The sequence below is a fragment of the Melospiza melodia genome, chromosome 8 (assembly GCF_035770615.1).
Source record: "Melospiza melodia melodia isolate bMelMel2 chromosome 8, bMelMel2.pri, whole genome shotgun sequence".
NCBI lineage: Eukaryota > Metazoa > Chordata > Aves > Passeriformes > Passerellidae > Melospiza > Melospiza melodia.
In genome coordinates this window covers 31,579,761-31,651,849 of record NC_086201.1, presented here as the reverse complement: position 1 = coordinate 31,651,849, position 72,089 = coordinate 31,579,761, and the positions used below count along the sequence as shown (strand labels likewise).

At 38.6% G+C, this 72,089-nt stretch overlaps 1 protein-coding gene across 1 annotated transcript; it reads left to right on the top strand.

The window, feature by feature from the left end:
- The first annotated feature begins 60,637 nt into the window (after positions 1 to 60,637).
- Positions 60,638 to 71,430, top strand: LOC134421511 (zinc finger CCCH domain-containing protein 15). The gene is made up of 10 exons (XM_063162560.1): positions 60,638 to 60,770; positions 63,010 to 63,111; positions 65,726 to 65,837; positions 66,540 to 66,692; positions 67,625 to 67,716; positions 68,754 to 68,936; positions 69,608 to 69,754; positions 69,957 to 70,061; positions 70,292 to 70,418; positions 70,641 to 71,430. The coding sequence occupies exons 1-10, from the start codon at positions 60,693 to 60,695 to the stop codon at positions 70,832 to 70,834; spliced, it is 1,293 nt and encodes a 430-aa protein (XP_063018630.1). The 5' UTR covers positions 60,638 to 60,692; the 3' UTR covers positions 70,835 to 71,430.
- The last annotated feature ends 659 nt before the right edge of the window (positions 71,431 to 72,089 follow it).

The following is a 72,089-nucleotide window of genomic DNA, read 5'->3' as shown; positions in this document are numbered from 1 at the left end:
TTGATTTACCCAAAAGGTACTTTAAATGCCCATATTGCCTGATGTCTATATCCATTTTCAGATGAGGAAGTACCGGTAGCAAAGTCCCTCATGGATTTCATGCAGAACTGCAAATCCCTCTGTTTGGGTGTAGAAAACTCTGTCTTTGCTAAAGCAACTAACTAAAAATTTTCACATTTAATTTCACTGTTCCTCAACATTCAGTATACTGTCAGAATGGGAGAAAACTACATTCTACCCTAAGTGCAACTGCTAAATCAGACAATTATTTCAAATGCTGCTTTTGTTGAGCATCCTAATAATTGTCCCATCTCCAAGACTGCCACCTTTAATCCTCTTTGAAAACAGCTTCTTTTTCACGCATTTAGAGTTCCTTATTTTATAAGTAATTTACATTTTCCCTCTGGCTAGTTCTGCTGATAGACATCAGCAATTTGAGGCTGTCCCTACAATTCACTTGCTTTGTTCTTTGCATTACCTGAGACTGGCATGTAGGTTTAGTTTGCAGGAGGTTTAAATCCACCAATCACCCCAAAATCCAAATCAGTGATTTCAGTAACACCTGAAACTTGGAACGAACTTGGGAAAGAACAGGAAGGCAACTCCCAAACTTCAAGGGACAGGAGAGAATGCTTTAAGCAGTGACATTTAGTTTTGCTTACTCTATGCTGGGTATTTCTCCTGGGCATTTCGGTAGGAATAATCACTACTCCAGTGAGAATAAGTGCACAACTGAGTGTTATTAATAGACTGATTTGTAAACATCTAAAGCATGTATTGATCCACTGTCCACCTTGAGGAAAAGCAGCCTGTGGATCAGAAATAGCAATTAATTACCACGACTTTTTTTAGTGAATCCTGCATACAAACAAAACCTGAAATATTTGATTAGATTAATTTTACTGTAACACTTCAAAGATGAACTAAAACCCTCTTGGTTCATTTAAAAACAGAGATAACTCTGCTCTCTTTTAGAGTATCACAGAATCACAATAAAAGTTGCCAGAGGCAGTAAGAAAACAGTAACAAAAACCACCAAAGACAAAACTTCACAAATCTCAAGTCCAAGACATTGACAGGAATGGTTTATCTAGCTCTGCTACTGAAGGCTCATTTGCAAATATTGTGACCACAAAATGCATTACAAATTGTTTTCCTACCTCATTATTGCTGATTGTTAGGTAACATAGTATTATTGGTACTTTTTCTCAAGGTGTGTAATCACTGCAAAATTGCTTTATCTTGCTTTCCAGAAATTTGGAAGGCCAGTCTTCAGATGTTTTAACAGCAATCTTTCCATTACAGGGTCACACATTTCATTTTAATATAAGCAACAAACTCATCAGGATATTTTTACCTTCTGATAGAAAATCAGATGAACTATGCAAAGACCAAAATGATTCTCCAACTTCTGTACCTGAAGTATATTGACAAATTATTTACAAGTGTGACCAGTGGGTAGCATATCTCTTCCTGAGAGCTTCTAAAACACACAGTGAATCCAAAAAGAAGCAAAACAAAACTCTTAAACCTCTAAAACTCAGTTGCTTCTAAAACAGCTGAGTCAACAATCACAGAAGCTATTTCTTTATGCAGAAATAAAAAATATTTTTTAAGAAACCAGCAATGGTATCGGCATTACCAACACAGAGCACATGGTTTGGCGTGACATGCATGAATTTACAGCCTGAACTACCACTACAGCTTGAGCATCTGGCTGAAATATTTCTCTCCACTAAACATTACTGTCTACAAAGAGATAAAAATTAGGGTGCTTTCTTGAAGTTCTCAAGAAGTCTTACTTCAAAAAGATAAGCAATTGAAGTTATTCTATCAGCAGCAGCTCCATCACAAGGAGCCATTTTCCTGAGCAGGGGATATTTATCATGAAAGCAAAGTGCACAGTCAGAGCAGGGAGCAGTTCAGCCACACAGTTGAAGGATGAGAGACCAAGTGCTTTGGTACCAAAGTTGGCCAAAACTTTGGTACCAAAACCCATCAGCCCAGTGAGTGTCTGCGTGAGGCACACTGTCAGTGCTGATACTCCAAAACAAACTGAGCCGGGCTGATTTTCACTGTTCTTTCCTTACTACAGTCATACCTGGAAGTGAAGGCAGGTTTTACACACTTTAAGTACCCCCTTGCCTACCCAGAGCAGTATCTCCTTGTAATGAAGCATAATATGCAAAACTGCTCTCAATATATTTTCTTCCTTGTAGTGCTATATCAGTACACAGCCCTAAAATCTCTGACGTCCTAAGAGGTGGTGTGGCAAACAGACTTTTTTTTTTGCAAGCTTGTATTGGAATGGGGCAGAGACAATACCTAACCAAATGCCATGAAGGATCCTTTCAGACAAAAAAAAAAACAAACTTTGTCAATACCAGACAGAGAACTTCAGACAGACCTTTTGAACAAGAAGTAGAAATTTTACAGTAAAAACCGCCACCACGTATACTGTCAGATTAGGATATTCACTGAGAACTTATCAGAAAAATGCATTTCAAATAAGTCTCAAAGACAATAAACCATTACCCTTAGCACCAGGCAAACCCCCCACAGTACTAAGACATGGCTCAATTCAAGTGATTTTGAGTGAAAAGCTGCTCTGAATGAGGCACATAAATGGCTTGACCTCAATTTTCCATTTCACAAGGCAGGTTATTTTTCAGAACATCAAATACCCAACCACAACACGGGTCAGCTGTTTGACCAGACTATGTTTAGTGAATGAAATCTAACAGCTCAATTACAACTTAGCAAACTGAAGCCATTTAATTCCAAAATCCTAAATCATGCTGGACAACTATGAATTGCAAAACTGCACAAGGTCAGGAACTCTCTTCTGATCCTTGGCCACTTGGAAGAAGGAAATTGCAGAAAACACCTCCTAAAAAGCACAAAATTTGAGCACTGTTTTCTTTTGCAAGCACACCATTATCTCCTGTCTCACTGATGGAAATAAGTTTACTTTGGTCAACATGTTTTCTGAACTCAGGAAGATAAACTTATCCCATGCCCTGAAGTAATGAATTATAATTTACTACTGCCACAAGAGAGCCTTAATTCCAATCTAATCATTAGCAAAATGGCCAACTTACATAGAGAGTGAATTTTAGAAGAGTGGAAGGACTAAAATCAGAAAAATTACTTTAAGTGCTGCCTAATCTACCCCTGGAGCTAGAGAAAAGCAGACAGTATTTGAGCCTGAATGTGTCGTTGATGGGTTAAGCCAGTCCACACAAATTTGAGATTTGAATTTGGGACTCACAAACAGGACTCAAGGGTGTGTAGCTACAAGTAGTCTCAGAGCTCAGCGCTCCGAACAGAACAGAGCCATTACCTTCTACACCCACTAAATGCTACAATACCCACAACCTTGCAAGAGCACATGGGCAAGGCAGCAAAAGGCAGGAATTCATATTTTCCATTGGCAGTACACTACTTTTTACCTACATAGCTCTAAATAAGCAAAAAGAAATCACTTTTTTATTGAAGGTGCTTCAGGTACAAGAAACCAGGACTACCTGTGATTTGGCTTTCTTTAAAAGACATTCAGGAGCTAAAAAGACCCAAAAAGCTTCAACTTAATGACAATTTTTAAGTTTTACTTTATCCTATACTTACCTGGTAATTAAACCTGTAATAGATTTTAAATTTATTTCCACTCTTTTAGAACTATAAATGCTTACACCAGCCAGGTTATTGTCACATTTCTATTCATAGCATTCTGAATGATAGTGACTACTTTCTTTTTACATTTATTATAAGACTTAAATGGACAGAAGCAATGATGATGCATAATTTTCACTTTGTTAATTCAGCCAAGAGAGTCTTATGGATTTAATTAAACTTCTACTTAAAAAGCTCTAAGCTTTCAACATATTAGAAATAAGGAAATACCATGTTTTAGTCATTTAATGGTGCAACCACCTCAACCCAAAAGTATCTTTACCCACAATCTGCTTGGTCATTCCATCACAGCTATTAAATACAACTGCGTAACCTGTTCCTATAAAGCACAAAGCTTAACAAACGTTTGTTTTTTCTGCCAGACACAACAAAAAAAGTGCACAAAATAAGAGGAGGCCTATTCCTGATGGAATATGATAGCAAGAATTACACTCAGACTGGAAGCAAACTTCCATTGGAAAGAGGATTATTTGAAACGGTACTGTGGGTCACTGAAATGAAAGACAAACAGGGGTGGAAAGGAAAAAGTGTAGGCTACCATAACTGAGCAACTGTTCCTTGTCACTAGTTTTTGTGTTGAATTACTTATTTGACAGCACAAAGACCAACAAACAAACATAAAAATATCCTAGTTGATGACGGGTACACAACAGTGATTACATAATCCATGCAGCCAAGATTTCAAACATAGAAAAACAGCACATAACTGTCAAGTGTAACAACCTTTCAACATAACTGAAAGGAACGACTTTGCCCTCATACCTTGCATTATTTCAGAGTTAGAGAAATGAGAAAAAACATTATGAAAAGCAAAACACAAGTTGTCAGAGTAGTTGCCAGAGCTTGCTTTCTCCTGCATAAAGTCTGAGTGGTTCAAGGCCCTCCAGACTGTTTCAGAGCTTTAGATCTCTGCCATTTGTTTGAGACTCAGTGGCTTCTCTCATCTGTCTGTTCCATTCGCTGTGACACAGTTTATCCTGGCAAGATTTTTACCTCACAAGGATTTTCTTTCTAAAGAAGTTCACATAAATCTGCTTAGGAGCTGAAGTGCCTGTAGTTAGTGGCTACACTGATGATCCAGAGGAAAGCCAGACACGATTAAGACACATTGTCCAGTTTTAATGTCTTATTCTGTTTCCATGCAAAAATTAAGGGGGTTGGCAAAAAAAAATCAACAATAATGAAAGTATCCAAGCAAGGATAGCCCAAACAAGAGATTACACTCAAACTCCAGCTTTTAGGCCAGGTAACTTAGGCCGTTCTCATCTGAGGTTATGTAAGATATGGCAAATTCTAATAATTATGGGGGAAGGGGAGGAAGCAGGGATAGTTATTAATATAATTATGGGATTATTAATGTTAATATAATTATGAGCAGGAAATCCCCACAAGGACAGATGACAGAGTCCACATCCCATCTCCCAGAGAAACGAGGCAACAGAGCCATGAGCTGCTGCCTCATGTTGCAGCATTTATGAAGCCAAGCACTAAAAACTGTTCTGTTGGTTGAAGATTTCTATTTTCTCCATCAAGGTGGCAATCAGACCCATTGAAATCCTCTCCAGTAGAAAAGCTGTGCCAAGTAGGTAACCCTACATACTTAATACCATAAGGACTACTTTTCTTAGCATCACACCAAGCCATGTTTGATATGTTGCACATTGGTGAGTTGAATAAAGCATCTTCTCACTACTCATTCTACCAGCTCTGCAGACAGCAATTCTCAGGTTTCTGGTGAAAACGTAATCAAGGATAGCTCAGCCATATGACATTTTAAATCAACCCAGCCTGTGTAATGCATAAGGAATAGAATTTACTGGGAGCAATTGGCTGGGGCTCTATCTTGCAAGATATTCATAAAAGCTTAGTCAAAGATTTGAAGATAATAAATTACTTCAAGGAAAAAGAAAACACAAGTTTATACTTTGAACAAGTCAAAGAGGAAATATAGGATGCATTCATCAGTGATTATTTATCTAGTGTTCCTATAATGACTTCAACACATTTTTACTTTTTCCATATATCTAGAGAAAACAGCCAATTTACTCTCCCTGAGTTCAGCAGAGCTATTACAAATTTCACCAACTGTCTGAACCCTCTTCATTATTATTCAAGTCTTGTTTCATGCATCACATGGTGATTTTTTTGCTTAACATTTGCTGTTAAGAACAACCTACAAAAAGCACAGAAGTCTAAAGGTGAGTTTAAAAGTTCAAGCTTTAACTTATTCGCACATCAAATTTAAATCTCCAAGAAAAAGAAAAGAGCATATTTTTCCCTGGGCCTTTCATTCTTGATGACAGCAAGGGAACTATGAAGGACAAAGTAAAAAGAAAGCAAATAGGATTGCTACTGTTGACTGAATGGAAACTGGCATCTTGATTTCAGTGGCAGCAACCCATCTTTTCAGTTTCACTCCTTTCAGTGAAACACAATGAAAGGTTGCTGCAAACAAGGATAGTTGAGCATCTACTCAAGTAGAATCACTTCCAGTAGCTTTTTCCCTCTTCATGTTTTAAATGCAATGCCATTTCTGAAGGAATGGCTTGCTGCCCAGCCAATTGATGAAGCACATTAGCTAAGCAAGACCATGGTGTCCAAACAGAAAGGAAAATTAACAGTAGCCACTCAAAACCAACTGTATATATTATTTTTTTTCCCACTAGACTCTAACGGGAATCTATTTTCTGCAAATTTCTTTGCCAAAGATGACCATTCTACTTTCAGGTGCCTCCAACTGTTACATTAGTCAACAATATCTCTGTGATGTCCTCAATACACATAGTGGCTCACCCCTGCACATGGCTGTTGAGAGTACACAGTCATCATTTCTACCCAATGGAAACTACTTTAGTTCCAGTTTATGAGAACTGGAATGATGGTATTTCCCAAACTTAGAGATTTATACAAATACATCCATAGAGCAAACTGCTTAAAACTGCCTAATATTTCTTCAAGTAGCTTTCATTGGATAACCCCAATTTACACTGAATGATGGCATTTATCCTATGAAAGTGCAATATATTCAATTACCACATAAGGAAAGAAAAAGGTAAAATTCATTATTCTTCTTCATGTATTTTTCTCCAAAATGATGCTTAGAAAATAAAGTTCTTAAAAAACTTTACTTGAGATCCCCATCCTCAGGTGACATGCCTTCACTGAAAAATCTTAAAATTACACTGAGAAAATGCCTGCAGAGTGCCCGAGAGCCACATCCACTTTGTGAGTGTTTCATTTCCCCTCAGTAACTTGGCCATGAGGGTGCCCAGCACAAATGTTGTTTTCCAATCACGGGGTAGAGATGCCCTAAGAAGGGTCTGACAGTACAAGCACAACACTTTTATAATTCAAGCTCAGCCTAGATTGCACAGCTGGCAACTCTGGGCTACTGCCTTGTGTTCAACAGAGAATGAGAGAAGTGAGACAAAAAGGAAACAGAATCATTTATGTCTTGTCCTCTTCTACTTAGCCCTTGTTACTCCTAAATCCCAATTCTGGAGCACTTAAAATGAACTGCAAGAGTTCCTGATTTGAACTGCATCACAGAGAAGCCACAGAATCTGCTTCCTCTCTCTCCTTATTGCAGCTCCCTGCTTCAAACTGAACATATTAACAAATTCCAAGTGAGGATCTCCCATTTTCCTGTAGGGGGGTTAGCCTGTGTTTTACTTCATTTTTCATTAGTGCACAGACCCTTTGGTGCCCCCGAGAGATTTTTACTCTCTTTGCCCTCTCTCTCTCTTTTGTCCCTCAAAGTCATTGAAACATCAGTCAGTCTAGAGTTTGTTACATATGCCACTAAAGCAAATAAATCTGAATTTTCTGTGATTTTGACAAGATAGCTTTTTTTTTAAAAAAAAAAAAAAAGGCAACCAACAGCCCATGAGTTGTTAAGATGCTCAATTTTCCTCAACAAGCAATTTTCTCCTTCTCCAAAATGCTCACCCACAGTCACTCATGTACATCAAGACAGCAATAGAGAGCACAGGATATCCTCAGCCCTAGTGGTTAATATTCTGAAGTGCCTCTTCATACCGTAATGCATTTTTGAAGCTAATGATTGCATAGGTCATAAAACACAGAACCTACTCAACTTGGAGGTCAATAGATGCTTTTGTAGCCATATTTTTGCCATATCACATGGTACACATCCATTTTGTTCATCCTGCCACGCAGTGACAGCCATCCCTCTGAATCTGCCATTACCAGAAAATGTGAAGATCAAAGAGATGAACCACACTGCTGTAAAATGACCTTCAATTTACTATTACATGCATAAAGAGCAGGGTGCATAGGCAGGCATATTTTTCAGAAGGAAGAAAGGTTGCTTTATCCCCCAGATCAAGGTTATATTAAGAAATCCTATATTCACTGGATTACTAAAAATTAACATTTTCAGACAGAGTATCATAAAATTATGCTATTTGAGTGATCAAACTCCACTAGGTTCAATATCTGTAACTTTTTAGAGACCCCCCCCCCACACACACACACAAATGCCAGCTGATTTCTCACCCATTCTGACAGGGACCCCAAACAAAATCTTACTCTCCCTTCCAATAGTTGTACTGGAAGCAACAAATTCAATACTGATAAACTCAGTCGTTTGCTGCATGTTTCTGTCTTAGCTTTATGAGAAATTATTAACCAGATGGAAGTGCTGAAGAGGAATAATTTGCTTTCCCTTAAATTACCACTATTAAAAGGTCACTAGTGGCACACAGCAGATCAGGACACACCAAAGAGAATCTGTATCAGATTATCAGCCCACTGCTAGGACCAAACAAGGCTGTTTACCTAGGTACCACACCAGGGAGTTTGCATTTTCTGTTTAAAGCAGCACAAACAGGCAGCACTGTGAGCAACATCGAGGCCAATGCCTGGAGTGATTTCCCAGCGCCTCAAGACAAAGCTCCATCCCAGTGCTGCCTTTCCCAGAGCACCAGAAGCAGCTCAGTGGGGTTAGCAGAGACGCAGCAGAGCTGCGGGAGGGCTGCTGCCAGTCTCTTGCATACATTCCATTACACACACAAGGCTGACATCTTCTGGCAAGATGCAGTTTGACTCCTTGGATGCTCCTGAATTTGGTTTGGAGCTGGAAGAAAGCCACTTCCAAGGCAGCAGAGTGTGCCAATATTCCAAGGGACACTGACTGTAGAAGCAACAGCTGCTGGAATAGGATGACCAAAGAATGTACAGCAGTTTAAATTTCAAACCATCAACAGCACTAGGTGAGGTCAACCCCTTCTGAGTATCTGAATATCCCCTCCTACTCACTTTAGTTTACAAGAGCACTGAAATGTGGGCTCTAGAGAGGGATTTCATTCAGCAGAACTAGGGACTACCTTACTGGCACAAACCCCAGCTTTATTCCCACAAAAAGGCCTACCAGATATTGCAAGTTTTGCCTGATGTGCATGTTGCAGGTTTGGGATCTCTGAGAAATGCATTCATTTGCTTGATAAACTATGAACAAGAAATCCATATAGAAATATAAGCACAAAGTCTCTGGACATCCACAGAATCACAGAAGTTCTGTAGATTACCCAGTGCAGGTATCAGCTCAGACTTGAGCACTTAAAGCAGACAATAGTTACACACTTAAGAGCAGAACATTTCCCTAAAAATCAGTGCAATATCCTAATCCCTCTAAGACTAGGGAATAGTTCCTAGCTGGTCTGTGCAAGTTTCTTCTTTCCAAATAACTATTTTCTCTTTCAAGTTTAGACCTTACAAGTTTCAATTGATACATTTTCTGCTTCAAGTTACACACTGCCAACAGCATCAATGCAAAAGATGACAATGGCTTCACTCTGGTTGCTGACACTCACAGGGCAATGAAATTATTTGACTGAAATGGAGTTCACAGGGAAAAAAAGATCTCAGAAAAAAATGTGACAGAAGAGAAATCTTAGCCAAAAGGCTGCTCACCTTTAAATAGTCATATCCAAATAACTAATCAAAATCAAAACCTCCATGGTCTCCTATGGAGGCGCGTACATAGAATGAGTGCTGCCACTAGGATTCAAAACATACTGAAATAGGGGAATTACAGCCTTTCCACTGTGATGTGTATGAGTCCTACTCAATAACCACCTGGTCTAGAGACCAGGCAAAATGTGGGGAGAAGAAAGCTTCCCACTGGATCAAGGTACAAGTTGCCTATGCCAAGTCATGCATCACTACTCCCTCAGTATTTATTTTTTTTCATAAGTATCCCTTTCTCCCTTTTTACAATATTATCAAGATAGACAATAAATTATCCTAGAAAGATGAGAAGGTAAAAGTTTTCCTTTCTGTGCTCTGAAATGCTACCTCTCACAGAAGCATCAACACAATTTTTATGATTGTCAAGTAGCATAAAAAACTGTCCCAAATTCTTCTGTCTAATTGAGAACAGCAGCATAATCTTACAAGGCCAGCTTTAGAAAGTGATAAAGAACTCTCTCTAAAAACTATGCTAGTTAAACTATAGTCTTAATGAAGGATAGTTGTCCATCCACTAGCTTTTTCCAAGGTAAAATTCAATTTATATTTAAAACACCATTGTACCATTTCAAAACCAGAAATACAGCAGAACAAGCATTTTGCATCAGCTCATGGCTTATTTTTTAAGGAAAAAGGAACAGATTTCCATGAACACTCATAACTAACATGAAATTCTGAAACAGTAACCAGTAGTGCAAGTATGCAAAGCCTCCCAAAGAATTAGAAAACTGTAAAAACTAATGGCTTTTAAAAACACACCATTAACTTCTCTACATAACAAATTCAAACAGCAAACCAAATCCAGTAATAGCAACTCACACATAAGAGCCAGAGAAATAAGAATATGAAACAGTTCATAAAAGCAAAATCATGTCTTTCAAGAACATGAGCAGTATGATAAGGGATAGCAAAAAGGTAAAAGCACTTTTAAAATCACTATTTGAATCCTGCAGTGGTCTTGCCAGCAGCATATTTATAGCAGCTGTATTAAAGATTGGAACAGAGGCAGCACATCAGGCTCAAGGTAAACAGAATCAAAGTCTCAACAAGCCAAAAAGCAACTTGTTACACCCTCTAATTCAATTTCTGCCAGTGGCAACTGATCCAGTGTTCCAATTTACCATTCCTTGGAAACTAATACTGAAATACCTTCTAGTATTCCCCATGTCCATCACTGTTTATTTGAAATTGAGTTGCTACTATGCTGAAGAGATTACATTACATGTTAATGTCCTTTAGAAAATCTCCTGTAATCAGGAGCACAAGAGAGTAGTTCTTGTCAGTTTAAACCATTCCTTCCCTTAATTTCTGAATTTTACTTTGATTTAATTACTCTTGGTGTTTGACATCATTGCCTAATTCTTCAGAAATCTTTAGCCACAGAACAAGTGAGAACTTATTTTTCATTCATCAAAAAATAAAATCAACCAACAGTCTCCTGGTACTGTTTGCTGGTTTTGGTTTGGGGTGAGGTTTTCCCCTGAATTTTAATTACTAAGGAGCTCTAGAATCATTTATTATTGCATACCAACCCTCCCAAAGAGTTCATGTACAAGTCACAGTGGATGCTGTCATTTTTAGGCACTTAGAAAATTGGAAGTGATTATTGATTAGGCAAAAGCCATGTCTTCCAGGGCTCTAAATAGGACTACATGAACCAGGCTACAGAGGAGAAAAATTAATCTCTCCACAGTGGCATTCTCTGCAAGCAGCACAAGCATTTAATGGCAGTGCTTGTAAAAACAGAGCATTTCAGGACTGCTTGGGAAAGGTTTTTCAGGAGATTGGTAATTGGATGCAAAGCATTAGATCATGAGTGATCCAAACATCATCCAGCACAGCACTGACCTTTGGTGGTTACTGTTCAGAAGCCTAAGAAAATAGAGCCATGATCTCACTCCAGTCTTGAGTGAGAAGGCATCAATTGCACAAAAGCACAGACACAGCTGGAGTTAATTGTCACTCCTGCTGTCAGTCACCAAGGAGATTATGGATTCTGCCAGCCTTCAGTCCACTCAGACATTGTCTAGACTTGTTAAAAAAGCACATTTCTCTGCTTTAAAACTACAACCTATGAACCCTTCCTCAGACACAAAGACAGCAAGGCAGAGACACTGCAGTATTTCTTTTGAAGTTAAGCAGAGTCTGTTCACATGAACACCCTAATTTGACTCCCAGTTCTATAAGCTCTATTATGGAATTGCTTTCTGTTTCACTTGATTAAGAGGCCCAGGCAAGCTGAAGGAAATTATTTGGCAAACACACCACCCACCCCTGCTTCCAGTCACAGAAAAATCAGGAAAAGTCAGAAAAATCAGGAAGAACTACAGTACATAACCTTTCTGTACACCAAAATCCCCATTATCAGTACAACACTAAGCTGTTATTTGGAATACAGGGAATTGCTATCCCACCAAATTCCTAGTCCTATTCAAAACAGAGGAGCAACGTCACGACCTCCTTTTGCAGGGGATAGATGTGCCCAGGAACATTTTTGTCCTTTGCTTTTCAGCTCTCTGACATTTAACACGTTGTGATTTCTTCCTGGACCTAGGATGGAGATGCAATGTTCTCCAAAAAGAGAGAAAACCAGGATCTAGAAATCCAAGGATACAAATCTTTAGTGATTAGAAGGGAGAATAGGCTGCCCAAAAGATTTAATACCCATGTAGAACTTAATACTACTTACAATATGTTGTTTCAAGGTAGATACTGCAAGAAATCTGGTTCTAAAAATGTTCATTGAGCACTAGATCCATCACTAAAACCAGAAACCTCATTCACCAGGTAAAATGCACTCTGAATAAATACACCCAAAAAGAAGTCCCCCACAAAGTTACTGTGCTTTTTTACACATATTTAAAATATTAAACTCATGTCAAATAAGAAATCCATAAAAATTGTAAGTCTAACATTTTTGTTGATATAGTGTAGACAAACTTATAATCAATTAAGAAGACTTCTCACAGAAATTGACTCAAATGCAAGGTTTACAGAGGTCACAAGCAACAAAAAATTAAAGTTTCACAAAGCTTCTGGATTTTAAAGGCTACCCAATCACAGACAACAGAACCAATTCTGTTACCATATAGAATTAAGCAGACTTTATCCCCCAGTCAGAAATCGAATTAATTTAGTGATTATAAATTATGCACAAATATTTCTGTAATTAGTCAGGGGTCTTTTCTTCTTGACTGTGGCTCAGTCAAGAGCAGCTGAACACTTCCTAATGCCCTGCTACTTCAGCTCTAACTCTGAAACCACCTGTACTCATTGATCCTTAAACCAGATACACAGCCTAAGAAAAGTCTGCCTGGTTACGAGTTTAGGTTAAGTCATTAGTACCAGCTGTATAAATAGCTTGTGTATATGCTTTTTATGATCAGAAGAAAATATCACTCAGCTTCAAAGACACAGCACATGATGATTTGCATTTCTGGATTCTGTCTACAAACTAATTATTTGTTTGGTGCTCTAAGCAATTAGTTCTTGTTACTGGAAATGCTATTCTACATGGGGGAATTCTTCATCCTAATATTTTTACCCTTTTGATGGGAGACTTCTATTTATAGGGTTTAGTTCACCCTTTTTTTTTTTTTACTTTTTAAGTACATGGAGTTTGCTTATTTGGACATGTTTTGTTACTTTTGGATACTTCAGAGCAACTTGAAAACATTCCCATTCAAGAGGTCCCCTACAACAAAATGGGATTTGAGAGGTTAAAGATCATTTGCTCTGACTATTCATTTCTGAAACTATTCCAGTAGTACTTTCAGCTGGAAGAGCTATTCCAACTTGAATATTTCCTTAGTACTGATAGTGTTCTCATGGCTATTAAATTTTTCAGGCATCCAAATACAATTCTCAGTTAAAATATCAGTTGAAACACTCAATAAGGAATAAAATGAAAAATTTGCACTCAGCTTAGGAGACTTCTCAAGCATATCATGCATAAAACACTCTTTAAATTCCATTTCTACATTCATATGTAATTCACACCTGCATCGACTCGCTTGATCTTTCTTTCAGGTATAGACAGCAAAAAAACCCTCTGTAATTGTGTACAATTACACACAAATGTTGAACAAGATACTAATTTCCATTTACTGTCAGGAACCCAAGAAATCCATACCACCTGTATAATACATATGCACATAACAATTTATATTTAGGCATGTACACAAGAACACCCTGGAAAAAAACGAGGAGGAGGGAAGGGCAGAATAAAGAGGTATATAATATTTGCATTATTTCTGGGAAAGTGATAGGAAATGCTTGGGCCATGTAGCTTCTTTGCAAAGATGGATTCAAAATTTCCCATAGTTGCTCTCTAAAGCACATGTTTGTAAAGCACAGAGCACCTTTATGGGACATTCACTACCTGCTCCAGCTTAGTTTTTGTCTCATTGACTGAAGTTGTGAGCAATGCAATTGAAAAATCATTAACACCGTAACAGCCACATGACTGATGGACCTACAGCCAGCTCTTGTCGTTTTGTGGAACTGTAAATTGTGAACTACTTGCTACATTTCAGTTTTATTTTCTCCACACTTCACAGTACATAACACAGCTGACTCGCCCTCAGTTATCATGTCATCTTTGCCCTTCTTCCAAAATATAACAGGATCGTGACTCCTGCCCCATCTGAACCTGCTTAAAACAATGCTGCTCCTCAGCAGCTTGCTTTGAATTGCTTCCAGATTTATCTCTATTTGTCCTGCCTTTAGTCTGAATAAAAGCAAATGCATAGAATTACATCTTTCTAATGATACAAGCATTAAAATCATATAAACCTCAAGAGAAGCCATTGACTATTGCAGCATCTTCCACCTTGCCCATCTCCCCACTTTGTTCTTTGCAGAAATTCTACTATAATCTACACCAGACACCCTCCAGGGAAGGCCATGTAACAAACAACAGCTGGCACAAGCAAGAAAATAGAAATAAAAGCTAAGTTTGGGTCCATGTGTCACAGAACCTGGTCTTCTTGCCAATGACTTGCAGTACTCCACAATTGTTGCACACTCACAACACTCACCCATCATCATCATCATCCAATTGAACATTTTCAGCTATTTTAGTGCACAGTCTCGTGTTTAACTACTGGTCACCAGGAATATTTAAATGAATTCAGGCACACTTTCTTCACCAATCACTTGGAAGTAAGAAACCTGGATTATCAATCATAGGCTACAAAAATGGCACGGATGATCTGGGTCAGCACTGTGCCCTGAAGGATGTTGCAGGTACAAAGTAGTTCAGTTGCAAGATAACCTCAATTTCTACATTATCTGCATTTCCTTATTTCAACAAGAGACAACCCACAAAAATACATACCTAATCTCACTGCATATTGACAGTGTTTGTCTAACAGTTCTTTTAGTGGCTCTTCCCCAGTGTAGCACTTCCACAAATACAGGAATGATATTTAAAACCACACCCACTTCTCTCCAAATCACATTTCCCTATATTCAGTAGGGCAAATGAAGTTCTGATGTATTTGAAACATGACCACTGCCTGCAGGAACTGTACTAGGGTAACACTGGTGGTTAAGAGAATCTAAAATCCCTCAGAATGTCACTGCCCAAGCAAATCTCACACTTGGATTCCACTCAAGCCTCCTCTGACATGTTACCTGACATGTTTCAAGCACTACAGGATCAGATCCTACTTAGATGTGAACATTCCAGTGCGTTCCTAATTGCTCAAATTGTGACTGCATCTTCTCAACCACAATTGAATCTGAGTGTTTTCAGCCCTCAATTTCCTCACTCATATTCCATAGAGAAATTTAATTTATGCTGGAATCCACTACATTTTTTCCAAAGGTAGATAGAATACTGGTTCCAACCAACTTGGAGCTTGCCTTCAGGACTTGTGTACAAACATTGCTGGATCGTTCAAGCAAGTATATTAATTCAAGGTCTCTGGAAAAATGTGCCAGTTAAAATGTCTGCCATCTCTCCTTGCAGTCACCAGGTTTGTGTTTGGTGACTGCTTGCTTGACTCCAGCACCAGGAAGAGTTGGCATTTTAAAATTACAAGCTGCAGGTAAACTTTGAAGATGTTCTTGCCATTGGCAGTATTGGCTGTTCAATTTGCTCTCTTCATATCTGCTCCCTTCTTCAACACCTTTCCCCACACAGGAAAAAACTACCTAAGTACTCTTCAGAGAGGAGAGACTAAATCACAAACACTTCAGGACAAAGTTTGAACAACTTCAGCTCTTCTTTGCAAGATCTGTGAATACTATTTCATGCAACTGAGTATATTCATCACCCTCCCTTTTCCACAGGCCACAGGAAAACACTGCATTCATCTCTCCACCCCTGAAATGCACCAGGGAGGGTTCTGGTATCTCTGCCAGCATCCTTAGGAGAAACAGACTCTGAAACGTTATTTTTAAGGAGACTGACAATTCTATTCACAGCATACCCTGTTTGCCTCTGCAATTTATAGCCAAGATTTCCATTCTTTAATGAGGAATTCAAAGTCTGCATTACATTTATATAAGGAGGATCTATAACCCAGGAGTGCCAGCTGCAGCCCCACAAAGCCACCAAAAGTTTATTTTGTCTCACAAAAGAAAGCAAGCACCTTTCAGAGTCATCACCATTTCCCCCTCTCCTGGATACAGATCCCTCCAGGCAGATTTGGCACACACAGTTGCATTAAGAGGACAAGAAAGAGCAATTCTGTCAGTGAAGCAGGTTAAAAAAGCCTGCCACCAAGAGGCTTTATCCCAAAGGCAATTCTCCTCTGATTCACAAGAGCAAAGCCACAAAGCCAAGCAGAGGTTCCCAGAGGTGCTGGGAAAGCCATCTCCACTTTCTCCCAACAGCATGTTGATCTCTAGTAAAAAAAATTCCCAGCCCTGATCCCTTTGCTATCAATTCTGTAACATGCACTGCCCTGATTAAATAAATTAAAACCTTTCAACCACCAGCAGTTTCAAGACTTAGATTAAGCTCTCCTATTCTTAGCCAAAAAAAAAATAAAAAAAAAAAAAAATAAAAAAATAAAACCCAACAAAAAACTCAGCACTTAAAACCAAGATAAAGTGCTTGGAAGAGCACATTTCATCTCTTTCTTAATGATAGTCCCACTATTCCCTAAAGTTTGAGGAAGGTCTTCAAAGCAGCAACAGTTTTTTTTTGTCCAACTGCTCAATAGTTTGGTCTAGTACAAGACAGAACTAACATAGAACGAGGTACCTTTTAAAAATCACCAAAACCAGCAGATTGCAGCTGACTTCTCCTACAGATACATCTCTGAAGCATCTTGGCTCCCAATTCCTGGCTCCCATGACAGGTCCCATCTCATGCACCCTGGGATCCACACAAACAAATGGACTAAGCAACACTGCTGAAATCCTGCTGCACTTGATGAACTACAATAAGATTTCCCAAGGGAGTTTTAATTTGTGTCAGTCCTGCTCTCCTTCAATCCTGCAGCTCCTCTGCAAGTTTCTGCTCAAGACTCAGCACAGACTGCTCAAAAAATCAGAAAACAGGAACTCAGAAGTATTTCAACAATTAAGCTTTCCCTTAGAGTAGATCCAACCATATAAATCGCACAATACAGAACATTTCCCTAAATTTGATTTTAAACTCAAACAAAAATTAAACCCACACTAATAAAAGGACCTTAATACACGGATACAGCATTTACCAGGCCAATGAATAAAATTGAGGTTTATCTCAAGGGAAAAAAAGCCAAACAAGTCTAGGTGGGAGATAATAGGCACAGCACCCTGTGTCCACATTTCATGTCTCAAAGAATAAGTAATGGGGATGTTTGGACAAGTATTCATCAAAACAAAGCCTCCAGTGGCCTGTGAGGATAAAGAGTCACATTTTTTAAATGCAAACTGGTCAATAACTCATTGTGACTTTTAAAACTGGACTCAAGGACACTGGCAAAAGCAAGATTTGAGAACTGTAGCTATACTATCAAATTTCTAACATGTGCAACATTTTGATGGCCATAGCCAGCAAGACACATTCCTTAGTGCATACATTTGTAACACTCAGGATTGTTACACTGGGTGATTTAAAGTCACCCTGCAGAAGAACTGGTTTGAAAAGACAGTAGACAAGACAAGCTTCAAGGCCAGCGGACGGGGGAAAACTGAACAAGCACTTGCTAATAATAAAATTCAGCTTAAGCACCTGTGTATGCAGACCCAGCCAAGCCAACAGAAGCCGAATGAAAAATTCGAAAGTACAATTGAGCAAGACTTGAAAAAATATCTATCACTTAAGAGATGCATTTCATATGCATATGATGTTAAAAACTTAGAAGAACTGAAAGAACTTAATATTGAAGCAGGAGGATAAGAGTCCATACCATTGACAAAAGATTATTTTTTTCCTCTTAATACAATGAAGAAATCACTTCTATTAAAGTAATTGTTTCCCTCAATACTGCTAAATTGCACTAAATATTAACCTTCCTAAAACTGCACAATGACAAACCCTTATAAAAAAACTTGGGACAAGAAAAAACAGTGATATGTATAGAGAGAAACACAGTTGAATAGATCTTTATAGAGACTTCAATGTTTCAGAATTGAGTTCATATTGACTACCCATACAGTTTTATATGAAATCCCAGCTCAAGTCTTTCATACAAGTTCTTCTACTTCTCAGTATTTTTAAATGGAAAACTAAGATTTTAATGAAGTCATTCATTTCATTGTATTAGGCAATTAATCCTTTGTCTGCTGTACATTTTCTCTGCAGCTGTAGGCATGCATACATATGTCTAGCGTGTGCATATTTATATTTACACCAGGAGTACTTAAATACCCAAATACAGTTATGTATTTATGTACACAACTAAAACCCCATGTCAGCTCTGAATTGATGCCTTTTAATGGGGCTTGAACCATCTTCAGACCATGCTGGGGTTTACTGCAATTTAAGACAAACAGGCTGTGAAGTGGCTGACCTTTTTCTCCAGGAGCAAGAATACAATGTCCCAAATTCTTGAATGCGTTATTTGTATCTCTTGTAATAACAAATATCCTTGTGTATGTGCAAAGATAACCCAGCTCAGGGCTTGTTCACAGGGTTCAAACCAACCCACCCCACATGGATACCTGACAGACTGGCAGCAAATGCTGTCATCTTACCAACCACTATTAAAAGCAGGCTACTGCCTGTATGAGGTTGCCAGAGGGGCTTAGGTAGTGCTGTCACATGCACATTTCACACTTGGTTTGCTACAGGAAGCAACATAAAACATCAGTGTTGGCTCACCAATGTAAATAGGAAAAGACCAAGTAGTCTCCATAAAGCAGCATTCTCACATGACACCAGGCACCCACTGAAATCTTAGCTACAATCAAGTTCTATGAAATACGCTGCTGATATACCTTGCAGATCAGATAAGGCAGAATTTTACACCAATCTCAGTTTTCCATCTCAATATATTCTTTGTTGTGACAGGCAATTATGCAGAGCAGGACAGCCCTCTAAACTCCTGTCTTGTGAAACAAAGATCACTTTAATTAACATAACCAGTACAACAAAACATTTTCCAAACTTCCACTCAAGGGAAAAGATTCCCTTCACAAAGACAGCAGCTTGAGGGCATTGAGAGGATTTTTTGGACTTGGGGGACAGGGACAGAGCAACACTGCTCGTTAGTTTTCAATTTTGTGCAGCTCCTCATCTGGTTCGCCAGCTATTGAGAACTGACAGAAGCGTCACCTATCTTATCTGAACAGGTCTTATCTTGCCTTCTCTTGAGACAAGCAGGACTTGTTACTGCTAAAGGAAAGAGTACTGCCTGGTATCTCTGAAAACACAGATTCTCAGAAAGAAAAGAACAGTTTAATACATCAAACAACACATTATCCCTTCAATAATGTTTATGCATTTTCACCTTTTCAAAGTTTCTGAGTAAAGCTTAGAAATTAAATACGTTAATGCTACATTCAAATAATTCTCTCTTCTAACTCAAGCCAGAAAATAATAAATACAAATCAGGAAAATAAATCCCTTTTTTTGTTACTAAAAAAAATTTCTCAGTTTCCCATATGAAAAGCCACATTCTCAACAAGCAGATAACAGAAGAGCCAACATTAGTGAAGAGGGTTAAAGTGAGCTGTCAAATTACCTGCTCTCTGAGGATAGGCACTACAACCCCAGCATGCATCCAGTTCTCACATTCAGGGTATGAGAGCAAGGACTAAACCATCTGCTAGGCTTAACAAGGTCCACATCCCATTTTTGTGATAACATCTTGCCCATTCCTGTCACATGAGGGGACAGAACACATTCCTTTGGTTTCAGTCCCTTGGATTCCTTGGACTAAGCAAGAAATTGGCAGCCTCCCAGGCTCCCCATGGGGTGGAATAACCAGATAACCCTCCCTGAGCCAGGCTATGAACAAAAGCACATAGATTTCCCAAAGAGAGAGACTGCCACCACCAAACCCTCCTTCCCCATGGATAAAGGGGATGGAGAGCAGTGCAGCAGGTGCAGGAAGCTCTGCTAAGTTTCCACCATTGCCATACATTTTCTCTGCACCAAACACCAGTTTGCTTGCAGGAAGAAAGAATAGATTCTATTATGTGAGCCTATTTACTGCAACAAATAGGAAAATGGGAAAAATTATTATTATTACAATAAAATTATTATTATTATCTATCAGGCATACACTGACTGCAGGAGAGATGAGGTGGCAAGAGGATCTTCAATAGCCAAAGAACTCTTCCTTCATCTGACCAGCTTAATATATTACATTAAATAAGTGTTAAAATACAGAGAAATCACATATATCTAATAACTTTATGAGGAGCATCCAGTTGCAGATTTCTTTTTTGCACCTGACTAAATTTAATGCATCCTTGCCATGCACAAAGAAAAGCCTTGTGAAATGAGAGGTGCTAACATTTTCTAACAAATGGGATGACATTACAGAACAGGATCCTTTTTGTTACTCGTGAAAAGAACATGCTCCTGGTGCAATTGATTTCACACATAAAAGGCAACAGTTTCAAAGACCAACACTGCTATTTTTGGCCAGTTAGTAGAAAGCCATTTCTAAAGCTGATAGCAGCTCTGACAATTAATTACAAGCTAAAGATCAAGCATGTCAAACCCTTGTGAAATCCCCAGACATGAATCAGAATGACTCCTGAGGGCCTCCACAGAGTTCAGAGCAAGAATTCCCTCTTTTTGCAGATCATCTTTCAGTGCCTCTGAGCTGCACAGATTATCAGCATGAATATTTTATGGAAGAAGATCAAGGTATATAGAGCCAGGAGGTGCACAATTTCCTGAGTTTATGTACAACAGACTTGCCATGGGTAAATAAATGCTCAGTTAGGAATTATACATATTACAGCCAGGTGAGTAGTAGGGAAAGACTCAAAGACTAAAAAATATTGCAGAGAAAACTGCAATTCTAACAGTCCACACCTGCAAAATTCACTTTCTACAACCATGCCAAGCATTCCAGAAAGGTTCTTAATAAGGTTTCTAATGAATTTGTAAAGGTTCCTAATGAATTTATGCAACAGCAGTACAGGTCTACAAATACACTAAGAACATAAACAATATATTTTAACTATTATGCCATAATGTTCTTCATGCTGATCTAAGTCAGGGTAAGAGCTGAAGGACTTTTCCTTGTGAGATCACAGGCCCAAAAAAAAACCCAGTCATGGCAAAGGGGGCAATCCTCACTCTTCCAAGCAGGTTGAGCTAATCAATGTATCTGAACATCTCCTGCAGAATTTGCATAAGAAATCAGTTGAAATAGTTTGTTGTTAGGTTATTACCCAAAAAAAAAAAAAAAACAACTGAAATAGGTTGGCACTAGTCATTCAAATAATGACTTGAAGTTTCCCACAATACCATAAAGTGCTGATTCTCCTGGAAAAACAAAGTGGATTCTAATTTGCCATTTAGCCTGCCCAGAAAGAGACCATGCCAACAACATGAGATAATGTTGAATTTGCCATCTCCAAGCTTCCTAAGCCTGGACAAAAGGTTTGAAAGGTATTTGTACTCTGATTAAATTCAGCAATCAGTGCAGTAAAAATATATTAAAAGAGCTTTTAGGTAGACAAACTGCAACAGTATTCCATTTCTCCTCCCTGGACTCCTGTACTTGTAAAAAAAAATACCTTGGTAAACTTTCTGCTTCTACAAAGGTATATGGACTTTCTGACACTGTAACAATTAAAGTCAACATGGGAAATACAAGCCAAAACAGAAAATCTAGATTCTGAAAGGAATATCAACCAAGTCAAATCCAACTTTTAAAAATGAAATCCTCAAGAAATGAGTCACCCACTCCCAAAACAAATGCAACAGGAGAGACAATTTATTCACTTGAATTTTGCATTCTCCTCTGCCTTCTCTGTTCATTTTATGTGCAAGCCCTGCTATATTAGTTACTGCTAATACAGTGACATTTTTCATCCAGCCAGATAAACAAGAATCCAGTTAACAGTAATTCAGTTGCAAAGTATGTCCTCTTTTCTCTGCTTTACCAAACTGAGCCCACCTTCTGAAAGTTTTCACAGCCACAAGCCAGGCCACAGTTAAACATTGCATTTTGAGTCACCTTTGTGATCCTTTAGCACTGATGGGAGGAGTCACCACACTCACAGCAATTTAATAGCCATGTTTCTACTCATTAGGAAGAAAGGAAAAAGGCACAAAAGAACTTTCTTATCTCGGACAGCTTTCTGAAGTGGTATGGAAATTCTGCACATCAGCAAATTCTTACGGGAGTTTGCAAATAAAGTTTTTGAATTTATTAAAATTATTACATTATTTTAAACATTTTTAATATTTTAAAGATATTTTTAATATTTTACACCTCATTCTTAAACATGAATTACCAATTTTTTTTTACGTTTTTAACTTGTTTAAGCACATTTCTTAAATAACCCTCTCTACAAACATGGGGGTTCAGAGGACTTGTGGCATTTCTAGGTGTAGGAGGGCTTTAATTTGAAAAGAGGCTTTTTCCACTGAGTCTGTTTAGTTCCATGCAAACTTAGTGTCAAGAAGAGAGTCCTTTTTAAATTTTACAGTAAGAATTCTTTATGTAAGCTAAAAAGCTCTGAACCATAAGAAGAAAAAAACCTTGGTCAGAAATGTGAGCTTATTTAAGTAAACAAGAACTATCATTTCAAGTGAAAAAACAAACAGAATAAACACAGCATAAACACATAAACATATCATAAACAGAAACTATCATTACAAGTGAAAATGTGTCCTGGAGCATTTTTCACCAGGTGCTGCTTTACTTCCCACACTCTCACAAAACACATCCAGAATTGCTCAGCCAAACACCTTCCCAACAGTAACCCACAGAAAAAAGGAGCCATAAAGCAAGCAAACAGAATTGTACCACTTATATCAGAAATACAGGCAATATCAAAGGCCTTCTCCCAGTTTGAATAGTTATGCACAATGCAGAAGTCTAGCATATGCTTTTTTGCTAATGGTTGAGACCTCAAACAGCAAAAAACCCCCAAAAATAATCCCCAACCAACAGCATAAATCATCATGTAAAAGCTCAACATTTACTGAGTATCATGATCATAAAGCTGCCCAATCAAGAGAGACCAAGACAAACTTCACGCTTGTACAGAAATCCAAACTGAAAAGCATTAAAATATACCAGTGGAATGACTACTGCACCAACCAAGACAAAAAATCTCTGCTATCAATCTTCAGTAGCCAGCTCACATTGGTTTTTTTTGCTGTTTTATGAACAACTTCTTCCTACAGAATCATTTCCAGGCCCTTACTTCAAGTTTACTGTGCTCGACAGATCAGCTACAATATTTTGTCCCATAAAACAACAAAAGCCAAACAAAATTTTACTCACCCACAGCCTGTGAAAGCTCAGGCACCATTACTTCACACTCACTCCATCAGGTTCTCCTACCACCAAGAGTGAAGGTGGCAAAATGAAGGAGCTCTGGAACTTTCTGCTCTTATGAAGGCACTTAGCCCAACAGCAGGTGTTTCCTCTCACTAATCAAACACCTTGATTGCTTACAGCTGTGCCTCGTTTTCTTCATCACCAGGTTCTCCTGAGGAGTAATATTAGCTAGGCAAATGTTAGCCCCTGTAGGACTAAAATTATATAAATTTGTTTATAAAATATCTATTTTTATATATTTCTAATTTATCTGTATTTATTTATATTTTATATATTATCTTAATTTTATATTTATTTATATTTATAAAATTATATTAAATATACACTAAATATTTATGTTATTTTAAACGTCAATATTTATAATTTATATAATAAACCAATACATTTTAGACCTCCAGGGGCTAAAGTTAGAGGGAGAATGAGTAGAAAGACATGGTCTGGCCAAGAAATAAAAAGAACTCAAAGCCCACTAGGAGTCAAAGTTCCCTCAAATAGTAAAGATTACACAAGCAAAATAGAAGTCTCCAAAGCATCTAACAGAAACACTCTGTATAGTTACATCTATATAGTCACCATTTAACTAAGTAAGAAACAGGTGTTAAAACCTTTCTTTATCTTTACAAAGACTAAACATGGACAGCAAAGAAGAACATATGGAAATGAAACATAATCTTGCAACATCCAGGTATGTGTGAGACCAACCTTTTGAGGATCCTAACAATTACCAAATTATCTCATCAAGAGTCAGCTGCCAAAAACTGCCCCTTCCAGGGTAATGTGGAACATCTGCAGCTTGTTTGGATACACACAGAAGGAAAGGGATCTCATTTTAAGATTAGTCTCTAATTCTTAAAGGATTGCCAAAAATAAGTGTACACTTACTTATATAGTGTACACATAGCACTTACTTGAATACCCTGCCAAAAATGTTGTTAATCTGATAACTAAGAATATGCCATGAAAAGAAAAAATAAAATATTTCTTTCAAATATTCCTTGTTTTACAGAAAAGCAGGATCCTCTTCAAATACGTGCTGTGGGGTCTTTTTTATGGTAAACTGAAGCAGTACATAATGAGAAATGAAAAAGTGAAAGGTTCTTACAAGTATTTTTATCTGTACTATGCAGAGGTCGGTCTGTTACACTCAAAAATCATTTTCAACTTACACATTTCTGTTGACCTTTCACCTTTGCCAAATCTCTAACTCATGTAAAACTCTAATAGGTACACATTAGAGTTTTACACACAAACTTTTCTTGTGAATAAGTTTGCAACAAATCCTTAGAGCAACAAATCCTACAAGTCCACCCTCAGTGAAGATGGCAAACACATGAAGAGAATATATAACACACAATACACACTCCTTGAAAGTGGAGGAAATGAGATTTGTCCTTCCTCCTGAAAAGATGCATGGGGATGACCTGGAGAATATCAAGGACTTGTGGATCATGGCAATTTACAACAGCTCCTGATTTTTTGCCAAGAATCAGGGAGTCCCAAGGAACAACTTCAACATTTCAAAGAATGTCTCACATGTCCAGAAAGGCTCTGACACACTGACTGAAAATACTGGGAGGGAGGAGGACAGGCAACATCAGCCAACACAGCTTTTTGGGTGCCTTGCACATATTCCGCCTGAAAAGCCATACACCATAATTTTTTCCATGGAGATTCTCCCCAGATCCAGGCATCATGGTGAAGGAGTTAATTAGAATTACTCAGAGAACTTCATCTTCATTATGACTGTTGTCCTCCCTTCACTTGAAACAGCTCCCACAAGACCTTGACAGAAAACTTGGTTCAACCACCAGGAGGTCAAACTTGATAAAATATTCAAATATTTTCCTTTCTAGTGTATTTCCTTACCCCCTACATTTGTTAGATCTGCCTATACTGCAGTGCCAGCTATCTGCCCTAACATTGTTATTCCCTCTCTCCCATCTCACAGAGCTCATTCTCATCTCTCTCCAAAGGGTGTTCAAATCAAAGGTTCTCATTTTTTATCTCTTTCCCTCAATTGTCTTTAATTAGACTATTCCTTTCTTTGAAGTCAAGGGAAAGAGTCCTGTTAATTTCAATGAATATTTAGCCTGGCTTTTTCCTTCAAGTGTTCTACCTCACTTCATCTTCAAACACATTGTTCCATAGGGACAGGGATGCATCCAAATAAAGATCAATAAAAAGGTAATTATTGTGTTATTATTAATTGAAGAAACAGAATCACTTTTTCCAGTGTCAATGAACTTCAATACACTAATAAAATTAACAGATATCAAAGTGTTTCAGGTCTGAATAGAAACATTTACACTAAATCTGACTAACTTTTCTACATACTGGGCAAATAGTCATGCATTTTGAAATACAAAAATATCTGCAGTGCTCCAAGATGAAGCTGAGCAAATTGCACTGACTGAAATGAGAGTAGACATTATTTGCACCTTCTAAGCATATTTTCATCTTGGTGTTTAAAATAAGGCCACTGAAAGGAGAATTTCCACTGCCCCAGCTGTCAGTACCTGGTTTTGTGACTTGTCTGCTGGGGACTTACTCATTTCCCCTTGCATATCTGAATTACTATTCACTTGGACAGACCTGCTCCTGATTGCACCCTGATGATGTGTCCTCACTCCAGCTCATGGTACTGGCAAGATAAATGTGTAGAAAGAGAAAAGGGGCAAAAGCCTGATAAATTTTAGATCCAAGAGATGCAATCACACCCTTTCAGTACTACCTGACATCTTCTTGACAATATTAGGAGGGAATTAATGTCTATAGGTATTGGCTGATGGAGGTGAATTATGGTAAGTTCTGGAAGGCAACTGTCCAAAGCAGGGGAAGCTGATTCATTACCCAGCAATAATTCATTATTAAGACATTTAGGTCCACTTGTGCACCACAAAGTCAGAGGGAACAGGAAACAATAAAACCTATAAATACTATTCAGGCTAAACTGTTTGCAGCTATAGCCATAGAGGCACATAAACACAGAGACAATAACACCATCTTAGAAAAATTAGGTGCTTTGGAAGCAAATTGTCAAAATTATCAAATTATCAAAATTACCAAATTATCATTTGGAGACAGATGGCTGTCTCCCCCCCATGCAATGGAGGTATCAGCTCACTATTTCTCAGGTCTGCCTGTTTTCTATAGGAAACAATGATCGTACAGCTAGGGTACAAACAAGGGTGCAGAGCCTTGGGCTTTGATCTCACATTGCTAAACTGAAGCAAATGGACAGGAAAATATTTGAAGCCTGAATACACCCCTGCAGATAAAGATCTGTATGTTAATACTGATGTTAATTAACTAAACAGAATTTAAAGATGATACCTGTCTGCATATCACATACAAGTGTCTTCTCAGGTGTGTACAAAGAATGTGTCTATTTCACAACATTTCTTGCTTTCCTTTTTCTCTGCCTGAATCACACAGATGATACATTTCTTGACCATCACCAATTTTTGAAAATTCATTACAAATCCATTTTGCACACGTCACCCCTTATGGGAATTGTTCCCTAAAGAGTTTAAGTACTAGAACAATGGACTGCTGCACAGCACTACCTTTCAATTGTGAAATATCTATTCCACAAAGAGGATTTATTGTAGTGATACTTCTCAAGAATACACAATATTTTAAATTTCACTGACATTTCTCACTAACAAAACAGCACTTATACTTTAGCAGTGGTTCTAATTTTAATAAAGCCTTTTCTTTCCTCTGGGTGTCAGTTGTCCTCAAAGTCCTCCTGTGTTAAAAATTATTTGTCCAATTTTGTCTAACAGACCCAATGCATTAGTTAGAGAGTACATGCACAGCAATATTTCAGAAAGATTATGATCCTCTTCCCCAAAATCTTGCATGGCAACTTTGGGTTACTCTGATCCTCTCTCCAGCTTTGACTTCTGAACTTTTCCTTTAATGTACTTTCTAATTCACTTCATTTATACTGATGCTGTAGTTTTTCTCTTTTTGTAACCTGGTGTCCAAATACCAGAACAACCACAGCAGTGAGCACCTGACCATTTCCATAAAATACCATTTCCATCTTCCTCTGCAAAAGTCTTCAATCAGCGTCTTATTAAAGCAAGTTTTTCCAAGCAGTTTCCACTGCTTGGAAGAGTTCAGAATCCTTTTCCTTAAAAGGATGGGGAGATGGATGGATGATTCCTGTGCCTTGTAAAGGTCCAATGCAATTCACCTCTGGATACCAAACAGTTCTTACATCTAATAGGAGATGTAGTCACAGAAGATGAGACTATTTCTCTCTATCAATGATATCTTGCCCCCTGGCAGACATCAGGCAGTTCAAATAAAATTTAAGGTTTAGCTCATGACACTCAGAGGATGCTGACAGATGATGGAAGCACTGTCACAGCAGCTCTAACTTGACTTTCTGTCTACACTGCTGAACATTCTAAATAATTTCTGAACAAGATCACTCGAAATGGGCAGCAAATCTCCAAATCATCCATGAAAATACAATGGCCTCCAAGAGGTGTTTGCTTGAGTTATACCCCTGAGTAAGGGAAGGCAGCACTTAAGCAGGTTCATAGAGGATAACAAGAGTAGTTCTGTTCCTAAGAGCTGCCTCCTTCCTGTGCCCCCTCATTTCACATGCACATCTGAGAGGTCAACATGCAAGAGCTTTTTCTTAGTCTGTTCTTGAACCCTCTGACTTGTTCTCATCTCAGTGTATCTAGATAACTCAATTTACTGAGATATTAATAACTTTTATTATCTTCCAAGCTACTAAGCAAACCAGGCGGGTTATTCTGTCTAATAAAATCCAGATCTAGCTGACAAATACATTTACTTCAGGAAATGCTGTCACAAAAGTAGACATTTTCCCTGCTCATCTGAGCAGAGAGGAAATCACACAAAGGTACTAGAACAAAGCTATGAAAACCAGAGCAAGGCAAACAATGGTTGGCCCAGAATTGTTTCACACACAGTAAAAAAAGTCAGAACAATTAGGAGGAAGTCCAAGATTATTTAGATGATGAACATGCATCCATGATAACACTGCATTAGGGGAATGGATAGACACTATAGAATTAGAGCAGCTGCCAATATTAGACTTAGATTTGTAGACTTAAACTCACTTCTCATTATAAATCTGTACACAAATTTTTGGGCCTTTCACTACTCTCCCCAGAGGTTTTGGCTTTGGTATTAGTTTGCTTGGTGCCAGTTTGAATGCCACTGGACTTACATTATAATTTATCTTCAGAATATTGAATTAGATCAACTTTTGCCATATTAGCATGCTTGGGTTTAACTTTTACCCTTGTTTAAACTTATAAAGTAGATAAAGGACAGGGCCCTATACTTGTTTACTTTTTATGAGGCACAATTTCTGCATTCTGTGAAGGCTTCCTCATTAGTTTTACTCTGCTTGCTAGACTTAATTTATCTACTCTAAAAACATAACAAGACTGAATTCATAGACATGCTAAATGCTAAACTGGCAGTGAATTACTAAAAGCAGAATTTACAGTCTAATATTAAAAACATAGTTGATACCTAAACTAGAAAAATTGAGAGGAAAAATAGATATCCCCAAATGGTGCCAGAAGATTATTGAATAGATGCACTGCATTTTTCTTACACATGTTTGGCTTCAGAAACTTCATGTTTTAAATATCAACCTTAGCAGAGAGAAGTCAACAAGTAAAAAGCTTTTCTTACATTCGGATACAGAATCACAGTACAATGATACTTGGCAACAAAGAGCAGTAAGCAATCAGCTCCTAAAGCCACAACAATATCTGTATGGCACCGCATTGAGTTTCAGAAAATGCACTTCACTGAAAAGGAGAGCAAGGTTCGACTGTTGCTAAGAACCCACCACTCTTGTTCCTAATGTACATCAAATCCAAAATCTTTTATACATTTCTGCAAAAAGGAAATTAAGTAGATTGGCACTTGGCAACTCATATTTCTCCTTTTTTGAGCAATCTGCATTCTGTTTCCTCATGAAAAAAATAACAGGTAAGACAGAACATTTTTTTTTGTTGCTATTTCGGCTATCATTTCAACAACACACTACAGTTCTCAGTCCAACTATTTTACTTCCAAGAGTGATATATAAATATATAAGGTATATACGTATCATTTCTGCATAAATGCACACACATACCTAATCTCCTTGTTGGACCAATACCCCTTTGCACCCCAGCATGATTCCAGCCAGTGCAGCTCCTACCAGTGCAAGGATCCCAGCCCAACATCATCAGAGCAAGTTTTCAAAGTTATACTGACATGGGCAGGGCAAAGGCTTGAGGCAGATTAAGAGCTAGGATTCAATTAAAACTTCATACAGTGCCACACCACCCCTTGTGCACAGCTTAAACAGCAAACCCTGGTATTTAATAAACTGTATTTAACAAACTGCAGTCTATGTTCTGGAGCCAGTCTATTATCATATTTCACAGGAGAAGGAGAAACCCATGTGGGTTCAATGAGATCTACCTAGGAAAAGAGATGTGGGCTCAATTACGTTGTGTAGTTATTCACCAGTTTGCTAACTGGCAAGGCTAAATAACCAAGCGGTAGAGAATTTGCACAACACATATTTGAGTCTACACACTTATTTCTGTCTACTGCACCATTTGGATCTGGACCATAATTTCTCTCAGCTCACTAAAAGTAATACTAAAAGTATTACTATTACTAAGATACTATTATTAGTATTACTAAAAGTAATACTACTGTGCTTTGCACATATAAGTTGTAAAACCAATGTTTACCAGCCAATTGCCAGATGCATTCAAGTATCTGAAAAATATTTTTGTGTGCAAAGTATTTTATAATTTCCAGTACACTTGAAGTTGGTGAGCACATACATTCTGCCCCATTCTACACCACTGACAAGCACAAATTATGCACAGGAGGCATTCTGAGCCTTGCATCTACTCCAGAACTTGGATAGTGACTTTAACAAATCATCCAACATGACTACAAACTGAATTTTAGTATTAATGAGAATATTGCCTACTCTCATCCCTCCCAGAGCGCACACACCTCTTAGGGAATCTAAGAGGTTCTGGTGGATGACACTTCACTTTACATAATTATGTGAGCTTCAAAATAAAAAATACAATATGGGAACTGAAAAAGAGAATAGCGCACACGGTGCTTCAGCAGCTGCAGCAGGTACCTTGCTCTGGGTAGGGCAATAAAACTGGCAGCAAGTGAGATATTATTTATTCACAACTTTCAGGAATATCCAACGTAACTAAGTTGTAGTTTCAATATCACAAACATCCCTCCAATATTTGGAGGGGTGGTAAAACTTTGGTCTTTGGTTTCTACCCAGCAGTAGGTCAGGCCAGGGAGCTTTTAGTGACTGCAAACAGACAGAGCAAAGCTCTACCCTCACCTAAAACCCAGCTCCATCAGAGGCACTCTGCCTTCCAGTTGGAGGCCCTGGATCACTGCCATTTATTGTCCCCAATGACCTTGCACACAAGTCAAAGCAGGCCTAACTTCTTAATTTAACACCAAATAAACTAGTCCATAGTTTATATAGTCCATACCAACTACAAGGAATTATAGCAAATTACACACCTTAAACCCTTTGTGATACAACACTTGAAATCAGTCCCAAATTGTGCAGACCCTTCTGCCTCCATTTCAAGAATTAGTCACTGTTGCTTCTAAATAAGACAGCAAACAACTTTGTATCTACACACAAAGTCTATAATACAGACTATAACACAGAATTATTTACGTCCAAAAAGCAAATTACAGTGCAGTTCAACAAGGCTCTTATCTCCTTACGATATCAATTTTCTGCAAAAACACTTTATACTCTATGCCATCAGTTAAACAGGAAAATGAAAAAGAAAATTACCTAAAAGCCAGAGCTTTTTAGATAGATAGATATATAGATAGATCTAAAACTTTCCATTGTGTTTAACCATGACCCATTTATTTATTCCATGAATGCTTATCTGTGCCCAGACAAAACTAATTTTTCAGGCCTTCTTTTGGTATTTTCAACAGTCTAAAAGGACTGTTATTCTGGGTAACATCAAATGTGAGTTACAGGAATTTTGCTATGAAATAAAAAAATCATTACAATACAGGTAATTTCAGTTTTCATGGGTTTGACCCTATTTTGTATTCAAAAAATGCAGCAGTTAAGATCTATTTATAGCAACAGCAGCTACATGACATGGTTAATAAAACCTTATGAGAAAATTCTGTAATAGTTGTTTCACATACTTTTCCAGGAAGCTTTCAAGATATCTTCCTTTATATTAAAAATACTTTCAATTGAGCACACCAAGGAAAGAGTCAGCAAATTTCCCCTCACACACTGAATTTCTGGATCACTTTTTTTTTTTGCATGTACAGAAAATCTTCTAAAACACACCCTAAGAAAACAAACCAGATTTCTTACTAGTGCAAATTTGGAAGAAGCACATGAGCCACGGGTAAACGTATTCCTCATTTTCCTCACACTCATGTGTTCTTTTGTCAGTTTTAGGTTAATTACTGCTGTGATGTACCAAGTGACTGATTGGTAGTAAAGGTGCTTTCTTTGTTGTGGTGCCTCACAAGCTCAGTTAAATAACTTGCTCACCTCCAGGAAATTGCCTCCAGGATTTTTGTTGCCTGGAAGGATTATTGGCCACTAATAAAGCCTGTTATTCTGACACCCTATTCCATTATACCTCCAATAAAATCACATTGCAGAAACCTCCACTACTTCTGTAATTCATCATTATGTTTTTAATTCATCACTGTAAACATTTACGGTATATTGCTGAGTGAACAGCAAAGTCAGAAATATTTCTTAACCATTGTATAAGTATCAAGATGCCTGGTATATTTTCATAGCAATATTTTTTTGAAAGTAAAAGGCTACGTATTAATAAATTATGTGTTTCAAAATTTACTTGCTGTACCTTGGAGACAATTAGAGAAAAATCCCCCATCTGCCTCACTACTTTCACCACATTATCACCAAAGCTACAAGCCACACCTAAGAGCAAAGAAGTCACAATGTACAGAAGATGCCACCAAGTTTGCAAACAGCTGTTGAATGCTTCCCATCTCCCCCAGATGCTTTACAATTACAATGGAGTTTCCATCAAACCAGTGGTATTCCACTCAAGTATCAAATCTTAAACAACAAATGCACATAATTATTCTATTCACATAATAGCCAAGTAAAAAGTCATCCAAAACATGATTCCAAGTATAATTTTCTAAGTTATACAGCATTTAAAGCATTAGCCAAAATCATTATCTATAAAAGTTTATATACAATTTGAATAACAGGGTACAGGCCAGACTCAAAATTCTCTAATGCCAATGACAAAATTGCCAAGATAACTCCTGAGCCATGATTATAAATCAGAACTGCATCATGGCTTCTAAAATACACTCATGATATTTGGGTGTTATAAAAGCCCAGGAAATCAAGGAAAGGTGGATTGTATAGAATTGTTATCCAGTCAACACAGTTCACACTTAGCTTTTGTATAATACAAGGCAGGAGGGTAATTTTAGGCAATGAATGCAGAGCATATTGTTTGATAGCTCACCTTCAAGAGATTATTCTTATTCAAGAGTATTCTTGCTATTTTTAATCTATTTGAAGTCTTATACTTTAGACAGGTCTACATGCCACAGCTGTGTCGAGAATCCCCTCATGGGTGACTTTTGCAAATGAGTTATCTAGACACATAAAGCTTGTTCCAAACATAATTAGAAAGACAAAAATGCACAGATCTGAAGTACATGCTTTCTGCTACTTTCAAACATGGCTTCTAGCAGATTTGAAGAGCAACTAAATAATTAAAGAAGAAACGCTACTACAAATTTTATAATGCTAAAGCTGATTTACACATAGAAAGAATTATTTAATCTACCCTTTGCATCTTGAATCTGTAACTGCTTCTCACAGTCATTTATATAAGAGGATTTTTCTCCTCAGCAGGATATTAAAGTTTTACCATAATTCATCTACAATGGACAGTCATTTTTCAAAACTAAATAAAAACAACTGCTATATAAACACAGAAATTCAAAATAACTTACTGGCATATATAACGACTGCACATAAAATAGATAAATGTTTTAAATAATTAATTTACAAAGTCAAGTGGTTTTAAAACATGAACCCACTTAAGCCTACAAGTGCCCTACACTACAATGCAAATGGATTAATAGACTCACTGATTATTAATTCTGTAAAGCCATGCTATGCTCATGATGTTTATGATGTTATGACAATCTACACAATATTAACCATAATTAGCAATCAACAGTTCTCTTTCAAGTCCTTAATTTCATGTTGGAGCCTTATTCTTTTAACTAAGCAGTTTCTACCCAGTGCAAGTCCTAGGAAATGTCTGACTAAATTCAGGCACCAGAGGAACACCAATGGGGGTGTAAGAAGCCAATCTCAGGGCCTGAGCAATTACAACAAAGCAAACTACAAACAAATCTATTGATCTTAAATAGGTACATTTGGAGAACTTAAAAAGAAGCTCTCCTGCTCATGGGATTGAACGCTGGTGAATTGTTTTTCTCCACAGCTCAAATGAGAAACGGAACTGAGCCTAGTCACAAACAGAAAGGAAGAAACACAAAATGGGTTTAATTTGTACAATTCAAGTCAAGGAGATGAAAGTGTTCTTCATTGCAAGTACTCATATCACAAAGAGATGACCAAAGAACCACCCCCACAAACAACACTTAGGGCTGTGCAGGTTTCCTAAAAGACTGTGAGAAAACCTGACTCATTCAAGAATCTCAACTTTCTAATCTCTAAATAGATTTCATGACTTAGGTCTGTTTTCCAGCTGGTGCTCTCACCTCAAAGTCTGGATATTCAATCCATAATGTGATGCCCCTCTACTGTCCTGCATTTTAGCAAACTTTCCACACTTTCTTAATTTCATTTACAAAAGGGATTATGTGCCTCCTTACTCAAAGACCATTTTGACTGTGATTTTTTAAGTTATATGTGCATTTTTAGTTGCAGACATCTGCAGGATACATTTCCTACCCATTTCAAGAAATATTAGGTTTCTTTTCAAAGCATTTGAGAGACTACAGGATTTATTTTCTGTCTTCATTTACTTGCAAAATTTCCCAATTCTCATTTGCATTTACTTTTACACAGAATAATTATATGTATCTTACATATTTTTCTGATCATGCTACAGTTTCAAAGATGTGCGGAAGAAAAGACATCAGTTTGCCAGAAAATTAATCCAATTCTCTTTCTATCACAGAGAGAAGAGCACTATAAAATATAAAGTATTGTCTTTATGAAGATTATGAGGGAGGACATCTCAGTCTGTCAGAATTAGGTGTAATTTATATTACAGCAATACATTTCCCAGCTAACAACTGCAGTCTCTAACAGGACCAGACCCGAGGTATTTGCACATCAGGAGTTTATCATGTGCAGTACAAGCTGTGCTAGGGAACACATTTATGAGAAAATACCTTTGAACAAGTCCAAGCGAGGGTTTTTTTAAGGAGTTAAAGATCAAGCTTATCAAGAGTCTTCTCAGGTAATCCTTTGGGGGAAATCAATGGAAGTTTCTTTGCTGAGTCAGCTTTTCACAGCTCATTCTATTCCCAGATTTTGCCCTTGACTCCTGTGATATGATGAAGTACAGCACCTTAGGCAGAACTGCTGTTCTGTCTCGGCCATGAAAACAGCATCATTTCACCATAAGGGCAGTCCAAAGAGGCAGACAGAGAACACAAAATTAGATCAGATGTACTATGAAATCCACATCTGGACAAGGCCTAGCCCACTATAGTTTTCTCCAACACAATTGTATTTCTTTGTCCCGTCACAGAAAGCAGGAACTATTGCTAATGGAGTGCAAACCCCTACAGCATGTGGGATCAGTGCTGTGACAAAGGGATGTCACAGCAAACAGAGACGGGGTGAGCTGCCTCTCTACATCATTACCAATGGACTGCTTACCATAAACTTTAATTATAAAGCATTAGGCATTCAGCCCACAATTCATAAACTACAGCCATGGTTACTGTCATTGGAATATTTTCATGTACTTACATAATGTATTTCAAACATACAGTCAAAGGTTATACATTTGAAATCATGTGTAACCTTCTGTATTGATTTCAAGATTTAGTTCAAGAATATGATTGACTTATTTAAATATTTTCCTTTCTCAAGTCACGGAGCATAATTAAATAATTATCAAAACATGAACTGCCACATCATCTTATCATCATGCTTATTCCATTACTCCTGTGGATTATTTGAGTTATCCATAATAATAAAAGTTCTAAACAGCAATAATTTAGAGAGAAGAGACAGGATAGCACCTTCCAGTTTCATACCATGAGAACTGTAAGGTTTACTCTGAAGGCATCCAACTTGGGTTCAGAATAATTCATTCTGTGTATGAGATCTCTTGTAAGTCAAAAGTAGGGAATATGCTTCAGCTTCTAAAAACTTACAATCCCTAATCTATTTTTTTTCAACATGAGTAATTTATGAAGTATTCACAGTACAAGTCCAAACTGAATGAAAACTACATTTTGATGAACTAAAATATCATTATTTTTCTAAGTGCAATAGGCATAAGATTGTACAGTAGCAAGGCCCTCCAATTTCCACTAACCACTAAATACCACACCTTAACTTTATACAAGATAAAGATATTTAACAAATTCTGTAGTGTTTGACAGTTCTAAGGCCACAGGTTTGCTTTTGAAAACTTTTACAGTAGAAAACTGTATTCTAACTGCTGTTCTCAACATCACCTCATGCCACACAAAATCACAATGCAACCTATTCATTCCCACTGGATACATAAAATATTATCATTAGTTACTAGAATTAATTGTTGGACATTATCATGCTCTTTAGAAAGGTTAAAAAAATCCTTTGTTGCCCTTTAACTGAAGTCATTTGAAGTGCAAAATATCCAGAATCAAAGTGCAGCATTAAAGGAGAATAAACAGAACTAACCTTATTAATTAATGAAAAATAGATACTTTTCCATAATGAGAATGGTTCCTATGAATGGTGTTTACTTTATAATTAACAGAATAAATATTAATAGAGCTTACAAAATAGTGCCTCGGATCAAAGCTTATAGCATCATACCCTTTCACTGTGCATGCTTGTTGGATTTGTCCTTTTATTCCTGTCATTGATTATCCTTTTCCCTAGTCCTCCTTCCACCTCTGATCATCATTCATCACACATGGTCTTATACTGCACATCACTTATCCATAAGAAAAAACAGTATGTTCTTCAGCCAGTGATCAAATTCCAAGTAACCAATGAAATAAGTATAAAACACAAAAGCTTTTTTTAGTTAATGTTATAACTTGCCTGCTGATATTACGCCTATATCATACAATTAACTTTTTTCATTCCTACTTCTAGATTTAGTTTCTCGTATCTTCCATTGTTCTCCTAAGATAAGTCTTCAAGCTGGTTATTCCAGAGTTATCCCAAGTATTTTAGCAAGGCAGGACATCAAGACTGAGGTTTACCTAAGTCATTTGCTGAAAGCCAGGAGGAAAAAATAAAATAAAATAAAAAAAAATCACAACAGCTTTTTTCTGTAACCAACAGCTCAGAAAGAAAAGCATATTTCCTTTCCTCAGTCCCATCTTTACAGTATGTTAGAATCAAAATCAAGTTGTTCCTTTTGCTCTTCCCCTGCTATTTCTTCCCCCACCAAAAATAAATACCTGATGCCATCTAGATCAACTTCTCAATGAAACTCTGCATTGACAGAGAATGGCTGCCTGAGCATAGAAACACAGAGCTCAATGCCTTAAACCCTTGCTAGTCCTTCATGAGAACGGGTCCATTCTTTCAGATGCAAAATGGCAACCTGAATGGCATAAAAAAAATATTTGATCTCTCCTGGAGTGCACAGCACAAAATATTTTGCTTTGCACATACTTGTTTAAGCAGTGCATCATCAAGGCTTTCTAGCCTTTACTAGAAAATGTCATTTACATGGAGGGTGGGACATTAAAGATACACTTTTACCATTAATTCATATTAAAGGCACGTTCTCTTTCTTTTAAATCTAAGTTGCACCTTCAGTTTGATTTTTGGCAAACAAGACACAGTCATAAGACAAAAAAAGATCAACCCAAAACTTCCAAAAGTGAATGTGACCTCTGTAGATTGCATCCTGTTTTATCAGCTGCTTCTGCAACATCTGTGCACCTAAGAGTAGCCCAAGACACAGCAAAGGACACACCCACTGCTAATTTTGATTCTATAGTTATAGTATAGTTACAGTAAAAATTCAGGGAGATATTTCAGGGGAAAAAGAGCAGGAAATAAACAGTCTATGAAAGTTTCAGTGGTATCATGATACAGCACATTAATAGCTTTAATGTGAAAAAAAATTACATATGGGCTAATAAAAAGCCTTCTTTAAATTCCCTCTGTAACACCTCCCCATGACTTGACCATCTGTACATTGATATATGAGTAAAAATACTTGAATTTATGGTTCCAAGGGACTTGTAGATTCATAGTAGCTGACTGCAGTGGCACCATGGTGAGAACACTCCCTGGACAACCTTCAGCTCTGCACAAGCAGCCAAAGTTAGAATTTCCCCCTCCAGCTGCTTCAGAGTCATGCTGACTTCACCAGCCAAAGAGTAATTTCACAAAACATCTGTCTGACCTAAAACAATACTTGAAAAGAAACAAGGGTAGTTTGAAGGTAACAAAACTTGGAATCATCTCTCCTCTGTAAAGATGCTACTGCCCATCCACTCAGCTCAAAACACACCAACTCCTAAAGCATTTTTTCACTCCCCAGTAATACTTGAATAAGCTACATAAACTCTTACAAAAATGATATGAAGATTATGGTTTTCTACAGGATATGTATAAAACATTGTTTCTAGTACAAAATTTACAGCTTCGGATTTTTTTCTCAATTCAAATTCCTGGCTTGGAAATTTGCTTTGTAGGAAAACCATATGACATTCTCCTCTTAGAACTCAAACTTCCATGTGAAATAAAAGGAGAAAGAACTTGAAAAAGTATTTAGGATTATCTTAAATTGCTCTAGACCAGGAACTATAGTAACTTTTTGGTTTTGATTACCAGCAAAATGATTTTACTAGGAAAACAGTTCCTCTGCAAACATGAACTGAGGGTTTCACCAATGCAAGTAATGAGAGATGATTCCTGTAAGTGAATGTTTCACCTTGGGATGTATAATCCAGCAAACCATAAGTTATCAGGAGCATCTGACCAACTTCCCTGAAGAGTCCTCCTTGGATTTCTGACTCAGGAGGATGGCCAAGCAGGGAAATCTCTTTATGGTGTTTGTTTTTGAAGGAGGAGCAGAGCAATGCTTTTACATCTTTGTGCAGCAGTCCTGTTTTTACTGGGCCTGAGTTACCCTACAGTGTAGAGAATTTCTGACTTTAGGGTTGAAATTAGAACAGCAAAACCCTAAATACCAAGGATGCTGTGTGTCCTTACAAGAGAAACATCAAAAGCTAATACACTGTGCCAAATTAAAGGTTTTGAGTACAAAGATCTAACAACAGAAGAGTCCATACATGCTTATGGAAAACAATATGAAGTGTATCTTCAACCTAGGGGTTAGAAATTATTCATTAAAATAGGAAGGCCCAAGCCCTCAGATGCTGTTTTGACTGTCTTCTCTTTTGATCTTAATGTGAAACAATTTATAACATCAAAACGGTGTTATATTCAGAAAATTTTTTTCATCGTAATGCCAACGTTCATAATAATTATAATTTGCTTTTCAAATCATCTTTGAGAAGAAAGGAATAATAAAATTATCCTACTAAATCCACTAGGGGATTATTGTTGCACTGGAATATCAAAGAACTTAGGATGCATTGAAGATTTATTGTCATACAAAACATTGAAGTGCTAATTATCTTAATCTGAAACTGGGTGTTCTTCCTTTGATTAGATGCTGTACATCAGTATGACAGTCTTAATGCTTTCTGGTCAGACTGATAGATGAAACCGATTTTGTTACATTACTCAGTATGTCTGCAAGTTAATACAGAAATAAAATTGTTTCCTTATAAATTTTAAATTATAAACTGTAGAGACCCAAGCACAGGACAGCTGTTGCTTTCCTTTGCAGTGCACGCTGTATTACAAAATGAATTAAGCAACTTCCCACTCCCCAAACTTGGGAAAATTATGGGAGTTTTTCCTCTGAGTTCAGCCTAAGAAATACTTCAGTTAAAGGTAATCAAGGCATTGAACATTTGAATGCATTTACTAATTTAAGCAACAGTACTATTCATATACTTAGAGCCAGGAGCATACACACCTCACCTCACTGATGAGCAGGGGGGACTTGCAAGTCCACAATTATTCTGGAATATTCACTGTGCCTTACAAGCAGCTGGATCTCATGGTTTTTAGCAAGACACAAACACAGCAAGAAGAATCACATTTTCTAAGATAATGAGCCCTTGTTAATTCTTCATTTATCTTTACTAAGAAAACCTAGGAAACCAAGTTTTATACCATAAATGGCTAAGCAAAAGGAAAGCACAAATTTTTCCTAAGAGCTATATGGGAATAAAATAACTTAATCCATTTCAAATTATTTCATGCACACCAAACCTTGCAAAGCAGGCATGAAAGCATTCATGCCTAGGCACAAAGTATTTCTGCTGACAAATGCAGTCTTTCACTTGCACATCAGTGTAAGTTAATAAAAATCTTTCAGAAGCTTCCTCAGTATTTTTCAGTTTTCAAATCCAGATTTAAATAACATCCATCAGGAATTTACATACACAGAAAAAGCACAGCAACAACAAATTTAAAACTGACTCTCTGAAGTAGGCAATTCAATTCTTAGTACGCAAGACAATGCAAACAAAGCTAAAAGCAATAACTAAAAATAGACATAATTTTCTCTTTTCACCAAAAGCTGATTATAACCCCTCTAAGAAACCAGCATGAGCTCCACAGGCTCCTATATAAGAAAGACACAGTGGCATTTATTTCTTGGATTCGTGGAGCGGGTTTGTGACCTGCCTGGGCAGGGTGAGGAGGGCAGAGCTGAGCGAGCACAGCAGGTGTCTGCAGCACCTGCTCATTCACACACACTGCAGGACCTCGTCCCAAATACAGTTTTCTGCAGATGATCTCATGCCATGCAACCTGTAGCAAAACTAAGGAAATCTAGGATCAGGTGGTGCAGAGAATGCTCACTGATTTACAAGGTTAATTTCCCATAGCAGCGTCTAGGCGGGTTAGTGAACTATGAAGCATTTTCCTTTCAGTAATGGAATAGAATAACATGCTGACAGAACTGACTGAAAATACTTAATTTCTCTCTCTTAGAGAAGAATATTTAATGCAACTTCTAAATGACCCAACTGAGAGAGGCATTCTTTCCTTACATAAAATACATGACGGGGAGAAGAAAATATATATTTTTAGAAAAAACCACTCCTTTAACTGTATTTGCTGTTTGCCACCGGCCTTTGAAATTCTTCTTCAACAGAGGACTAGCACCATGGAATAAAGCAGGAAATTACATGACGAGAATTAAATCTCAGTAAACAAAGCAGGATGCCAAATTTCAGTTTCCTAAAGTTCATGAGGTTGAGTTCTCCAACTCATGATGAACACAGTGGTATCAAAGGGAACATGACAATGGCTGATGTTGGCCAAGAGCCCACAAGAGATGACTTTGACTGCTGCTGAGTGATGAACAACACAAACAAAGAAAATTCCCCAACAGCCTCACAGAGAAGCCCCCTGCCAGCTCAGTATTGCTTTCATTAAGAGATGTCAGACTGCTTTTTTTAATGACATGCTCTTCACAACAGTACTCCATACATGAAATTTCATGTAAATGGCTGCATGAACAATTTGAACATACTGGAGTTACAGAAGAAAGTTCCAGCTACAGTAGAAAATTAGACATTTGATGTAAAGGAGCATCTGAACATGTTTTATATAATATTTACAGGTATTTTTATAATAGACCAGTATCACTCTATCCTGCATCTAAGCAAACAAATATTTAGCCTACAACCAGCTCAACTCTGCAGCATAACACTAATGACAAGGTTTCTTTACAAATTAATTTGTATTATTATCACTCTAATAATAACACATTACTATTACTCTGATAATAACCCATTAACTGCAACTCATGGAGATAAAAATACACTGCTTAACATGAACATTGTTTTACGTTGGTTTAAAGAATACAACTCGGAAGAACTTCGCAGCCTCTAAATTCATGTTTAGGTAACATCAGCAGATCCTTTTTTTGCCAGTATGCAGGTATACAACCTCCCTGGATGTGATTTAGCAGCAACATATTTCCCTAAATGATGCACAAAAAAAGACTTGGCACAAAAAACCCTTTGGTTCTATTTTCTAGAAATCATGACTTGGCACAAAAAAATCCTGTGTTTTATCTTTTCTAGCAATCACCATTTCCCCTGGCCTTGGTCAAAACTTCTTCCATATTCCCTAAATGCCATTAAAATCAAGAGACATTCGCTCAACAGTTGGCCTATTCAGGAAGGTATGATGGGTTCTGCAGGTAACATATTCAAGTAGTCTTTGCTGGGTACAGTAGGATTTATGTCAGCAATTAATATAAACTGAAACAAAAAAGATGATAAAATATTTCAGGTGTAGATATTATTGACAATTCTGCTTTTTAGGATCAGATTTTTTCCCCAAGAATGCTCAGGCATTCTCCTGCAGCAACAGTCTTTTGAACTGTCAGTCTGAATTGTCCATGGCTCATCTTGAAATTAAAGAAAATCCCTGGTAGCAAAAGTGAGGACTCAGGCAAAATCTATCCATTTCATTCTGCTGCCAACTTAATCTCAAGCTCTTCGTTACTCTCTGGGAGCTCCTCTACCAATTTTTCTTTCTTTTTGAGTATTAAGGGACAGAGGGATGTCCCCTCATATATTTGGAGCATCTTCAGAGCAAATTTTAACAGAACTACTCATGCTTTATTATTACCACAATCTCATATTATATAATACTATCTAAAACAGCCTCTCCTTTGAAATATATTTGATGTCACCACTGATTGCCCATTGCACTTTACAACTACCTGAATAGGACCCAATGTTAGATGATCTTGTTTTATTGTTCTAATATGGAGAAGAAAGAACAGTCAGTTAAAAAGCTTAGTGCTGGAAAATGAATTAGTTATGATGCTAAGTGAATAGAGAGACAGATTGCAGCTTGGTTATGAAGGAGGTTACTGGGGAACTGGCTTCCCTAATTCACATTTTCAAATAAAGCCATTCTGACAAATGCTCTGAAACACATTTTAAATGGGAGCCTAGTGCCTAATGCCACTGTTCAGATGCATGCGAAAACCTTTTTTTCAGCATTAAATGAAAATTACATTAGGAGAAAGGAAAAGAAAGTCTGCGTATGTCCCTATACAAAGGCTCCACACAGTACTTCAAGAAACAATTCAAGTGCAGCCATATATCTATGAAATTGGATTTACACATTCTCCTGTCACTGGAAATCCTTTAGACAGCACAAAGCACCCAGTAACTGCAGGGTCATCTTGCATTAGCATGCCACTTACAGAAAAGGTGTTTGTTTGCTGCCATTTCAGGAGGCCTGTTCACCCTTACCCACAGCACCTTGTTTTTTATGGCAGGTACAAAGCATACGGGAAGATGGAGGAAATCAAGTGCCTTCTACCAGCAAGTAGGATAAAAGTCAACTTAACTCTACCACTTTTTTGTTGATAATTACACCAGAGTGTAGGACTGCTGCTGTCACAAAAAACAAGATCAAGCTTCAAGGAATTGCACCAAAGATTTGAGGAAATCTAAAATAAAAGATTAAACAAATGTTTCCAGTTCACTACAGACACTCATTTCTAATACAGTAAAAATACAAGACTGACAGGAATATTGTAAGAAACTATGGACTGCAGTATAGTGCTTAAGCCAGCCTGAACTCTCATACAGGCACAACCACCTTTTTTCAGGATAACAAAGCTTGGAAGTTGCATGCTTCCAATAAAATCCTTCTCTGCACGATTTTCTGGCAGAGATCATCCACAAAGTTAGCCAAAAGAAAATTTTGAACACTTTCATTTCATATATGCAGTACAAAATATCCTTGTTGTACTACCGAGAAGCAAATCTTTTAAGGGAGTCACTCATAGCATGCAAGGTTGCGGTAAAAGATGATTCACATTCTTTCCAACTCAGTATTTACCCAGAGGGCAGAATGCACAGGGAAGGGGAGGAAATAATCATTATTTAATTGCAAGGCATTGCTAGCACAGGAGTGGGTTCAGGCAGCAAAAAAACCTGAATGCCAGTAACTTCAGCTGGAGAAGAGTAGCTAGAGACAACTCCACATGGCTGAAATTCACATTTGTGACAGCTCAAAGCTAAAGGAGGCACAGCTTTCGACTAGTTCCTTGCTATGATCAGAACTACTGCAAAAACAGAACCAGAGACACAGATTCTTGTAATGGAGACACTGAGCAACTACAGACATAATGGATCAGAGTTCCTGGCTGCACTTATCAAATGGGACAGCATTTCAGAATCCTGACAACCCGTACAGCACAGAGCCTGCCTGCCAGGCTCACAAGAGATGATGTGAGCTTCAGGACAGAAAACAAAAAATAAAAAATCCATTACCATGACCTTTACACTACAGGTTATTAGAGTTTGTTCCCATCTGGAATCCAAGTACCTCACACATAAGTAACTTGCACTTTTATTATAGGATGCACAATTACCTGGAAAACCATTTACTGCATCTCTACCATAAATGTTATGTTTCTCAGAGCTGAAAGATAGTTACAAATACAGGCTCCAATTTAGCATAAAAATTCCAGCCTTCTCAAAGTACAGTTCCATTTATATTCTGGATTTCCATCTTATAGCAATGCATAGGATGTAAAAGCAAGTTGATAACGCATTCCCTTGAATTTTATCCACAAAACTTAGGAAAAACAGCAACACCAAAATAAACCAAACCCAGATTCCAACCTCTTCACTGTTGCAGATGTACTCCCCAGTAGAGTACATTTCCACCATTTATGGACTGTTTCTTCATTTGATATTGCTGGTATTGCTATCAAAATGCTTTCACACAGAATTGACAATTTAATGGGATGCCAAGATTATAAGCACCAAATGCCCCTCTGCTACAACTACATTCTACCTGCCCTATGAGATTACCATCACTCAGGATTTTTCAGCCAAAGAGTCACACCAAATAGTCACAAAGGGTTTTGAAACAGTGATCAGGACCTTGTAGCCCAAGAAAACCCCTGCTCACAACCAGCCCTATTGCCCCCAGGGGGGAAAAATTGCACTGAGCAAGTTTACACTAGTTTGTATTAGCACAGCTCACTAAACAGCCCAGTCATTCTGCCTGTGTCATCTCTCCCATTTACCAAACCATTCATTTTTCTGTTCCCCAAAACAAGTCATTAAGATGTTAGCATTATTTCCAGTTCAACAATTGAACATAACTCCAAGGGGCTCTGCTGGCCTGGGCAGAGCATCCTGTTTCCACACACACACACAAGTTCTGTGAGCTCTCTTGGCCAGCTCTTCACACACTTGATATGGGATAAAGGATCAGAGTGGTTTCGCCTTGGCAAATTTGCAAATCATATGGTATTTAAACTCTATGAACACTTAGAGAATAGATTTTAACTTTGGATAAGCAGAATTTACAGCAATATAGTGATACTCAGAGTGTTTTCTTTACAACATCGAGTACTGCTACTCTCTATAATATGCATCAGCTTATAAAAGGCAGTGCAATAAAGAGCTCCTAAACCAAACAGCAATGGATGACCATCATCTTAAAAAAAACAGCACAAAGTGTACAAAAAGTAAATAAACCATGCTTGAAACTTAGATCTCTTACATCTTATTCTTAAATCTACCAGACAACCTCACTATTGGACAGGATTTAAAATTATATCAAATTAAAATGTATTAGTTCTTATTTTAAATCAGCTACAAGCCCTTGAGATTAATTCCAAGTCTCTACAATGCTGAAAGGATTACAGAGCACTCAATGTCCATGGATGTCTATGCTGGGTAACTGGAGACACTACTCATTTCCTCAGTGAGACTGCAGCATTATTGGAATAATTCTGAGATCTAGCAAACCATTTCCCCAGTCTTTTAATACATAAGAATTTAACCTTTCTTAGCAGATAGTCTTTAGTTGAATTCGGTTTTTCTTCATTTACAGCTAAAATAATAATTTCTATGAAGATATCTTTCAGATAACACTTATTCCCAACTTCAATCCAAATATCTTGCACATATAGTAACTTACAATTTCCTAAAAAACATCCACATTTACCTGGAAAGCTGTTTATTTCATCTCTACTACAAATGTTATGGTTCTTGCAGCTGAAAGTTAGGTACAAATACAGACTTATTTAGGTCCAAATTTCCAGCATTTCCAAAGTACAGTTCCATATGTTCACTGGACTTCCAGCTTATCTCTATACATCAGATATAAAAGCAAGTACATGAGACATTGAGTTATCTTTAATTTTATCAACCAAAATTTAAAAAAAAACCTTAACTCAGACTCCAATCTCTTTGCTCTTGGAGACATGCTTCAGAGGGGCACATTTCCTCCACTTCTTGATTATTTCCTCTCTCCCCTTGATAACTCTTCCTATTGTTTTCCAAATATTTGCACAGGGATTTGACCATTTATTTGAGATGTCACCAGTACTGGTACCAAATATCTCCCCTGACAGAATCATATTCTACCCTTCCTATGAGTTCCACATCACCCAGGTCTTGTTTGCCAAAGAGTAGCACAAAATATCGACACTGAATTTGGAAGCACTGGTCAGAAAGGACCTTGTAACTAAAAAAGCCCCTGCTCAGAACCAGCACTCTTGCTCCCAGAAAAAAAAAAAAAAAATTGCACTGAGCAATATTACACTGCTCTGTATTAGCACAGCTCACTAAATGGCCCAGTTATTCTGCCTAATAGTATCATCTCTCCCATTTACCAAACCATTCATTTTTATCACTCACAGTACATGTCATTAAAATATTATTTCTGGTTCAACAATGAACATACTCATAGGAGCTCTGCTGTCCTGTGCAGATGATCCTGTTTCCCCACACACACCACTTCCATGAGCTCACTCCTTAAACTCCAGGAACTCTTAGAGACGAGGTTTCTTTTTTAAACCTTCAATTGTTACAGTTTTTCCCCCATGCCTCTTGATTATTGAAATGCTTTCTCAGCAACATTAAATACTACTACTATTTCTGTAATTCATCTCCTGATAAAGGACAATGCCACAGAGAGCATGAAAACCAAACACCACTGACACTGCATCATGATCAATTTAAAACCATTTCATTTGTGTAGCTGAAATGACACTTAAATCAGATTACTCAAAAAGCCCTCTGGAGGGAGATGACAAAGAGTTTTTGACATATGAACCTTAGATAAAATCATCAATTTCATTCCACAAGTTGATTAATAGATTAAACTCCTACTTAAAATACCTCACTATTTGCTTCTTCTTTTAGATTTAGGGAATGTTTTCCTCAAACAAAAGTTTTGAACCATAATACTCAATTCTAGAGAATTTATAAACCTTGGATAACTTCTTGTCCCAATTCTATAAAGAGAAAATAATAGGTTCCTATCCAAAGGGACAGTACAGGTGCCAAGAATGCAAACCCAGGCAAACTGACAGAGAGCACATGCAGATACTGTTTTCCAAATATTTGCAGAGTCATTTGACCATTTAACTCAGATGTCACCAGTACTGGTACCAAATATCTTCCCTGACAGAACCTTCTTCTACCCTTATTATGCATCACTCAGGACATGTTTCTCAAAGAGTCACACCAAATGTACACATTGAATTGTGAAGCAGTGGTCAGAAAGGACCTTGTAATGCAAGAAAGGCCCTGCTCATAACCAGCACTCTTGTACCCAGGTGAAAAACATTTAAAATTGCACTGAGCAATGTTACACTGCTCTGTATGAGCACAGATAACCAAAGGACCCAGTTATTCTGCCTAAAAGCATCATCTCTCCCATTTACCAAACCAGTCATTGTTCTCATCCCCAATAAAAGCCATTTAAATGTTACCATTATTCCCAGTTACACAATGAACACACTCAGAGATGCTCTGCTGGCCTGGGCAGATGATCATGTTTCCCCACACACAGCACTGCTCTTAGCTCTCTATTAAAACTCTATGAACACTGAGAGAAGACTTGTTTAACCTTGAAGTATCTGAATTGGTTCACAAATCCATAGCATTATTAAAACGCTTTCTTAGCAAGACCAAATACTACTATTTACTCTATCATTCATCAGTTGATAGGGGGCAGTGCTACAGAGAGCTTCTGAACCAAACACTATTGACACTGCTGCATCACCATTTGAAAAACATTTGATTTTGTTCTTGCACTGACACTTGAACCTGATTACTCAAAACAGCTTGGGAATCAGATGACAAATAGTCTATAACATGTAAAACTTAGATAAAACCATTATCTTATTCTTAATTGTTCAAAATCCTTTTTTAAAAACTCCTCATTTAGTTATTCTTTCACATTTAGAAAACATTATTCTTAAACATAATTTTGATAATAGAACATTCAACTCTTTAAACAGAAGCTCTCCACTTACCTTTCTGTCCTTCATCCCTGGTAAGAAAAGGCATTTGGTTGAACACAATGACAGACATCATACAAAATAACTTCATACTGGTCTCACCCCCCATTGGCTGCTTGACACTCTTGTAATAATAAGCCTATTCTATGGCTCAGAGATGAAAAGGAAAATGACAAAAGCTTACCAGTTGCAGGGAATCTAAGCCCAGAACGCCCTTGTCACACAAGTAAAGCTTGTTTAGACCCAACAAAATCTTTTTAGATGATTTCATTACAGCTGAAAGAATACTTATTTCCATCTACAAGAACCTATTAAAAACCATTTCTGGAAAATATGTCATTAGTACCAGAACATGTCTCAAGTACCTGCAAATGTTACTGATAAACCACATTGCACCATTCAAGAAACTTGTTTTTAGAACTCTCGGTTTGATGGATACAATGCTATAGCAATAAAAAAAAAAACATGGGTCAAACAATGAAGAAAGGAGGATATTCCAACACAGATACAGCTTACTGGAATTGGCCAACATTTCTACATCATCTAGAAAGAAACAAGTTGTTCCTTTAGGTGTGACAGCAAGTTGAGAGTTTCACACCCTGCCCTGCTCCCAGGGCAGCAGTGACTCACCCAGCACAGCCCTGGGTGCACAAGGGCTCCCCTGGCACAGCTGACCCTGCCAAGAGCTTTTGGTGCCTCCAGAGCCTCCTCAGGGCTCCCCCTGCCCTCAGCCCCGAGGCTGCTCTGCCCAGGGCCAGGGCTCAGCACTGGCCACTCACCCCAAACACTGCCAGGAACCCACTGCTGCCCTGGCACCCGCCTGGCACCCCAAACACCCCCAGCAGGGCAACAGCCCATTGTGAGCACACAAACAGCCTGGCACCCCAAACATTCCCACCTCTGCTGCCTCATGGCAACCAAGGCCACAACACTGAAATACCATCGCCATTACTTCTAGTGCCACAAATATGGGCAATTATTGCTTCCAAACATAAAGATCCAACCAAAACCCCTTGGATTTCATTCTGATGGCAACCAATTCTGAATCAGTTAAGAGAATCACCTTCAGTTCTATAGGATCTACTTCATAAACCAGTCATGCCCAAGCTGGATCAAAAAAACTTACATATGACTTATATATAACTTCCCTAAAGAAAATCCACATGTACCTGGAAAAGATTTTATTGCATCTCTACTACAAATGTTTTGTTTTCCACGGCTCCAACTTACTTAAAAACACAAGTTCCATACAAGCTCAAAATTCCCAGACATTCCAAAGTACAGTTCCATTTGTAAACTTGATTTCCATTTTATATCAATATATAGCACAGAAAAGCAAGTAAAAAGTGCTTTCAGTTCAGTTCCGTTATTTAAATGAAAACTACTCAAATCCAAACAAACCCAGACTCGAACTTGGTCACTGTTACAGACAAGCTCAGCCAAGGGGCACCTTACATCCATTTCTTGATTATTTCCCCTCTGCCCCTCATATCTCCTCTTATGTTTTCCCAATTTTTCCACAGTGAGTTGACCATTTAATTCAGACGTCACCAGTACTGGTAACAAATATTTTCCCTGAGAGAAACATATTCTACCCTTCTTATGCATCACTCTGAACATGTTTATCAGAGTCACACCAAATACCCACATTGAATTTTGAAGCACTGATCAGAAAGAACCTTGTAACCCAAGAAAGGCCCTCATACCAGCACTCTTGTACCAGGGAAAAAAACTCTTCAAATTGCACTGAGCAATGAAACACTGCTCTGTATTAGCACAGATCACCAAAGGACACAGTTATTCTGCCTAACAGCATCATCTCTCCCATTTACCAAACCAGTCATTTTCCCTGCCCAAAATGCATGTCATTAAAATGTTACCATTATTTCCAGTTACACAATGAACACACTCAGAGGTGCTCTACTGGTCTGGGTAGGATATCCAAGTTTCCACACACACACACCTCTGCTCTTAGCTGTCTATTAAAACTCTACAAACACTTAGAGAAGACTTGTTTAACCGTGAACTATCTGAATTTGCTCCCATATCCATGGTATTATTAAAATGCTTTATAAGCAAAGATCAAATACTGCTACTGTCTCTATCATTCATCAGTTGATAGAGAGCAGTGCTACAGAGAGCTTTGAAACCAAACACCACTGACACTGCTGCATCACCATTTGAAAAGCATTGGATTTTGTGCTTGCACTGACACTTGAACCTGATTACTCAAACCAACTTGGGAACCAGATGACAAAGAGAAGATATGATGTATACCTAGATAAAACCCTTCATTTCATTCTTAATTGTTTAAAATCCTAAATTGTTTAAATTTTTTTAAAATTCTACTAAAAATAACACCTAATTTAGTAATTCTTTTACATTTAGAAAACATTATTCTTAAACATAATTTTGATAATGGAAGATTCAACTCTTTAACCAGAAGCTCTCCATTTACCCATCTGTCCTTCATCCCTGGTAAGAAAAGGCATTTGGTTGAAAACAATGACAGACATCATACAAAATAACTTCATACTGGTCTCACCCCCCATTGGTTGCATGACACTCTTGTAATAATAATAAGAAAGAATACTTATTTCCATCTACAAGAACCTATTAAAAACCATTTCTGGAAAAAAATTCATTAGTATCAAAACATGTCTCAAGTACCAGCAAATGTTCTTTATAAACCACATTGCACCATTCAAGAAACTTGTTTTTAGAACTCTCATTTTGATAGATACACTGCTATTGCAATAAAAAAAACATTGGTGAAACAATGAAGAAAGGAGGATATTCCAACACAGATACAGCTTGCTGGAATTGGCCAACATTTCTACATCATCCAGAAAGAAACAAGTTGTTCTTTCAGGTCTGACCAGAAGTTGAGAGTTTCACACCCTGCCCTGCTCCCAGGGCAGCAGTGACTCACCCAGCACAGCCCTGGGTGCACAAGGGCTCCCCTGGCACAGCTGACCCTGCCAAGAGCTTTTGGTGCCTCCAGAGCCTCCTCAGGGCTCCCCCTGCCCTCAGCCCCGAGGCTGCTCTGCCCAGGGCCAGGGCTCAGCACTGGGCACTCACCCCAAACACTGCCAGGAACCCACTGCTGCCCTGGCACCCGCCTGGCACCCCAAACACCCCCAGCAGGGCAACAGCCCATTGTGAGCACACAAACAGCCTGGCACCCCAAACATTCCCACCTCTGCTGCCTCATGGCAACCAAGGCCACAACACTGAAATAGCATCGCCATTACTTGTAGTGCCACCAATTTAAGCTATTATTGCTACCAAAGATAAAGAGTCAAATAAAACTCCTTGGATTTCATTTTACTGTCAACTCTCTCTGACCCACATCAGAGAATCACCCACATTTCTCTGACGAGAAGATCTACTTCAGCTATCACTTATTTCCAACTACAACCTAAATAACTTAAATATAACTAACGTAAAATTTACCTAAATAATGCCCAAATTTTCCTGAAAACCATTTATTGCATCTCTACTATAAATATCATGACTCAACTTAGTCAAAACACAAGCTCTAATTTAGTTGAAAATTCCAGCCTTTCCAAAAAACGGTTCCATTTGGAACGTAAATTTCCATTTTATATCAATACCTAGGACATAAAGGCAAGTAAAAAGTGCTTTCTGTTCACTTCCATTTTTTAAAACAAAACTATTAAAATCCAAACAAACCCGTACTCCAACCTGGTCACTGTTACAGAGATGCTCTCCCAAGGTGCACATTACCTCCATTTCTTTTTTTCCTCTCTCCTCTGATAACACTTCATTCTGTTCTCCAAATCCTTCCACAGTGATTTGACCATTTAAGTGAAATTTTACCAGTACTGGTACCAAATGTGACCCCTGACAGAAACATATTCTACCTTCCTTATGCATCACTCAGAACTTGTTTGCCAAACAGTCACACCAAATATTCACATTGATTTTGGATGGTACAGTCAGAAAGTTACTGGTAACACTCTTGCTCCCAGGAAAAACCCTTAAAATTACACTGAGCAATATTACACTGCTCTGTATTAGCACAGATCACTGAAGGGCCCAGTTATTCTGCCTAACAGCATCAGCTCTCCCATTCATTGTTCTCATCACCAATAAACGTCATTGAAATGTTACCATTATTCCCAGTCACACAAGGAACATACTCAGAGGTGCCCGGCTGATCTGGGCAGGTGATCCTGTTTCCCCACACACAAATCAGCTCTTAACTGTCTATTAGAAAACTATCAACACTTAGGGAAGAGTTTTATAACCGTGAAGTCTTGGAATTTACCCCAATTCCCATGGCATTATTAAAATGCTTTATAAACAAAGATCAAATACTGCTACTGTCTCTATCATTCATCAGTTGATAGAGAGCAGTGCTACAGAGAGCTTTGAAAGCAAACATCACTGACACGGCTGCATCACCATTTGAGAAACATTTGATTTTGTTCTTGCACTGACACTTCAACCTGATTACTCAAACCAACTTGGGAACCAGATGACAAATAGTCCATAAGATGCAAAACTTAGATAAAACCATTATCTTATTCTTAATTGTTCAAAACCCTTTTAAAAATAACTCCTCATTTAGTTATTCTTTTACATTCAGAAAACATTATTCTTAAACATAATTTTGATAATGGAAGATTCAACTCTTTAAACATAAGCTCTCCACTTACCTTTCTGTCCTTCATCCCTGGTAAGAAAAGGCATTTGGTTGAAAACAATCACAGAGATCATACAAAATAACTTCATACTGGTCTCACCCCCCATTGGCTGCTTGACGCTCAGAGATTAAAATGAAAATGACAAAAGCTTACCAGTTGCAGTGAATCCAAGCCCAGAACACCCTTGTCACACAAGTAAAGCTTGTCTAAACCCAACAAAATCTTTTTAGATTATTTCATTACAGCTGAAAGAATACTTATTTCCACCAACAAGAACCTATTAAAAACCATTTCTGGAAAAAAATGCCATGAGTACCAGAATATGACTCAAGTATCTGCAACGTTATTTATAAATCACATTGCACCATTCAAGAAACATCTTTTTAGAACTCTCATTTTCATGGATACACTGCTACTGCAATAGAAATAACATTGGTCAAACAATGAAGAAAAGAGGATATTCTAACACAGATACAGCTTGCTGGAATTGGCCAACATTTCTACATCATCCAGAAAGAAACAAGTTGTTCTTTTAAGGTCTGACAGCAAGTTAAGAGTTTTCCATCCTGCTCTGCTCCCAGGGCAGCAGTGACTCACCCAGCACAGCCCTGGGTGCACAAGGGCTCCCCTGGCACAGCTGACCCTGCCAAGAGCTTTTGGTGCCTCCAGAGCCTCCTCAGGGCTCCCCCTGCCCTCAGCCCCGAGGCTGCTCTGCCCAGGGCCAGGGCTCAGCACTGGGCACTCACCCCAAACACTGCCAGGAACCCACTGCTGCCCTGGCACCCGCCTGGCACCCCAAACACCCCCAGCAGGGCAACAGCCCATTGTGAGCACACAAACAGCCTGGCACCCCAAACATTCCCACCTCTGCTGCCTCATGGCAACCAAGGGCACAACACTGAAATAGCATCGCCATTACTTGTAGGACCACAGATATAGCCTATTATTGCTACCAAAGATAAAGATTCAACCAAAACCCCATGGATTTCATTTTTCTGCCAACTTGCTCTGAATCTCTTCATTACTCTCTGGATGCTCCTCTTCCAATTTTGTTTTCTATTTCTGTATTAAGGGAAAAAGGATGGCTTCTTATTCATTAGGAGCATTTGCTGAGCTAATTTCCACAGAACAACTCATGATTATTGTCACCTCAATCCCACCACACTGTAAAATGGCATCTCCAATTGAATAAATTTGCTCCCAACACTAATCTGCCCAGTCCACTTCACAACAATCTGATTAAGAAACCAGTATTACATCTACTTGTTTTATCATTCCAACAGTGAGAATAAAGAAGTCAGTTAAGAAGCTATCTGCTCAAAATTTCATGTTCTGTGTCAAGAGGAGAGGCATACTGCAGCTTACCTGGAAGGGTGGTTGCTGCTTACCCTAATTCATACTCACAAGTAAGCTCTGAAAGCTCCTGAAACAAAACACATCTTAAATGTGAGCCTGATTGCTTTTTCAAATGCATCTGAAAAATATTTGTTTGCATTAAGAAAGAGAAGCATAAATACACTAAGAGAAAGGGAAATATGCACAATTTCTTCCCCATCTGGTTCAGAATAGGCATATAAACATAGACCTGATACACAAGTATCATGTTTAATATACAGACAGTTATATCATATAATATACAGACAGTAATATAAGACAATTGCCTGGATCAACCTGCAGAAAAATGTAAATAAATGTTAATTGCATGTTGGACCTCTCATCTTCTGTTTAAACCAACAAGACATCCACACTATTGGACAGGATTGAAAAGTACATCAAAGTCAAAGGTACTCTTTCCTTTCTTAAGTCAGCTACAAGCCCTCGAGATTGAATCCAGCTCTGTGCAATGGGACTGCAAAGCACTCCATGTCCATGCTGTAACTGGGGACACTGCTCATTTCCCTCAACGAGTCTGCACCATTATTGGAATCATCCTGATGTTGAGCAAACCATTTCCCCAATCTTTCCATGTATAGGAATCTGACCTTTCTTACCTGATCTTCTTCAGATGAGTTCTGTTTTTTCTTCATTTACAGCTAAAATAATAATCATGTCTGTGAAGATAACAACTACTTCAGATACCATTTATTCCTTACCTAAATCCAAATAAAAGTCTATAAATAACTATAAGACTGATTAATAATGTAAGTGCCTATTCAAAGTAGCTTATTTATTCTTTTATGTTTAGGGAATTTTAACTTCAAATACACTTTTGAATTAGTAATATTCAATTCTATAGAGAGATTACAACTCTTTAGAATTCTTCTGTAGGCACAGAGCAAGCTCCAAGAACCCAAATCCAGATTAATACCTAGAGAGTACACTTAGAACACCACATCCTTGATTGGGCAGAGGTACAAAATTCCCAGAGAACAAACCCTTTAAAAGCAGCACCACACATTATAGCATTGCTGAGAAAATCCAGACTAGCACACAGAGAACTCCCAGAAGGATGTTGGTGCTAGCCTCATGCAAACCCAGGGAAAATCACACTCTTATCTCTGGATACAGCTTGTCTTCACATCTCCTTATGGACACCAGTCCCGTCCCAGATACAAGAAAATGCCCCAGATACAAGAAAATGCTGTTGGAAGAATATGACACTTGAAAAAGCCCCTCAGGGAGTAAAGTGCAGGTTTACATCCTTTTGGCTCTTCCTCATTAAAACTCTTCCCAAATCCTGCAGCTGTCAAAATTATTTTCTTACACGCTACCTTATTTATACAACCAGAAGTATTCCAGTTTTTTTTTTTTGGTTTTTTTTTTCTGTTTGTTTGGTTTTTTTTTTTTTTTGGGTTTTTTTTTGGTTTTTTGTTTTTTGTTTTTTTTTTTTTTTTTGTCCCTTGTTCCTGAAGTGGAAAGACCTTTTGTAAAGCTTAATTTAATTTTAAAGTTGATATACATATACATGGAAATCATACATCTTTTCAGCACCTTGACTTACAACTTGTGAACACTCTGTAAATAACAGCAGAGTTTGAGTGTACAAATTACAGTTTTCTGGGACAAGCACTCGGAATGTGGGGCAATTGTGACACCTAATGGCTGTTACTGAAATGACCTCGAACATTTTAAGGGTAAACCGGTGGAAAAAAGAGAGAGTCGGGGGTTTTGAGTTCTGGTTTGGTCACAGGTTATGAGTAACTCACCCACCACCACAGCCCTGTTGGCAGGAGAAGTTCCTCAGCACAGGCAATCCCACCAAAACCAGTTTGTGCCTTAGGAGACTCCTCAGGCGTCCCTGTGCCACAAGGATGCTCTGCAGAGTGCCCTGAGAGAGCAGCCACCCCAAACATGCCCAGTAAACCACGGCTGCCATAGCAACAGGCTACGACCCCAAACATCCCAAGGGAGCCAGGGACAGCACCTGAGTCTTCCCACAGCAACATAACATGTGTTAGCATCTCCTGGACTCATCACGATGGACTCAAGTAAATGCAGTCCAGCCTCTCCTCAGGACATTTTGCCTATATACAAAAATGAAAAAAAAAAATACAGAAATTAACATGCAAAATACCACAACAATACTCACTTTCTACAGCACTTCCAGCACAGATTTAAGTCCTCTACTAGTCCTGAGAACATTACAAATACCCTGCCTTACCCTCAGGATATGGATTTATCCAGAATGTTCTTCAGGTGGCTCTCATCATTAGTCACAATGTCTCCAGCTGACTTAAGGTAGGTTTGCTCCTATAAAACCCTCCACTGGAGATGGGGGCAGCTTGAGGGAAAGTGTAATGGTTTGGGCAGAACACTAGCCTCTTTTTTAAGGGTAAGTTAGAGACAGCCTCTTGAAAAGAGAAGTTTTGTTTTTGTTTGTTAGACTTTTCTCTAAGAGATTTGAAATTTTATTTAGTTTAGCAGAATGATTTATGTTGGAAAAGACCCTTAAGGTCATTAAGACCATTATTAAACTCTGTCCTGAATATCTGTACACTTTTCGTATATTTTCAGGGTAGGTGACTCTTCTGGGCATCCTGTTCTGGTGGGGAAATTCTTCCTAATATTCAATCTAAACCTTCTTTGGCACAATTGGAGTCTTCCTTCTCTTGCCCAATTGCCTTTTTTTTTTTTTTTTTTTTTTGTGGGGGGGAGAAGAGATGAGCCCCCCTGACTGCAATCTCTTCTCATGTAGCAGCAGAGAATGATAAGGTTCCCTGAGCTCTTTTATTTTTTTTTTTCCTCCAGGCTAAACATTCCTAATTTCAAGAGCCTTTGTCAGAGGGCTAAAGCCTGAGAGTGTTGTTTCATCACAGATATGAAAACATGGAGCAGGGGAGATGAAGAAGATGAAGTGAGTGTCCTTACCTGTAAAATTCAAATGTAAAACATGGAGGTGAGTAGGAGTTACAGCTCTACAGCTGGTTTGTGACAGAGAAGGAAGGATCTGGAGACTTTGCTTTTTGTTCCAATTTGGATGCAAGCAGCAGCTCTTTGGCTGTGTCTTTGTAGGTTCATACTCAACTTTCTCACTTGGCAGAAACTCAAAGTTTGGTTTTTGTTTGTGGGGGAAGAACAGGAAAATGTATTAAACTGGGATTATTTTAATTGTGGAAGATGCATGCACTCCATGATGTCAGTAAACCTCAATGAGTGCTTGGACTGCCCGCTTGTCATGTATTCAATTCTGCATAAAGCAATCTTATGTCCATAAGAAATAGAGTAACAATTTTCATCTTTGAGGTACAGCATAGGAGGTGGAAAAAAGTTAAGAAGCTCGAGTTATGTTAAGCCTGATATTTCTGTGGTTACTTAGGATTTTTTAAATGAAGTATTGTAGACAGTACTGACTTATGTTAGCTCATAATTCTAGCCTCAACTAGTTCTAAATCTAATGCTGGATGCAAATTAGAACCAAGGTGCATAAATTTCTAGAATTCAGAAATAAAATACTGTTCTTCAGGCTTGGATGGATTAATCTTTTAATTATGCGTTGTATTTATGATAATCTTTGTGTTCTTATTTTTTTCAGATCACAGTGGAAAGAGGCAACAACATGGGAATCATTTTTCCTTCAAACTGGAAGACACAGTGGCTTATGCCACAAATGAAATAGATTTCACAGGAGAAGAAAACGTTATGGCCTGCCTCACCTTACAGTGGAATCAGAGTGATGTTAGCAGGAGTGTGAGTGACATGAGAGCAAGTTGTCCCAACAGCTCAATCAAAATGGGCTCAATTTTAGCCTGAATTCCTCCTGTGTCAGACTCCCACCACTCTGTGCTGCTGTGTCCTTACTGATGGATCAAGAAATGATCAGTTATTATAAATCTGACTCAATGTGAACCAGTATTGCCTGGTAATCAGGGAATCTCCTTAGACCTTCCTTTGGCTCGTGCCTCTGTGTGACTCTGAGCCCAAAAACAAAATCTGGAATTGTTTCCAGTAACATGCAGACTATGTAGATTGCAAACTGAAGAACCAAAGGGTCGCCTGCAGCAGGTGACACAGGGACACATCCAGATGGATTTGGGATGTGTCCAGAGATGTGGACCCAGCCATGCCCTCCCTGGGCAGCTGTTCCAGTGCTCTGCCACCCTCCATGAAGAGAAGCTGCTCCTCTTGTTGAGGTAAAACTCCTAATGTTTTACTTTATGCCATAAACATGGTTTATCACATCCCAACTCTTAGCCTGACACAGGCCACCTTGGACTCTGCCAGGCTTGGGGCTGTGAGCCCTTCCCTGGGGAAAGATGCCCCTGCAAGGGGCTGAATTGGGATTAATTGTCACCTAATGGCTGTTTGTCTCCTGACATTTAATTGTCTGGTTTGGGTGTCCTTCAGGATGCAGCAGATCCTGTTAAAAATGACCAGATAATACTAGCTTTCATATTTATGTACTAGCTTTTGCATGTTATTGATTATAAGTATTCTTTTTAGCTGCTTGTTAATATGATATAATCAGCTTAAGTATTGCTCATAGACATAGTAATGTGATGAATATAATATCTACATATTGTTTATAGAAACAATAGTGATGAATGCATTGTAATACTGACCTTAGCAAAACATAAGCTGTGAAAAGGCTTTTGTGTAACTAAGAACAGTATCAGGCCATCCACTGACTGACCCCACCAAGTGATAAGATAACCATGACACAAACCAGAGGATAATTAGAGAATACAGTGTTATTTTTAAGGAGAACACACTAAATCCCTCTCAGGGGATGTGAAACAGCAGGATGGAGACACAAGAAATAAAATATATTGACCTGACACACAGGATGTCATGGGAGTGTGAAGAAGCCAAACAAAGGAATTCCCAAAAGTTCAGATGAATGTTTGAATAATATATGAAACATATGAATATGCTGTGATGTAACTGTATAAATATAACACTGTCTGTGTGTGTTCTTTGGCCAGGAGCACCCCAGTGCTGGATTTTTCTCTCTTATTTTATCCCATTTTAAGCTTTACAGAAATTCTTTATCCTGAACTCCATTTCTCGCAATCCGAAGCACGTGGAAAATGATGCTGCACAAAGCCAGTGTCCTGGAAGAAGACAGCAGAGTCCTGCAAGATTCAATTTATTGGAATAAAGGGAGAGAACACACTGCACCATTCTCCCGTGGAGTCTCTCAGAGAGCACTAATCCCAAACTGCTGGCGGCATGTTGCCTTCTGTCCTTTCCCCAGTGGCCGAAGCACTAGGAAGGTGCAGCCTTCGGCATACTCCTACCTGAACTTGGATCCTCCTGCATCGTGCACTGCAATGACCACTAAAATTAGCTTGAAGCCCCTCCCTAGATCAAGAAGTTAATACTTGTAAATCTATTAAGCCTGCACATTTTTCCTAGAGTTGAAAAGCCCAGGCTGTCCTTGATTCTGCAACAAACATGGCCTGCACGCCCGTCCTCCCAGAACCTGCCAGGCCCGGTCGGAACGAGTCGCTGTGAGGGCACTCGCAGCCCTTTCCCCTCACATGGAAACACCAGCCTATGGCCAGCCGAGCACTGTCCATTTCTCATCACATGGAAATCACTGCCACTGACCAGCAGGACAGGACCCCTTTGCCCTCCCTCACATGGAAACCACAGCCTCTGATAAGGAGAGCAGTGTCCCTTTCCCCTCACACGGAAGCCATCACCTCTGACCAGCAGTGTCCCTTTCCCCTCACACGGAAGCCATCGCCTCTGACCAGCAGTGTCCCTTTCCCCTCACACGGAAACCACCGCCTCTGACAAGCAGAGCAGCGTCCCTCACTCTCCCTCACACGGAAACCATCACCTCTGACAAGAAGAGCACCGTCCCTTTCTCCTCACGATGAAACCACAGCCTCTGACCAGCAGAGCACTGTCCCTCACGCTCCCTCATACGGAAACACCCGCCGCTGACCAGCAGAGCAGTGTCCCTTTCAACTCACACGGAAATCTCCGCCTCTGACCAGCAGAGCAGTGTCGCTTTCCTCTCCCTCACAGTGAAACCACAGCCTCTAACATGCACAGCACCGTCCCGTCCCCTCACGCCCTCCCCGCCACCTCACACCACGCACCCTCCCGTGACGTCACGCGCCTCGCCCCACCCCACCCGTGACGCGCCTCGCCCCGCCCCCGCCCCGTGACGTCAGGCGGCGCGCGCAGCGTGCCGGGAGGCGATTGGCCGGTGGGCGGCGCGTTCCCATCGTGCCCCGCGGGACCCGTTGCGCCTCCCCCGCGGCGGCGGCGCGGCCCGAGCCCGTCCCGGCCCTTCCCGGCGCTGCCCGGCCCGGCCCCAGCAGCCCCGCGGGAGCGCCCCGGCCCGCCCCGCCATGCCCCCCAAGAAGCAGCAGCAGCCGGCGGGGGGCAGCAAGAAGGCGGACCAGAAGAAGAAGGAGAAGATCATCGAGGTGAGCAGGCCCAGGCCGCGGCCTCTCGCTGGGCCCCGGCGGCGGCCCGGGGAAGGATCGCGGGGCCGGGAGCGCTCTGTGCCCGGGGAGGCGCTGATCGCACCCAGCTCTGGCCGGGACACTGCTGGGCCTGAACGTGATGTGACAGCCCTGCTGTGCTTTTTGGCTCGCCCTTTCCCGTGTGCGTCCCGGTGTCCGTGTGTGCCCAGAGTCCGGCTGGCTGGGCTGTAGGTCTGTGCTCCTGGGGTATAACCGCGCCTGAGTGGGCGCTGCTGGTGAGAGAGAGAGACGGTGAATCTTGTTTCTTGAATCAGAAGGCTTATTTATTAAGATATTATATATAATACATTATAACTATACTAATAGAATATAGAGAGAGGTTTGCAGAGCAGCTAGGCTAGCTAAGAATAGAAAGAAAGAATCTACAACAAAGCTGTGGCCAAGGACTCAGTCCCCTGGCTTGCACTAGTGATTGGCCCTTAATTATAAACATAAAACATGAATCAATCACCAATCAAAATAGGTGCTCCTGTTGCATTCCCCAGCAGGTGATAATAATTGTTTACCTTGTCTTCGGAGGCCTCTGGCCTCCCGAAGACACAGAAATCCAAAAGAAAGGATTTCTGTGGAGAAATGTCTGCGACATCGGGGTACGACCAGATCTCTCCAGAGATCGCTTCACACCTTAATGATTCCTTGGTTTCTTACTCGCATTGCCGTGGGTTCTGTTACAATTTGACCGGATCGAAAAATAAACAAAACCACACCTGCTAGAGGGGTGTGCGTGTTTGTCTATGCTGTATGTCTGAGTTTATGCGCACAGTACAAGCAGCGTAGTTACAGAAATTTAAATATTTCCCTGAATTATTGGCGTGAAGGATGCTGCTCAGGTGAAATGCCCGTGTGATGAGTGTGTTCCTTTAAATCTGGGGTTGTGGGTGGTTGTTTCTGTGGTTTTTGGAAAGGTCAGGTTAGAGCAGTTGGTCTTGTGTTTTCCTGATGTTGGAGTTCCTGAGGTTCTTGCTGAATGTAGCTGCCCTGGAAAAATTCTGCTTTTTATTACAAAGAAATGTAGCTGAAAGGGGAGAACCTGGCATTAATTGTTAGCAATAGATTCTTATATAAATTAAATACACAGGGATTATATTTTCCATGCTGTATTTACAGTAGAAATCAAGTGTGTAAATTATAAACTTTCTTTCCAATCTAATTGTTTTGACTTATCCAGTTAGCACCAAGTAACACAGGGAGCATGTTGTAAGTGAAACCAGCATGAGTCTGGAAACTTGGACCTGTTTATTTTGTAATTAATTTGTAATATGCTTTTGGATTGTTTGACTTCCACAAACATATTTGCACTGAGCTGTTTTCACTGGATGAACATCTGTTACTTTTTCCTTCAAGGAGGAAAACGTTGGTATCAAATCAAAGGCATGGATAAGTTCTTAAGGCAGGTATTTCAGTTACAAAAAAATAATTTCTGCCTCAGCAACTCATGGGAAAATAAGCTGGGGTTTTGGGGTTTTTTTGTGAATTTTTTTTCATAAGTTTGGTATAGGAACTTTTCCTTAACAATAAAGCTGAAGATGTAGAAGGATTGATTTAGGCGGTAAACAGAAATGTCAAGCAGTGGATTTTAGGAAGTAGAAACACCTGTCCAGACCTGATGTAGGATGAAGACTTAACTTCAGATTGGTACAGTTGGAAAAGAAAAAGCTCCCAATACTTGAAAATAAAAGGTGACATGTCACATGTGGTAATAGGAGAGTGATGTGTGTTATGTAGATGCCTGTGTGAATAGTTGAAGGTAGAAGTAATGCGTGATTTCAGGCAGATAGAAGAGAAACCAGCAGTAGTTGTGGCTAATCAGTTGTCCTGTTTTCCCCAGCTGTTCCTTGGGTGTCTCCTGTACCATCTGGTCCTGCTGCCTTGAGAGGCCTGAGAGTGCTGTGTGTCCCCTCTCACACTGATACCAGGCATGAGGAGCTCTGCTGGGAAAAACAAGAGCTCACACAAGGGCCACGTTCAGCAGGGAATGCTGAAAAGCCACTTCTGAAGATGATATGAGAGTCCAAATTTTGTCCTTACTGCTTCTTGCTTTACTTGTGTTGCTTGAGGAGATAATCTGCATTTACTGAAAGCCTAGAGGAGTGAAGGGTGGGGTTTCTGTTGTTTTGGTGGTTTTGGGTTTGTTTTTTTTTTTTTTAATTAATATGGCTGTGTTTATCTCTTGATTTAGGACAAAACATTTGGCCTAAAGAATAAAAAAGGTGCAAAGCAGCAGAAGTTCATCAAGGCTGTGACTCACCAGGTTAAGTTTGGTCAGCAGAATCCACGTCAGGTAAGTGTTTATTGTGGAATGTTTTCCCACTGCACAGTCAAATCATCTTTCACTCTGTGCAGATGGTCAGGAACTGAGGGAGGAGACAGTTGAGCTGTTCCTTGCCTCCTGTGAGTGGCACAGATCTTGCCAACAGTTGTTGTGCACATCTCGTCTAGCTGTAAATTATATGCCTGTGTTAAACTAGTACAGAGTGTGGGGGTTTGTTGGATTTTAGTTTGTTGTTTGGTTGGCTTTTGTTGTGAAAAAAGAGCTGCATCCCATCCAAACTCAACTAGTCAAATTTGTCTCCACAGTGTTCTGATGGTAGCATAATTCAGTTTAAGGTAAACCTGAAATGAAATTGTAGATACTGGCTGTCAGCAAAGTACAGTTGCACCTTCTTTCTATTTTTAATTCCCACCTTATTTGAGAAATAGTGAGCAATTCAAATTAACAAGAGTTGTTCCTAAAACTAGAATTGAAGTAAGATAGAAGTATAAATCTATATGTTCTCATTCTTCTACTTATAGAAGTGTTTATTACAATTTTTAATGGACACAAGTCTGTCAAGTCTCCATCTATTTGGTGAACTCTTTGATCAAAAAACCTGAAATTTTGAGCTGCTGTGTGCAAGTTGGATCTTCTGTACTATGAAATAAAATGAGATACAATGTTTACATTATACTCAGTCAGAAAGCATGGATTTAATAGAAATGATCCAAGTCTCTTACTCCTAGTGCAAGCTAGCTGTTACATATTTACACAGCTTTCTGTCCTGTGAATAAGCCTGTAAAATTATAACATTTGCATTAGCTCAGTTCATGATGCCATACATACATATACATTTCTTGCATAACAAGAATGAGCTAGCATGGAAAGCCCAGCTTGAGGAGTAAAGTTGGTATTTGGGTCATTAAATCTAATAGTTTTTATTTTTGTTGTAGAAAATATTCCTTGATGTCACTTCAAAAACATTGGTGTTATTCAAACAGTTCTGAAACTTGTATATGAAATCCCTTGATCTGTGGCATATATACAAATACCACTATGTAAAATAGCCAGCCTAAAATAATGTTATTTCTCAAATGCTGTTTGGGTGTTGGATGTCAGGACCAAGTCTTTAAATCTGATTATGTCTCTCTTTCCTTATAGAATTGTTAGGATTTTTCCTGAGAAAGAGCTTTTAAAAGCAATTTTCCTCATGTCATGAGATTAAAATGGAAATGCTGTTAGAGCTTTACCTTTGGTGGTGAGGGTTTTTGTTTTGTTTTCTTTTTTTGTTCCTTTTTTGATTTGTTATGGTTTCTTTGGGTTTTTTGTTTCCTGTATTTTGAGGGGTTTTGTTAAGTTTTTTTTTTGTTTGTTGGTTTTTTTTAAGACAAGCTTCATCTTCAAGCATTTAGAGCTCTGAAGAGAAACGAAAGCACTCTTAAAGTACAATTTTCTGTAGCTGGCATATGTGGGTTTGTGTGTTATTTAAAATAGCATTTGTGAACTTTTACTAGGAAAACTAGCCAAGCTGCTAATTGCTTGTTAAAACACTTTGGTGTATTTTTGCCAAGTTCACCATAAGATCAAAGCTCCTTTTTTAATATTACACTGTGGTTTAGAAAATAAAACTACATCCTTGTTTGTGGTGTTAGTGTCACTGGCTTCCCATAAGGACCAGAGGCAAATAAGCACAGAATCCTTAAGGGCAGAGATGACCTCTAAGATCACTGAGTCCAGCCATTAACCCAGCACTAAACCATGTTCCCAAGTGCCACATCCACACATTTTGAACACTTCTAGGGATGGTGAGTCCACCAATGCTTGACACACCCTTTCAGTGATGAAATGTTTCATAAAATCTCATCTGAACATTGTCTGGGGTAACTTGAGACCATTGCCTCTTATCCTGTCACTTGTTACCTTGAAAAAGAGATGGAGCCCCACCTTGCTAAATCCTCCTTTCATATCTGATCTAAGAATGTTTCTCCCATGTCCTCTTTCATGTGTTTTCATCCCACTTTGATATAGACACATGCCTGCTCTGGCTTACCCAAAGAAGGATGAGGCAGAGTAAGGTATCCTTTTGCTAGCCATGCAGTTTTCCTTCCCTGGATGAGCTTATTTTTCTGACTTGGTCCTCAGTTAAACAATGAAACATTATATGTTGAGTTGATCCAAATTGAAATAATGTTCTAAAAGCACTTCCAATTTCTATGGACAGATTTCCTGGAATTTCTACCTGTTGTATGGATCAGAAGAAAGTGTAAAGCAGCATGTAGGGGATTCAAGAGAGGGTTTTTTTGTGCAGATCTGGAAGTAGTTGCACTGCAAAAAGAGAAGATTCAGTGCCTCTCAGTGGCTTTCCTGCCTGTGAAGGTGCAGTAGGGGTCACTGTGACACTGAAGGTACCTGCCAGCACTCTCCTCTCTGGCAGATTTACTTTGCTACATACTTTGCTGTCCCTCCCGTGGAACAGGTCAGTAAAGGGCACCAGCTGCACACACAAGAGTAGCAATTCTGAGCCTTGCAGGCATCACAGATTGTTTCATTCCTGCCCTTGTAAACTGATTCTGAATTATTGGCTATTTTAACCTGCAGTTTGTGTCAAGTGAGTCCTGGCATCCTGCTTTTCTCTTTATAGGTTGCTCAATCAGAAAGTGAGAAGAAGTTAAAGAAAGAAGATAAGAAAAAGGAATTACAAGAATTAAATGAGCTCTTCAAGCCTGTGGTTGCTGCACAGAAAATTAGCAAAGGTATGACTAACAGATTTCTCTTCATTTATATTTTCTTACTCATATAACTATTTAAAGTATTATAACCCTTCAATAGCCAGTTGCTATTTTAATGAGGTAGATGTGACTATTTCCTTCTCCATCTAGTGTGCCAAGTAGTTTGTCAGTCATGACATTGTTTTGAGAAGTCCTCTGGGGTCAGTAAATCATTAGAATATCAAAAGCTTCATTGATGTTGGTCAGCACAGCTGAATATTCTTGGCTGTGTTCTGATTCATCAGTTCGATACTTCTGGATGTGTGGCATGATTTTTGTGTGTGTGTGATGGATGGTATTCAAAACAGCCTGTGTCCCCAGGGGAGTGTGAAGATCCAGAGAAAGGACATAAGATCATAACTGTTGTCTTAGCAGAAGACTTGTATTCAAATCAGAGCAGTAAATACTTTCCACTTACTTGTATCTGACCCCATAATTAGCAGTAGCATTTGGTTTGGGTCTCTCTTGAGGTTGGTTATTGAACAAACAAACTTTTTGATGTTACCAAGTTTTTACTTACCTATCTTCTAGAGTTTATGTGCAATAATTTTTGACAAAATAAGTGCGATTTTCATATATTTCAAGTATATCTTTTCATTCTCTATTGATCCTTGATATTCTCAGGATTTCTAATATATAACTTTTGCTTAAAAACAGTATTAAAATATAAAAACTTCCTTCACTCAGGTGCTGACCCAAAATCTGTAGTTTGTGCTTTCTTCAAGCAAGGCCAGTGCACTAAAGGAGACAAGTGCAAGTTTTCTCATGACTTGTCCTTGGAAAGGAAGTGTGAAAAGCGAAGTGTCTACATCGATGCTAGAGATGAAGACCTTGAAAAAGGTATAATAATTGTAGAAATTTACTGCTAAGCTATTCTGATTCTGAAACTGGAATTTTAAGATTAAATGTCTTCTGTATTGTTATGATCCTGAAGAACAGTGACTCTGGCAGTGTCATGTATTCTGTCATACAATTTGCAAGCTGAGCAGTATTTCACCTTTTTGCAGTAGCTGTTTCCCTCAAGCTCTGTAGAAGGGAAAGGGGGAAGTGCAATGAGCAGCCAGAGTTGCCTCCCAGAACTGCTACTGGTGTTTGGCCAGAAGTGCACAGTTCTGCATTCAGGGGTACTTGGGAATTTTTTCTGTGACTCTCTCTCCCCAGATGACTTGTTGGCTAAGTACTCTGGATTTTACTTTTATTTAGCAGTGATTAGAGATTTTACAGAACTTGTTTTTTTTTTTCATATTCCCTTAGTTTTAGTCTTTTATTTGAGTTTTAGCCTCTGTCACCCTAAATGTATCTGATGGGATCCCACAGACTCACTGCTAATGTTGTCATTGGTGATACGCTTCTTTTGGTGGAAGCTTCTTTTAACTTTAACACAGATAATTTGGTATTATCTCTTTCAAGCCTGCAGTTAGATTAGCTATATTTCTGAATATTACCATCCAACTTTCTCTTTTGTTCAGTTGTCTTGTTTTTCTTCTTTTCCCATGTACACACTCAGTACTGTATAGATGGAATGGCACATTATTGAGTGTTTAACTCACACTTTATGCATTTCAAAATTAAAATTTCTAGGGCTTTTGAGGTTTTCAAACTCTAGGAGAGTTTGAAAACAGTATTTTAAGAACCTAAATTTATTTTCCCTAGAATAAACTACTTAAAATGTAGGAATTGTATATTAAAGCTGTTAGTGGGCAGAAAAGCAGCTTGCTGGCAATATCCAGTATTTGGATTTTTCTGTGAAACCATCTGTTGTCTTTTTCTAGATACAATGGACAACTGGGATGAGAAGAAGCTGGAAGAAGTAGTGAACAAGAAGCATGGTGAGGCGGAAAAGAAAAAACCCAAAACCCAAATAGTATGTCTTCTTTTATTTTTTTTATTACTTTTTTTAAATTGAGCTCTACTAGAAGGAATTAAATGCAGTGCAGTCTGGCATTAGATGTATTTTGTCATTATGTAAAAATTTAGAATGGAATATTATAATGATGTTCTGAGTAGACAGCTGGCCTGATAGTATTTCTTGTAATATCTTTAAAAATTAAAAAAACAAAACCACAATCCAACAGCTCTTTTCAATCCATAAAAAGTTTTCTCATGTCCATTACAAATAGATAGTAGGTGAAGTGCTTTATAGAAATGCTCAAGGTTTCAGCAGTATATCTATTACGTCCTAATTGCTTAGAAAATGCAAGTATTTTGATTAGTGAAATCTGTTACTGCAGTGACTGAACTATGTATTGACTTATCTATGTACTGGGTGACATACAAGCATTATAAGCTTTTGCATTTTCACCTAATTTATGAATTGAGAGTAATTTGTAATTTCTGGGCTCTAAGTTCAACGATATTTTTTAGTTCTGCACTAAATGGCATAGTGGGTTAATCCCTTTTTCATTCTTAGGGACCATTTCACCTCATTTTTAATACCAAGTAATTAAATCCTCTATTGATACCGCCTGAGTTTGCAAAAGTTAAACATTGCTGTGGCTAAATATAAACTATGAATTGCTTGTTAAAGGTCCTAGGATGGCATCTTTACCCAAGGATCCAGAGCTGGAAGGTTTACCAACATGTGAGGCAGATGCAATTTGTGTTGTTGAAAACTGCACCAGTGTTGGTGAGCAGAAAGAGATGTGCTGCTGATTTTACAGAAGTGCAGAGTTTCCAGTCTTCTTCCATCTTGTCTTTTTAAATTGGGATCATCTTGAGGGACAAAAAGCTGTTGATTCCATGAGTTTTAGATACTCATTTGCACTACTTTGTTTACTGTTTTTAGTAGCAATGTATTTCAGGTGTTCCTTCTGTTCTGGGCGCAGCTGACTCAGAATGACTGAACTTCTGACATGGAGTGGGAAAGAGGACACAGTGCTAACAAGCTCTGTTTTTGTACAGGTCTGCAAATATTTCCTTGATGCCATTGAAAACAACAAATACGGATGGTTTTGGGTCTGTCCAGGTGGAGGAGACAACTGTATGTATCGCCATGCCCTCCCTCCAGGCTTTGTATTAAAGAAAGACAAAAAGAAGGAAGAAAAGCAAGATGAAATCTCATTAGAAGATCTAATAGAAAAAGAGGTAAAGTTGTTAGGCATCTTTTGGTGGTAGTTGTTTTCATGACTCTGAAGAGATACGTAAAAAAATTGTTGATTTATGATAAACAAGTATTAGATGTTTTTAGAGCTGTATGAGCTGGAGCAAAGGATGCATAGCATTGATTCATGGTTTTGTTTAGTGAATAGAATTAACTAGAGCTGCATACTTAGTGCAGCTGTTGCTTACTCTTTATTAGGAGGCTTCTATTTCTTAACTGCTATTTCTCGTTTATCCATTACAACTGCTTCTGTGGCTTTTCTCATCCCCAGCTCAGTGTCTCCTTAGTTGTCCCTTAACTCTCTAATGAGGCACTAACACCAAGAGCACAAGGCTTTCTGAAGGTGTTGCTGCTCTGCTTCTTTCTGTCACCATTGCTTGGCAGTGTCACTTGAGCAGAGCTGAGCTCTTGTCTTTCCTTTATTTTCTCCTCCACTTTTCCTATTGATTTTCATTCCAGCTCGTCTCACTAACTGGAAAATCCCATGTTGAGTCAAATGTTAAGAAAGTGATGCATGTTTAACAGTGTAAGAGTCTCAAGAGGGTCTTGGAAAGAAATGTTTTCAATTAGTTTCTAGAAAAGAGTAATTAAATATCCAATTTGTTTTAGCCTTTGGAAAGAATTTCTAGCATTAATCAGTCTCTTTTCTGGACAGCGTGCTGCCTTAGGACCAAATGTTACCAAAATTACTCTAGAGTGTTTTATTGCATGGAAGAGAAGAAAAAGACAAGAAAAAATTGATAAGGCTGAGCAAGATATGGAGAGGAGGAAAGCAGATTTTAAAGCTGGCAAAGCATTGGTGGTAAGTTTTACAGTCCAATTCTTACTGTAAGAAGAGCAGGTCAATAAAGTTTTGTGAAGAGATAGCTGGCCTGAAATTGTTTTGCTTATTATTATTGTGTGTCATTTTTGTTTCCTTTTTTTGTGGTTGGTTTGTGTGTGTTGTTTTGTAAGCAGCATAAATTGCATGAAGTACTAACTGAAGGATTTTTTGCTGTGGATAGATCAGTGGACGTGAGGTGTTTGAGTTCCGGCCAGAGCTGGTTGATGCAGATGATGAAGAAGCAGATGACACACGTTATGTCCAAGGAGCAGGAGATGATGATGAGGTAAAGGAAACAGGATTAAATCAAGGAATGTTTTAATTGCATTAAAGTTTGAAAAATGTCAGTTTGAAAGCCCTTACAATGAAATTAGTAGGCTTGGTTTTTAATACTGCCACAGAGTATATTTTATCAGAAGGTTCCTGTTGAAGGTGACAAATGTTGTAGACATCTTGCAGAAGCGAGGATTTTTGTGGAAAAGTAATTCATGCAGAGCATCTTTGTTTATTTTCCAGACAGAAGATCCTGTGTGCATAAATGATGTAGATTTGAACCTGTATGTCCCCAAGGCAGTTGAGGAGACTGGTATTACAGTGGCTAATCCAGAGAGATTCAGCACATACACTTCAGTAGAAAAAGATGGTAAGTTGTTATTTTGTCCAGCCTGTTTTCATAGTTGATTATCCAGCCTTGCACATTAACCAGGTACATGCAATTTGGCCAGTATAAATCTGTGTGAATTTCAAATAAAGTAGCTTCCTCATAGTTTCAAAATTTGAAGGCATGTTTAGTAGGATTGTGAATTCAGTTGGTGATTAAGAAACTTGTGAGACTGAAATGCCTAAGAATTATGTTTATTTTCAGATAATAAATTAAATGAAGCTTCTGGTGGTGTTATAAACAGCAGCGAGCAAAATGATTTAGATGAAGATAATGATGGAGATGGGGAATTGGAAAATGGAGTCATTGATGCAGTTCCAGTTGATGAAAATCTCTTCACTGGAGAGGACTTGGATGAACTAGAAGAAGAACTAAACACTCTTGATTTAGAAGAATGAACTAAAAAGCTCCAGTGAGGAATTAAACCTATGTGAAAACTGACTACATTTTTTTCTCCTTTTTGAATAGAATTCTTAAACAAGATGTTTATGGTTATGCAGCTGAATATGATGGGCACGTGATATACCAGGAATGTTTTCCTTCAATCTCATCTACTCCAGTCTTGGCTATGCTCACAGTAAAACGTTCAGAGTAGTTCAGAATTACCCAACAGCTGAATTTGCAGACAGTGAGATTAAAACTTCCAGCTAAGAGTAGGAAGTGTAACTGCCTTGCCAGTATGCAAGTGGGCAGTTTGACATCAGGTACAGTACAAAAATCCAAGTATACATTCTTCACAAAAAAAGCATTTTTATTAGTGATTGTGTTGATTTAGAAACTGCCTGAAGTGGTTTTTAGGCAGGGTACTCTAATGGAGCTGATGCAGATTATGCTTCTTTAAGTGGTGATTAGCTTTATTTGATCAGCTGGATACTGAAGATTGTGAACTGATATTTCATACAATACCAGTACAGTGCCCTCTGTTTGAAATGTTTTAAACTTTCCCACCACCTTTTGCCAATAAATCTGTAAATAAAAATCATCAACTTTAAAATACCTGTGTTGATTTTTCTCTGCTAAGTAAGGATATCATACCAAACTGTTAAGAGCTGGATTTTTGAATAGAGTGGTAGATGTTTTTCTCTGCAGTCTTGATACAGAAGTGATGGTGTTGGCTTCATTACATTTGGGCTACCTGCCATTACAGCCTTTTTGTCTACTCTTGATGCAGTGTAAAATTCAGCAGCCAGCTTTTCTCCCTTGCTGTTCTGATTCCCTGCCCACCCATTAGCTGATGTAATACCTGCTATACACCACTGACTGCTATTCCAGCCTCATTCTCTCCCCACTGTCTTTTGTAGATTAGTGAAGAGCCCAGGCTCTGCAGAGCAGGGATGTTACAGTCCAGAACATGCCTGTCATCCCTTTGGTGTCCTCTAGATAACAGGAGGTTGTGCAGGGGTAAGTTGCCTCAGGTGCTGCACCCTGCAGACTGCACTTCATTTGAGTCAGTCTGTCCTTTTCCAGTGGATTGAGTGTCTGCCACAAGGATTTCTCAGCAGTGGTGCTTTTCCAGGGGGCTGCTCCTGCTCCTCCTTGCCATACTCCTGCTGTACTGATGAAACCCTTTATATTGATTTTTCTAAAGCTCTTAAATCTCTACTTCCAGACCAGTGAGAGTTATGGCAGTTAGTGAGTTTTCCCAAACTGCTT

Excerpts from the sequence above, each read along its gene's own strand:
- LOC134421511 (XM_063162560.1), top strand. The coding sequence starts at position 60,693 with ATGCCCCCCAAGAAGCAGCAGCAGCCGGCGGGGGGCAGCAAGAAGGCG. Across the intron at positions 60,771-63,009 it reads AGAAGGAGAAGATCATCGAG|GACAAAACATTTGGCCTAAA; the intron begins GTGAGCAGGCCC and ends CTCTTGATTTAG. Across the intron at positions 69,755-69,956 it reads AAGCTGGCAAAGCATTGGTG|ATCAGTGGACGTGAGGTGTT; the intron begins GTAAGTTTTACA and ends TGCTGTGGATAG.